The sequence below is a fragment of the Triticum urartu genome, chromosome 5A (genome assembly GCF_056163025.1).
Source record: "Triticum urartu cultivar PI428250 chromosome 5A, HENAU_Tu73, whole genome shotgun sequence".
NCBI classification, from domain to species: Eukaryota; Viridiplantae; Streptophyta; class Magnoliopsida; order Poales; family Poaceae; genus Triticum; species Triticum urartu.
Genome location: NC_141877.1, coordinates 591,957,505 through 592,027,681, shown reverse-complemented (window position 1 = coordinate 592,027,681; position 70,177 = coordinate 591,957,505). Strand labels below are relative to the sequence as shown.

At 48.9% G+C, this 70,177-nt stretch overlaps 4 protein-coding genes and 1 non-coding gene across 9 annotated transcripts; 2 read left to right on the top strand and 3 right to left on the bottom strand.

Moving 5' to 3' along the window:
- Positions 1–29,790: 29,790 nt before the first annotated feature.
- On the bottom strand, positions 29,791–31,689 carry LOC147973146 (uncharacterized). Its single transcript, XM_087521928.1, has 2 exons — positions 31,292–31,689; positions 29,791–31,225 (listed from the first exon to the last, which is right to left on the bottom strand). Exon 2 carries the CDS (start codon positions 31,221–31,223, stop codon positions 30,129–30,131), a length of 1,095 nt encoding a protein of 364 aa, XP_087378054.1. The 5' UTR covers positions 31,224–31,225; positions 31,292–31,689; the 3' UTR covers positions 29,791–30,128.
- A 2,722-nt stretch (positions 31,690–34,411) lies between these two features.
- On the top strand, positions 34,412–40,816 carry LOC125510889 (calcium-dependent protein kinase 11). Its single transcript, XM_048676177.2, has 8 exons — positions 34,412–35,384; positions 36,352–36,495; positions 36,597–36,749; positions 36,857–36,972; positions 37,053–37,220; positions 37,784–38,008; positions 38,081–38,209; positions 40,124–40,816. The coding sequence occupies exons 1-7, from the start codon at positions 34,553–34,555 to the stop codon at positions 38,201–38,203; spliced, it is 1,761 nt and encodes a 586-aa protein (XP_048532134.1). The 5' UTR covers positions 34,412–34,552; the 3' UTR covers positions 38,204–38,209; positions 40,124–40,816.
- A 297-nt stretch (positions 40,817–41,113) lies between these two features.
- On the bottom strand, positions 41,114–41,185 carry TRNAC-GCA (transfer RNA cysteine (anticodon GCA)). Its single transcript has one exon. It is a non-coding gene; the product is annotated as a tRNA-Cys (tRNA).
- An 8,338-nt stretch (positions 41,186–49,523) lies between these two features.
- Positions 49,524–54,416, bottom strand: LOC125510888 (casein kinase 1). 5 transcript variants are annotated; one of them, XM_048676176.2, is made up of 15 exons: positions 53,918–54,416; positions 53,497–53,771; positions 53,356–53,396; positions 53,128–53,197; positions 52,900–53,048; positions 52,373–52,468; positions 52,143–52,213; positions 51,551–51,612; positions 51,314–51,377; positions 51,137–51,221; positions 50,925–51,051; positions 50,732–50,808; positions 50,593–50,653; positions 50,383–50,519; positions 49,524–50,209 (listed from the first exon to the last, which is right to left on the bottom strand). In XM_048676176.2, the coding sequence occupies exons 2-15, from the start codon at positions 53,570–53,572 to the stop codon at positions 49,889–49,891; spliced, it is 1,437 nt and encodes a 478-aa protein (XP_048532133.2). In that variant the 5' UTR covers positions 53,573–53,771; positions 53,918–54,416; the 3' UTR covers positions 49,524–49,888. The 5 variants fall into 5 exon arrangements, with proteins under 5 accessions (XP_048532133.2, XP_048532128.2, XP_048532129.2 ...); XM_048676171.2 differs by having other exon boundaries at positions 50,383–50,522; positions 53,918–54,412; XM_048676172.2 differs by having other exon boundaries at positions 50,383–50,522; positions 53,922–54,412.
- A 100-nt stretch (positions 54,417–54,516) lies between these two features.
- LOC125510887 (fasciclin-like arabinogalactan protein 16) lies at positions 54,517–58,151 on the top strand. The gene is made up of 2 exons (XM_048676170.2): positions 54,517–56,124; positions 57,776–58,151. The coding sequence occupies exons 1-2, from the start codon at positions 54,756–54,758 to the stop codon at positions 57,847–57,849; spliced, it is 1,443 nt and encodes a 480-aa protein (XP_048532127.1). The 5' UTR covers positions 54,517–54,755; the 3' UTR covers positions 57,850–58,151.
- Positions 58,152–70,177: the final 12,026 nt, after the last annotated feature.

The following is a 70,177-nucleotide window of genomic DNA, read 5'->3' as shown; positions in this document are numbered from 1 at the left end:
AATTTGGATTCACCGTGGAGGAGGCAGATGCAGCAGAGGCGGGAAGCCGTGCCGAGCGAGAGGAGCGCGTCAGCGAGAAAGAACTTGCCGGGCATGGCGCCGGGTCGAGCGAGCCCGCCAAGGATACGAGCGGCTCGCTGGAGATCAACTCGTCTTCCACCTCATCTTCAGACAGCTCGCCGCAAGCAGAGCCTCCATCTCCACCAAGAAGGCGTCTCCGCAAGGCCGGGGACGTAGCGGAGCGGCAAGCGAGTCAACAGCCGCCGCGCCGCGCGACACGCTCCACCGCGGCAAGCAATGTTGCCGCGGGAGCACTTCACGCTGCGATGGTAACTGGAGCGGGGCCCTCCCAGACCATCGCTTCTGCTCCTGCCGCTTCTCACGCCGCGGCAGTAGCCGGAGCGGGGTCGTCTCAGACCACCGCCACTGTTCCGCCAAGCGGCCAAGGGAAACCTCTCCTCCACCTCCTCACGCCGGACGTGAGCCGGACTTCGACTTCTCCGCGTTCAGCTCCGACGAGGAAGAAGAAGAAGAGTAAGATTCTCTGGTTGTACTTGCAGTTCTTCAATCCTTGTTGTTTTGTCTTGTGTCTCATTTGCTTTACTCTGAACTTGTTCCTTTTCAGGACTCTGGCCCAGAGAGCAGCGAAGAGGGCCAAGGTCCCGGTGATTGTCATCGAGGACGAGCCCACCGCGACAGCAGGGGGTGCGCCCGAGACAACCTTGCCGGACCCGGCAACTTTTCTACAGAGCAGCCCCCAGCGTAAGTATATGGTTCGCTTTCCGCTGTGAGGTGCGCATGGATACTCTGTCTTTGCTGATATCTGACTGCTGGCTTGTGTAGGAGCAGAGCAGCCCCACCCGGAGCCAAGGGAGAGTCCGCCGGCAAGGGAGAATTATCCGGTAAGGGAGAGGTCTCCGACAAGGGGGAGTTCTCCGGCAAGGGACAGCACCAGCGACCCCCCGGCGGCGGAGACCACAACTGCAGAACCCGGTACAGGTAATCCTTTTGTTGCAAGACTTCCCTTGGGTTCTTCTTCTTTTGATCTTCTTGGGTTTTTGCTTGACTCTTCTCCCTTTTCCGGCTGTCAGACCCATCTGCTACGGAGCCGATGGAGACCGAGGTTGTCGCTGAAGAAGCAGCCGGTGCTGACGATCCCGCCGGCGCAGAGGCCGCCAAGGCTGCCGCCGCAGCAACTGGCGAGGGGTCTGGCGATCGTACTAACGACCCTGAGGCCGCAGGAGCGCCAGGCGCTACGTCGACCGCCGACCCGTCCGCCGCTGCCGCAGCGCCAGGCTCCGAAGAGCCCCAGCCAGGCGTCTACTTGAAGGCCGGCGATGGCATCTTCATCAACCTCCCCTGGGCGTCAAGCTCCAGGGCGCCGGTCGAGGGAGAGATCTTCGACGGGGAGGTGCTCGCCTCTGCTGGGCTGACGCTGGTTGACGCGCCGAGCAGCAGCAACGAGCCCGAGGAAGAGCGGCTGCTGCGGAAGTTGTTGTCGCTCTACCGCGCGCGGCAAGCCAAGCTGGAATCCCGCGAGGTGCTTGTCGCGAAGGCGGGAGCAGACATCGAGAAGCGCGCGGAGGAGCTCGGGGTTTCCACCAAAAAGCCCTCCGGTCCCTGGCGGAGGAGCGGGAGCAGCTCGCGGAAGCGCAGAAGGCCTTCCTCCTCGAGAAGGCTGAAGTCAGAGAGCAACAGCGGCTTGCCGCTGAGAAGCTGTCTGCGCAGGAAGGCGAGCTGGCGCAGCGGAAGGTCAACCTTGACGCCCATGAGGAGGAGCTTGCCGCGCGCGAGCGAACATTCGATGGAGCCCTCAAGCAAGCGGAGGATGCTGCCGCAGCCGCCGAAGCCGCCAAGAAGGAGCTGGAGGCGAAGGTGGCGCAGCTGGAGGCCGATCTCGCCGAGAAGGGCAAAGAGCTCAGCGCCGCCAAGGACTCCAACGCGGATCTTGAGTTGAAGCTGACTACTTTGACCAAGATGCTGGACGGCGCCAAGGAGCAGGAGGTGGCCTTGAAGGAGGATATCAAGGCCGACAAGGCGCTGCTGGAGAGTGCTGCCGCCGCCCAGAATGCCTTCAAGGAGACTATGGAGCACTGGACGGAGAGTCTTGTGAATGTTGCCGCAGACATTGACAGGGAGCTGGCGCAGCTGGGGATGGAGGACCTTGGGTATCCCTCCGATGAGAACCTCCAACCCAGCGCCAAGCTCATCTTGTTCTTCAAAGGCGTGGCGACGGCCCTCCAGCGACTCCGGGAGAGGATCCCAAGGCAGCTGTCCGACGAGTCGCGTAAGATCTGCGCGGGAGCTCTTCAAAAAGTGTTGGTGAAGGTGGCCTTCCGCAATGCGGGCCTCAACCTCACCAACGTCCTTAGGACCCTGCCGCCGGATGCTGATCTGGAGGCGCTCAAGACCCTTGTCGCACCCATTGTGGACAAGGTGAGCGGGATCAAGAGGATCGAAGGCGATCGCGTAGACTAGGCCGCCTGTTTCTTCTTTCCTTGTCGCTGTTTATCATGTTATGAAAACAATCCGTTAGAGCCGTGACAAGCTATCTTGTAATATAGCTCTATTCTGGGTAATGATTGCAATGTTATTCCCTTTACTTGATTCCTCCCTTTGTATGTTTTTTCCCTACGCTTTTAGGGAACTTGCCGGTGCAGGCACCTTAGCCGCGAGCGCTGAGTGCGGAACGTCAGCAGCCTGCTGGCGGTGCCGTTACCGACAAGAAACCTTGTCGCAACTAGTCGCAGCTCACTTAAGTTGTTGAGCGGACTCGAAACAAAGTAAGGGCACAACTAGCTACGAGTTGGTTCCTCCGCGCACAGGTTTTCCATACAAAGTGCGGTCGTTCAAGGGAGATAACTAAAAAATTTAAAAAAAAATCTGATTGCTCAAACTTTGGCAACTTAGCTTTTCTGTTGTTTGCTTCCCGGCAAGGCGAAACTTTCTTGAACGACGCCTGGTCCATACCATTATCTTCTCCTCCCCCCCCCCCCCGGCAAACTTGTGGGCGAGGGAACCTTCCTTTCCTTGAGAAAAAAAGAAAGAAGAGAAAATAAAGATATGGAGCCTTACGGCTCGTTATTGCTTACCGGGGAGTAGGTGCTGCACAAAGTGTCAGATAACACATGCAAAAAATAGAAAGCATGAAATTGACAAGATGTGCGAAGCACATGAGCTTTACTTATGCACGGGGTCTGCGCCCGGCTTTGTACAAAGGATTACATGCAGCAGCGGCAAGACTTGTACAAAAGGTGGTTGCCGGAACAGGTTCCGGCAACCGCGCCTTACGGGTAAAACTTACGAAGATGCTCAATATTCCAGGAGTTGCTCGCCGGAATGGCATCTTCGGTCTCAAGGCGGACAGCGCCAGGCCTAGTGACTCGTTTCACCCGGTAAGGGCCTTCCCACTTTGGCGTCAACTTGTTCGAATTCTTGGCGGACTGAACACGCCGAAGAACAAGGTTGCCTTCCTCGAAACTTCTGGCATTAAATTTGCGGTTATGGTAGCGGTGCAAAGCTTGCTGGTAGCGAGCAGCTCGTACAGCAGCCTGAAGACGGTCTTCCTCAAGGAGCAGCGCGTCATCTTGTCGCAGCTGCTCTTGCTCAAGCTCATCATAAGTGAACACTCGAGGTGACCCGTATACGAGTTCTGTGGGGAGAACTGCCTCTGCTCCATATACTAGAGCGAAAGGTGTCTGGCCAGTGGCTCGATTTGGCGTCGTCCTGATCGACCAAAGAGCCACCGGCAGCTCCTCGATCCAGTTTTTTCCGCACTTGTGCAGCCTGTCTAAAGTTCTGGTCTTGAGCCCTCGCAGCACTTCAGCATTTGCCCTCTCCGCTTGACCGTTGCTTCTCGGGTGAGCAACAGAAGCGAAGCAGACCTTGGCGCCAAGATCTTGGACGTACTGCATGAAGGTGCGGCTCGTGAATTGCGTACCGTTGTCGGTGATTATCCTGTTAGGGATCCCGAAGCGGCAAACAATCGACCTGAGGACTTGACTGCTGACTGTGCTGTCACCTTCCTCACTGGTTCCACTTCCGGCCACTTTGTGAACTTGTCGATTGCAACGTACAAGTTACTCAAAGCCCCCGATTGCTCGGGGAAAGGGGCCGAGGATGTCGAGCCCCCAGACCGAAAATGGCCAGGATAAAGGGATTGTCTGGAGAGCTTGAGCTGGTTGGTGTATCTGCTTGGAATGGAACTGCACGCTTCACACTTGGTTACTTGTGCAGTTGCATCCTGGAGGGCTGTCGGCCAAAAAAAAACCTTGCCGAAATGCTTTGCCGACAAGTGCTCTTGCGCCAATGTGGTGTCCACATATGCCTCCATGTATCTCTGCCAACAGCTTTTGTCCATCTTCCCGGTGAATACACTTCAATTTCACACCGTTGAGTCTTCTTCTGTACAGTGTCTTGTCGACAAACTGGTACATACTTGACTGCCGGGCTACTCTTTCCGCTTCTTCTTGCTCTTCGGGAAGTTCTCCTGTCTGAAGGAAACGGACAATCTGCTGCGCCCATGCTGGAGCTTGTGGCTCGACAACAAGGACTAAAGGCAAATCTGCTGCTGCGGGAACATCCGCTTCTACGGCAAGAACCTACGGCTCTGCCGGAGCTTGACGTTCCCCGGCAAGCTTGCCGGAGCAAAACTTGTCGGGAGCTTCTGCTTCAACGGAACAAACCCTAGGGCTTGTCGGAGCATGTTGCTCCCCAGCGCTTTTAGCGTTGATCTTGGGGACCTTCTTGGCGGTGGCTTCGGGAAGCTCTGCCGGAAAATAGTCACCAGAAATCAACTTCCTCTTCTTGCTCTGTCCAGTTGATGGTGTTACGGACGGTTGAGTCAGCTTGAGCACAAAGATCCCTGGTTCCACAGGTAACTTAAGTGCGGCGCACTTTGACAGGCCATCGGCAATGGCGTTCTGAGCTCTTGGAACATGCTCCATCTGTAGGCCGTCAAAGTGCTCTTCTAGCTTTCTCACTTCGTCAACGTAGGCTTCCATCAACGGACTCTGATAGCTCTTGTTCACTTGGCGTACGACAAGCTGTGAGTCACCCCGGACAATGAGCTTCTTGATCCCAAGGTCTGCCGCGATCCTGAGACTGGCAAGCAAGCCTTCATACTCTGCAGTATTGTTTGTTGCTTGCTCCTTGGGAAAGTGCATCTGGACTACGTACTTGAGGTGCTCTCCAGTGGGTGCGATAAGTAGCACACCAGCGCCGGCGCCTTGCAGCGAAAAGGCACCGTCAAAGTACATCAGCCACTCTTTGCTTGCTTCGTCGACGGGGATGCTCGTTTCTGGAATTTCTTCATCTGGTGTTGGCGTCCATTCTGCTATGAATTCTGCCAATGCTCTGCTTTGGATAGTTGAAGTACTTTCAAACTTGAGGCCAAAGCTTGACAGTTCCAGTGCCCACTCAACAATCCTGCCTGTCGCTTCTGGATTCTGTAGTATCCTCTTCAGCGGAAAGCGAGTGACAACTATGATCTCATGTGCTTGGAAGTAATGGCGCAGCTTTCTCGAGGCCATGAGAAGGCCGAAAAGCAATTTCTGCACGCCAGAGTACCTTGACCTAGCCCCCTACAGAAGGGAACTGACAAAGTAAACTGGGCGCTGCACCATTTTCTTCTGTATCTCCTCGCGTGTCTGCGCAGATCCATCCTTGTCGGGACCAGAGCTTGTCGGGGAAGCCCCCTGCTTGTTGCTGGATGTGCCTGCCGTGGTTGCTGGCTCGTCATCTGCCTCCCTCTCTGCTACTAACGCAGCACTAACCACTTGATTGGTTGCTGCTATATACAGCAGCAACTTCTCTTGTGGTTTAGGTGCGACAAGTATTGGAGGGGAGGACAGGTATCTCTTCAAGTCTTGCAGCGCAGCCTCCGCTTCCGGAGTCCATTTCACTGGACCTGCCTTTTTCAATAATTTGAAAAATGGCAGGGCGCGCTCAGCAGACCTAGAGATAAACCTGCTGAGAGCGGCCACGCAACCGGCAAGTCTTTGTACATCCTTGACGCGCTTTGGTGCTTCAATCTGTTCAATGGCCTTGATCTTGTCGGGATTGGCTTCAATTCCCCGCTGAGACACGAAGAACCCGAGAAGCTTGCCGGAGGGGACTCCAAACACACACTTCTCTGGGTTGAGCTTGAAGCTGATCTTGCGCAGATTTGCAAAGGTCTCGTCTAAATCTTGGATCAGAGTTGCCTTGTCCTTGCTCTTGACCATTATGTCATCCATATAGGCTTCTACATTTCTGTGTATTTGTGGCTCAAGAGCGACATGGACTACTCTTGCAAATGTTGAGCCAGCATTTTTTAAACCGAAAGGCATCCGTATGAAACAGTACGTGCCACATGGAGTAATGAATGCAGTTTTCTCCTCATCCTCTTCTGCCATGAAGATCTGATGGTATCCTGAGTATGCGTCAAGAAATGAAAGCAAGTCACATCCGGCCGTGGAGTCAACAATCTGGTCAATGCGCGGCAAAGGAAATGGGTCTTTGGGACAAGCTTTGTTAACATCGGTAAAGTCAATACAAAGTCCCCATTTCCTGTTTGCCTTGCGCACGACTACAGGATTGGCCAACCACGTAGGATGGAGCACTCCTCTGACAAGGCCTGCTGCTTCCAACTTCTTGATCTCTTCTGCGATGAATTCTTGGTGCTCCACTGCTTGCTTCCTGACCTTCTGCTTGACGGGCCGCGCATGAGGACAAACGGCAATATGGTGCTCAATCACTTTCCTGGGAACACCGGGGATGTCAGACGGTTGCCACGCAAACACGTCGACATTCGCCCGCAGGAAAGCAATGAGAGCGCTTTCCTATTTAGGGTCGAGAGTGGCACTGATGGTGAAGGTACCACCAATGCCGTCCTCCTTGGCGGACACCTTCTTGGTCTCTGGCGGAGCTGCCATTGTCTTCTTACACTTGCCTGTGGAGCTCGATGGTGCGTCCTCGACGGCAGCGCAGCACTCCGAAGAGGTGCGCTTGCCGGAGTGGGCATCAGAACTCTTGCCGGACTTGGTCTTCTTCTTCCCCCCAGGAGCTTCAACGGCAAGTGACTTGCGGTCTGTTGCGGCTGCCGCTTCCCGGTAGATCTTGTCGGCGCAGATAAGAGCATCCTTATTGTCGCCGGGGACAGAGATGACGCTTATCGGGCCTGGCATCTTCAGCATGTTGTATGCATAGTGAGAGGCTGCCATGAACTTGACAAGTGCTGGACGGCCAAGTATCCCATTGTAAGGCAATGGAATATCGGCAACGTCAAAAGTGACCCTCTCAGTCCTGAAGTTCAGCTCGCTACCAAATGTTACTGGCAACGTGACCTTCCCCTTCAGCTTGCTCCTTCTCGGGTTAATTCCTTGGAATGTGCCGGTCTCTTCAAGCTCGCTGTCAGGGATCTGGAGTTTCTGGAGTACAGTGGAGGAGATCAGGTTCAAGCCGGCCCCGCCGTCAATTAACATCTTAGTGACCTTGAGGTTGCGGATAGTTGGTGAAACCAACATCGGCAAGCACCCGACCGCAGTTGTGCGGTCATGGTGGTCCTCAATATCAAAGATGATAGGCGTGCTGGACCATTTCAGAAGCTTGCGTGACTCGACAGGTGGTTCTGCCGCATTGACTTCCCGCACCCACTGCTTGAGTTGGCGGTGCGAAGTATGCAGAGAAGCACCGCCGTCAACGCACAAGACCTCTGTGGCTTTCTGGAACTCCTGTTCGCTGGTCTCAACATCATCCATGTCTTCGTCGTCGTCGTCTTCATCCTTGTCGCGGCCGCGGGGAGGTCTGTCTCCTTGCCGCTGCTTGGCCTTGCCGCGGCGTCCTCCCCGGTCGGCGCGCTTCTTGCCAGATTCTCCAGCGCCTCCTTGGGCCCTCTCCTTGTCGCGTCGCCCGTATTCAGCCTTTTGCTGCTGGACAAGCTGCTCGACCTTCTTGCAGCTCTGGAGGTCGTGGCCCTTGGTGCGGTGGATCTTGCAGTACTGCTTGTCGGTGCCGTCCTGCTTGTCGGCGACCGCCACAGCCTGGCAGTTGGTGCATGCGGCAATCTCCTTGCCGGAGCTACCAACTTTGGCTTTCTTGGCGCCACCTTTGTTGCCGGACTGCTCAACGACTAGCACATCTTTGCCTTTCTTCTTCCTGTTCCGCCGCCAGTTTTTCTTTGCCGGGGCAGCATCCTCACTGTCAGATCCTCCTGCTCCTATATTCTCTCCGGGGAGTTTCCTCCCTTCTTCAGCACGTGCACACTTGTCGGCCAGGGCATACAGCTCACTGACGTCTCTGATCTTGCACATCGCCATCTCCTCCCGCATCCTGCGGTTACGCACATTCTGATGGAACGCGCTGATGACCGCGGCAGGGTGGACATCTGGGATGTTGTGCTGTACACGGCTGAATCTCTGAATGTACTTGCGCAGGGGCTCTCCTTCCTTCTGGGCGAGCAGATGAAGGTCACTCTCTTGGCCATGAGGTTTGTGGCCGCCTATAAAGGCGCCGACAAACTGATGGCTTAGGTCTGCCCAGGAGGATATGGAGTTGTCCGGCAAGTGCATGAGCCAGGACCTGACGTTGGGCTTGAGCACCAGCGGGAAGTAGTTGGCAAGGATCTTGTCGTCTCGCCCCCCGGCAGCATGCACCGCGATGGTGTAGATGCTGAGGAACTCCGACGGATGCGACTTGCCATCGTACTTCTCTGGTACATCTGGCTTGAAATTCTTCATGCTGGGCCACTGGACTTGCCGCAGCTCACGAGTAAACGCAGGGCAACCTACCGCATACGGTAAGTCGCCTGGTTCCCCTGGCACATGCATGTCAACAAAGGGCCCAGCGTGCTGGTCTGATTGACGTCGCGCTTCTCTTCGGTGCTCGATGCGAGTACGAGCGTCTTCTTGTTATCGTTCGTGAAGAACTTGGCGCTGATCGCGACGAGCTCGTGGATCTGATGACGCGGTGGAGTCGCTGTCGAGGTGGATCCGGTGAGTCGGCGATCTTGGCCTTCGGGGCGGAGAGTGCACAGTGGTTGCACCCCCACCGGTCTTGTCGCCACCGGCTCGTGCCTGGCTAACTTGCCGCGGCTGCGACGTGCTCGGCTGTCGCTGAGTGTCGCCGTTGGCGAAGCCGATGAGATTCTGAATGGTGGCCCTCCAGTCGTCGATCTTGTCTGCCGTCGGAGGGTAGTCCAGGAGCAGTTGAGCTCGCGCCAAAGCTTCTGCTGCAGTGGCGGGTGGTGGTGGCGAACGGTGCAAGGAGCGGGATATGCTCGGACTTCTAACTATGTTAGAAGGAGCAGTATCCCGTCCAGGCGACCGTGTCTCGCTCGCGCCAGCAGGTTGGCGTGCATGGTGGTCTTGAGCACTCCGAGATCCACCAGCTCGATCTTGGTCCAGCAAACGCATGGTACTGTGAGCACCGTGACGCTGCCGGTCCCGCGCCTCATGAGGTGGGCGCGGTGCATGTATGGACGCCGAGGTCTTGGAGTGCGCCCGGTCATTGTGGGAGCCGGCTACGCCGCCGATGGGCAGCGCAGCCTTGTCCTTGGACCTGGCAGCACCGTGAGCTCCCTCGTCGACGCCCGTTCTTCCGCCGGCATCCGCCCCATCAGCCGTTTGCTCCGGTGGTAGCGGGGCGGACGGAGCAGCCGCCTCCGAAGCCTTCTTGTTCGGCGGCATGTCGATGAAGATGATGGAGATCTAGCTCGTGTGAACGCCGGATCTGGTTCACACAACCTCGACGCCCCTACCTGGCGCGCCAAAGATGTCGGGGGACTGATCCACGAACACCTATGGGACCGGCGGGCCGAGTCCCTTTCGGTTCGGCGGGGGCGGAGGTCGTGCAAAGAGCAGATCGAGGCGAAACACACGAGCAGTTACCCATGTTCGGGCCGCACGGATGCGTAAAACCCTACTCCTGCTTTGTGGTTTGTATTGAGTTCTTGCTCGGGAGCGCGGAGTGCTACAGTACACACCAGCAGCTAACGAGACCGAGTGTCAGTGTTCTCTTTCTCCGAACCCCTCTCTACGTTGCGCATGGGCCTCCTTTTATATGCTCAAGGGGTCACCGACAGGTGGCAACGGAGACAAAGGGTAAAAATGAAAAAGGTGATGCGGTAGGTACAGCTACCTGCTATAGTGTATCATACCTAACCCTGACGGCAGGGGACAAGGGCCTTAAATGCCCGTCTGCATCGCCTAAACAGTGTAAAAGGGACCGTCAGGGACGCCACCGCTCGCCACGATGGCAATCTTGTCAGCGCCGCTTGCCACCGCTCACCGCTGGCTGCACAGCCGCCCGCCACGCACGCCTGGAAGGGTCCCAGAGCGACACGTTGGTGGATGTGCTGGAGCGCGGGCACAGAGTGGTGGCTTGCCGCGGCAAGCGCCTTGCCGCGGTCGTTGTCTTGTCGCGTCCGGGAGCTTGTCGCTCACCGGGCCTTGTCGGGACGTGTGGCGCGCCGCGGCAAGTTCCTTGAGATGCCTTGGGTGGCCTTCCCGGCAAGCTCCTCTTGCCGGGGTCTTGAGGTGCCTTGGTTGGCCTTCCCGGCAAGCTCCTCTTGCCGGGATCTTGACTTGGATACTTTGTTCTTGAATGGCTCCAAAGGAACCACGGAGGACCTTGGCGGTCACCCGGCAAGCCTTGCCGCAGGATGTTGCGACTGCCCGTGCACAAGTTCGGGATACTAGGGTACCCCTACTCTAGTACACCGACACACTCTCCAAGAAGTAACAAATGGTGTGTTGATGATGAACTCCTTGATCTTGTGCTTCAAATGATAGTCTCCCCAACACTCAACTCTCTCTCACAGGATTTGGATTTGGTGGAAAGAAGATTTGAGTGGAAAGCAACTTGGGGAAGGCTAGATATCAAGATTCATATGGTTGGAATGGAATATCTTGACCTCAACACAAGTGTAGGTGGTTCTCTCTCAGAAAATGTGTATTGGAAGTGTAGGTATGTTTTGATGGCTCTCTCCACGAATGAAGAGTGGGTGGAGGGGTATATATAGCCTCCACACAAAATTTAACCGTTACACACAATTTGCCAAACTCGGTGGGACCGAATGGTTAAACTCGGTCGGACCGATTCAGCAAACCTAGTGACCGTTAGGATTTTCGGTGGGACTGAGATGCAACTCGATAGGACCGATATGGTTAGGGTTAGGGCATAACGTAATCTCGGTGTGACCGATTACACAAACTCGGTGGGACCGATTTTGGTAATAAGCTAACCAGAGAGTTGGTCAGGTAAACTCGGTGGGACCGATTCGCTCATCTCGGTGAGACCGAAGTGTTACAAAAGGGAAATAGAGAGTTTACATTGCAATCTCGGTGGGACCGATCGCTCATCTCGGTAAGACCAAAACGTTACGAAGGGAAACAGAGAGATTACAATCCCATCTCGGTGAGACCGAGATCCCTATCGGTGAGACCGATTTGCCTAGGGTTTGTGGCAGTGGCTATGACATTTGAAACTCGGTGGCGCCGGATAGAAAGAATCGGTGGGGCTTTGGTTTAGGTCATATGTGGATGTGGGAAGGTAGTTGAGGATTTTGGAGCATATCACTAAGCATTTTGAGCAAGCAAGCCATTAAGCAACACCTCATCCCTCCTTGATAGTATTGGCTTTTCCTATAGACTCAATGTGATCTTGGATCACTAAAATATAAAATGTAGAGTCTTGAGCTTCAAGCTTGAGCCAAACTTTTTGTCCTTAGAATTTTGAGGGATCCACTTTCCTCATCCATGCCATGCCATTCATTGAGCTTTTCCTGAAATATTAATCTTGGAATAATGTTAGCTCAATGAGCTATATGTTGTTAAGAATTACCAAAACCATCCAGGGGTAGTTGCACTTTCATAGTGTGATCAAAGCATATGGTTTTATACAGACTTTCGGAGAAGCCTGTATTTATAAGAAAGTGAGTGGGAGATCTGTAGCATTTCTAATATTATATGTGGATGACATATTGTTGATTGGAAATGATATAGAATTTCTGGATAGCATAAAAGGATACTTGAATAAGTATATATTGGGCATCAAGATCTATAGAGATAGATCAAGATGCTTAATTGGACTTTCACAAAGCACATACCTTGATTAAGTTTTGAAGAAGTTCAAAATGGATCAGTCAAAGAAAGGATTCTTGCATGTGTTACAAGGTGTGAAGTTGAGTCAGACTCAATGCCCGACCATTGCAGAAGATAGAGAGAAAATGAAAGACATTCCCTATGCCTCAGCCATAGGATCTATCATGTATGCTATGCTGTGTACCAGACCTAATGTGTGCCTTCTATAAGTCTAGCATGGAGGTACCAAAGTAATCTAGGAGTGGATCACTAGACAGCGGTCAAGAACATCCTGAAGTACCCGAAATGGACTAAGGATATGTTTCTCATTTATGGAGGTGACAAAGAGCTCGTCGTAAATGGTTACGTCGATGCTAGCTTTGACACTCATCCGGATGACTCTAAGTCACAAACCGGATACGTATTTATATTGAATGGTGGAGCTGTCAGTTGGTGCAGTTCCAAGCAAAGCGTCGTGGTGGGATCTACGTGTGAAGCGGAGTACATACCTCCTTCGGAAGCAGCGAATGAAGGAGTTCGTATCCGATCTAGGTGTAATACCTAGTGCATCGGGTCCAATGAAAATCTTTTGTGACAATACTGGAGCAATTGCCTTGGCGAAGGAATCCAGATTTCACAAAAGAACCAAATACATCAAGAGACGCTTCAACTCCATCTATGATCAAGTCAAGGAGGGAGACATAAAGATTTGCAAAATACATACGGATCTGAATGTGGCAGACCCGTTGACTAAGCCTCTTCCACAAGCAAAACATGATCAGCACCAAGACCCCATGGGTGTTAGAATCATTTCAATGTAATCTAGATTATTGACTCTAGTGCAAGTGGGAGACTGAAGGAAATATGCCCTAGAGGCAATAATAAAGTTGTTATTTATATTTCCTTATATCATGATAATTGTTTATTATTCATGCTAGAATTGTATTAACCAGAAACTTGATACGTGTGAGGATACATAGACAAAAACAGTGTCCCTAGTAAGCCTCTACTAGACTAGATCATTGATTAAAGATAGTTAAGTTTCCTAGCCATAGACATGTGTTGTCATTTGATGAATGGGATCACATCATTAGGAGAATGATGTGATGGACAAGACCCATCTGTTAGCTTAGCATGATGATCGTTAAGTTTTATTGCTATTGCTTTCTTCATGTCAAATACATATTCCTTCGACTATAAGATTATGCAACTCCCGGATACCGGAGGAATACCTTGTGTGCTACCAAATGTCACAACATAACTGGGTGATTATAAAGATGCTCTACAGGTATCTCTGAAGGTGTTTGTTGGGTTGGCATAGATCGAGATTAGGATTTGTCACTCCGAGTATCGGAGAGGTATCTCTGGGCCCTCTTGGTAATGCACATCATGATAAGCCTTGCAAGCAATGTGACTAATGAGTTAGTTGCGGGATCATGCATTACGGAACGAGTAAAGAGACTTGCCGGTAATGAGATTGAACTAGGTATGAAGATACCGATGGTCGAATCTCGGGCAAGTAACATACCGATGACTATACCTGGCCATACCTCGGGCCGGGCCGGGCTTCGGGTCGGGCCTAGCCAAGCCCGAAGCAAAAAACCAGGCCCGAGCCCGGCCCGGTCCGGTCATCGGGCCTGTTTTCTGGGCCCGAGCCCGGCCCGAACACGTAAAAGCCCGTCGGGCTTCGGGCCGTCCCGGCCCATCCTTCAGGAAAACGTGAAAACGATGGGCCCGGCCCGGGAGCGGCGTCGGGCCGGGCCGGGTCGGGCTTTTTCGGGCCGGGTCGGGCCAGGCCGTTCGGGCCAGGCTGCCCATGGCCAAGACTACCGATGACAAAGGGAATAACGTATGTTGTCATTACGGTATGACCGATAAAGATCTTCGTAGAATATGTGGGAACCAATATGAGCATCCAGGTTCCGCTGTTGGTTATTGACCGGAGAGGTGTCCCGGTCATGTCTACATAGTTCTCGAACCCATAGGGTCTGCACGCTTAACGTTCGATGACGATTTTGTATTATATGAGTTATGTGATTTGGTGACCGAATGTTGTTCGGAGTCCTGGATGAGATCACAGACATGACGAGGAGTCTCTAAATGGTCGAGAGGTAAAGATTCATATATAGGACGATAGTATTCGGACACCGAAAGTGTTCCGGGGGTACCGGGTACGTATCGGGTCACCGGAAGGGGTTCCAGGCAACCCCCGGCAAACTATATGGGCCTAATGGGCCAAGAGAGGGACCAGCCCCTAAGGGGCTTGTGCGCCCCCTATAGGTCGAAATAGGAGGAATAGGAAAGCAGGGAAGGGAGAAGGAAAGGGGAGGATTCAGCCTCCCCCTTTCCTTCCCCTCCCCCCTCCCTTCCCTTTCCCCTCCGATGGATATGGAAGGGGGGAGGCCGACTTGGAGGAGGCGCCCAAGTAGGATCCCTCCTACTTGGGGCACCCCTTGCTGCTCCCCTCCCTCTACCACCTATATATATGTGGGGGGCACCGCTAGAACACACAACATTGATTCCTAGCCGTGTACGGCGCCCCCCTCCATAGTTTACGCCTCCGGTCATATTGTCGTAGTGCTTAGGCAAAGCCCTGCGCGGATCACTTCACCATCACCGTCACCACGCCGTCGTGCTGACGAAACTGTCCCTCGACACTTTGTTGGTTCAAGAGTTCAAGGGACTTCATCGAGCTAAACGTGTGTAGAACTCGGAGGTGCCGTACGTTCGGTGCTTGATTAGTCAGAACGAGAAGAAGTTCGAGTACATCAACCGCGTTGTCAAATGCTTACGCTTTCGGTCTACGAGGGTATCTGGAGACACTCTCCCCCTCTCATTGCTATGCATCTCCTAGATAGATCTGCGTGAGCGTAGGAATTTTTTGAAATTGCATGCTACATTTCCCAACACCTTGACCTGTCCGGAGCTTGTTTTACTTGGCCTGGTTTTCGATCGCACACAACATGCAGGTGACCATTGTGACAGCCCCAACCCAAAATCCTAGATTATTTTGCTATCTATGTAATATATATTTGGATGAATAATTTATGTATTTTAATTGCCTTTTCTTTTCATCATGCCATTAAATTTTACACACCAAATTAGAACCTATGGTCATTTTCAAAAAATCTTTTGAACCTTCTTTCTATTTTATTTAAATGCCTCCCCAACTCTTTCCAAAACTTCTCCAAATATCCTATTCGATTTATACCCAAGGCTTGGCCTCCAAGCTTTGCCACAAATTCTGTTTGCATTTATCCAAGATCCACCAAAAATTTCATGATTTTTGGGCCCTTCTAAAACCTAGTCCCAGTTCAAGCCCATTTTAATTAAATTTTATTGACTTTGAATTTGAACTTTCAATCATGCCCACTGATACGTCTCCGTCGTATCTACTTTTCCAAACACTTTGCCCTTGTTTTGGACTCTAACTTGTATGATTTGAATGGAACTAACCCGGACTGACGTTGTTTTCAGCAGAATTACCATGGTGTTGTTTTATGTGCAGAAAACAAATATTCTCGGAATGACCTGAAACTCCACGGAACATCTTAGAAAAAACAATAAAAAATCCTCACCAAAGATGAAGACCAGGGGGCCCACACCCTTCTCACAAGGGTGGGGGGCGCCCCCCCCTAGGGTGCTCCCCCCAACCTCGTGGGCCCCCTAGAAACCCTCCGACGCCAACTCCAACTCTATATATTTGCTTTCGGAGAGAAAAAAATCAGAGAGAAGAAATCATCGCATTTTACGATACGGGGCCGCCGCCAAGCCCTAAAACCTCTCGGGAGGGCTGATCTGGAGTCCGTTCGGGGCTCCGGAGAGGGGGATTCGTCGCCGTCGTCATCATCAACCATCCTCCATCACCAATTTCATGATGCTCACCGCCGTGCGTGAGTAATTGCATCGTAGGCTTGCTGGACGGTGATGGGTTGGATGAGATTTATCATGTAATCGAGTTAGTTTTGTTAGGGTTTGATCCCTAGTATCCATTATGTTCTGAGATTAATGTTGCTATGACTTTGCTATGCTTAATGCTTGTCACTAGGGCCCGAGTGCCATGATTTCAGATCTGAACCTATTATGTTTTCATGAATATATGTGAGTTCTTGATCCTATATTGCAAGTCTATAGTCACCTACTATGTGTTATGATCCGGCAACCCCGAAGTGACAATAGTCGGGACCACTCCCGGTGATGACCATAGTTTGAGGAGTTCATGTATTCACTGTGTGCTAATGCTTTGTTCTAGTTCTCTATTAAAAGGAGGCATTAATATCCCTTAGTTTCCAATAGGACCCTGCTGCCACGGGAGGGTAGGACAAAAGATGTCATAAAAGTTCTTTTCCATAAGCACGTATGACTATATATGGAATACATGCCTACATTACATTGACGAATTGGAGCTAGTTCTGTGTCACCCTATGTTATGACCGTTACATGATGAACCGCATCCGGCATAATTATCCATCACTGATCCGGTGCCTACGAGTTTTCCATATATTGGTTCTCGCTTATTTACTTTCCCGCTGCTACTGTTACAATCACTACAAAATACCAAAAACATTACTTTTGCTGTCTTTACTTTTGTTGCCGCTACCACCACTATCATATTACTTTGCTACTAAACACTTTGCTGCAGATACTAAGTTTCCAGGTGTGGTTGAATTGACAACTCAGCTGCTAATACTTGAGAATATTCTTTGGCTCCCCTTGTGTCGAATCAATAAATTTGGGTTGAATACTCTACCCTCGAAAGCTGTTGCGATCCCCTATACTTGTGGGTTATCAAGACTAATTTCTGGCGCCGTTGCCGGGGAGCATAGCTCTATTCTTTGAGTCACTTGGGATTTATATCTGCTGGACACTATGAAGAATTTGAGAGATCCAAAAACCAAGATCTATCCCTCAACTACGAGGGGAGGTAAGGAACTGCCATCTAGCTCTGCACTTGATTCACCTTCTGTTATGAGTAAGTTTGCGACACCTACACCTGCTTCTGCTATTCGTTCTGATATGTCGCATGTTATTGATGATGCCACTTCTGCTATGCATGATACTTATGATGAAACTGCTTCTATGCCTAATACTACTGTGCCCCTTGGTGAATTTCTTGATGAACAAATTGCTGTTGGGGAACGTAGTAATTTCAAAAAAATTCCTACGCACATGCAAGATCATGGTGATGCATAGCAACGAGAGGGGAGAGTGTTGTCTATGTACCCTTGTAGACCGAAGCGGAAGCGTTGACGCAACGTAGAGGAAGTAGTCGTACGTCTTCCCGGTCCAACCGATCCAAGCACCGTTACTCCGGCACCTCCGAGTTCTTGGCACACGTTCAGCTCGATGACGCTCCCCGGGCTCTGATCCAGCAAAGCTTCGGGGAGGAGTTCCATCAGCACGACGGCGTGGTGACGATCTTGATGTTCAACTGTCGCAGGGCTTCGCCTAAGCACCGCTACAATATGACCGAGGTGTAATATCGTGGAGGGGGGCACCGCACACGGCTAAGGAATGATCATGAAGATCAACTTGTGTGTCCTAGGGTGCCCCCCTGCCCTCGTATATAAAGGAGCAAGGGGGGAGGCCGGCCGGCCCTATGGGGCGCGCCAAAGGGAGGGGGGAGTCCTCCTCCTAGTGGGAGTAGGACTCCCCTTTCCTAGTCCAACTAGGAAGAAAGAGGGGGAAGGAAAGAGAGGGAGAGGGAGAGGGAAAGAGGGGCCGCGCCCCCCTCCCTAGTCCAATTCGGACTCCCCATGGGGGGGCGCGCCACCTCCTGGGCTGCTGCCCTCTCTCTCCCCTCAGGCCCACTAAGGCCCAATATTTCCCCGGGGGGTTCCGGTGACCCCTCCAGCACTCCGGTTTTCTTCGAAATCACCCGAAACACTTCCGGTGTCCGAATATAGTCGTCCAATATATCGATCTTTATGTATCGACCATTTTGAGACTCCTCGTCATGTCCGTGATCACATCCGGGACTCCGAACAACCTTCGGTACATCAAAATACATAAACTCATAATGAAACTGTCATCGTAACGTTAAGCGTGCGGACCCTACGGTTCGAGAACAATGTAGACATGACCGAGACACGTCTCTGGTCAATAAGCAATAGCGGAACCTGGATGCTCATATTGGTTCCTACATATTCTACGAAGATCTTTATCGTTCAGACCGCATAACAACATACGTTGTTCCCTTTGTCATCGGTATGTTACTTGCCCGAGATTCGATCGTCGGTATCTCAATACCTAGTTCAATCTCGTCACCGGCAAGTCTCTTTACTCGTTCCATAATACATCATCTCACAACTAACTCATTAGTTGCAATGCTTGCAAGGCTTATGTGATGTGCATTACCGAGAGGGCCCAGAGATACCTCTCCGACAATCGGAGTGACAAATCCTAATCTCGAAATACGCCAACCCAACATGTACCTTTGGATACACCTATAGAGCACCTTCTATAATCACCCGGTTACGTTGTGACGTTTGGTAGCACACAAAGTGTTCCTCCGGCAAACGGGAGTTGCATAATCTCATAGTCATAGGAACATGTATAAGTCATGAAGAAAGCAATAGCAACATACTAAACGATCGGGTGCTAAGCTAATGGAATGGGTCATGTCAATCAGATCATTCAACTAATGATGTGATCCTGTTAATCAAATAACAACTCTTTGTTCATGGTTAGGAAACATAACCATCTTTGATTAACGAGCTAGTCAAGTAGAGGCATGCTAGTGACACTCTGTTTGTCTATGTATTCACACATGTATTATGTTTCCGGTTAATACAATTCTAGCATGAATAATAAACATTTATCATGATATAAGGAAATAAATAATAACTTTATCATTGCCTCTAGGGCATATTTCCTTCAATTGCTAGGGCTAGAGAAAAAGAAATTATTGAATCTGAATACGATGATGATAGTGATGATGAAAATATGCCTATTATTCCTGAGGGTTATCTTTTTGATATGGAATCTTCTGCCGCTATTTTAGCTTGTCGAGATAGATATGAGCTTAAGAGGTTATTAATTAAATGTAACAAATCACTTAGAGATAAAATGAAACCCGACCCTGCTTTTGCTACTTCACCTATTTGTGTCCCTGATAAGGAGTATGAATTCTCTGTTGATCCTGATATAATTACTTTGGTTGAATCTGATCCATTTTATGGCTATGAATCTGAAACTGTTGTGGCACATCTTACTAAGTTAAATGATATAACTGCCCTGTTCACTAATGATGAGAGATTGCGTTACTTTTATATACTGAAAATATTTCCGTTCTCATTAAAGGGTGATGCTAAGATATGGTTTAATTCTCTTGATCCTGGTTGTGTGTGTAGTCCCCAGGATATGATTTATTATTTCTTTGCTAAATATTTCCCTGCTCATAAGAAACAAGCTGCTTTGAGGGAAATATATAACTTTGTGCAAATTAAAGAAGAGAGTCTCCCACAAGCTTGGGGGAGGCTTCTCAAGTTACTTAATGCTTTGCCTGATCATCCTTTTAAGAAACCAGAAATACTTGATATCTTTTATAATGGACTAACCGATGCTTCCAGAGATTACCTGGATAGTTGTGCTGGTTCTCTTTTCAGGGAAAGAACATCGGATGAAGCTGAAATTCTATTGAATAATATGTTGACAAATGAAAATAATTGGGCACCTACTGAGCCAGCTCCTGAGCCATCTCCTGCTCCAATTACTGAGTCTATTCCTAAACCAACTCCGAAGAAGAGAGGTGTTTTATTTCTCAGTCCCGAACATATGCAAGAGGCAAATAAATCTATGAAAGAAAAAGGTATTAAAGCTGAAGACGTTAAGAATTTACCTCCTATTGAAGAAATACATGGTCTTAATTCATCGCCTATTGAAGAAACATATGATCTTTATTCTTTATTTACTGAAGAACCTCCTGATCCCGATATACCGACACAGGTAGTAAAGGTAAATTCTCTCTATAGATATGATAAAGCTGAAGTCCCTCCTACTAAAATTGCTAGTCAGTGCTTGGATGAGTTTGATAACTTTATGTTTAAGCAAGACGACTTCAATGCTTATTTTGGTAGACAATTAAAAGAAAATCCTTATATGATTAGACGCTTGGATGATTATATGGCTAAAGGTGAACTTAAAATTGTTAGCAAACATGCTTCTATGGTTACCACTCAAGTAGAACAAGTACTTAAGGCTCAAAAATAAATGCTTGATGAAATGAATAGTAAGAAAAATGATTATGCTGTTAGAGTGGCTACTAGAACTGGTAGAATGACTCAGGAACCTTTGTATCCTGAAGGCCACCCTAAGAGAATCGAGCAAGATTCTCAAAGAAATAATATTGATGTTCCTAGTTCTTCTAAAAAGAAGAAGAAGAAAAATGATAGAACTGTGCAAACTTCTAGTGAACCTATTGCTGAACCACCTGATAATCCAAATGATATATCTATGTCTGATGCTGAAACACAATCTGGTAATGAACATGAACCTAGTAAAAATATTAATGATGATGCTCAACCTAGGAATGACAATGATGTAGAAATTGAACCTGCTGTTGATCTTGATAACCCACAATCAAAGAATCAACGTTATGATAAAAGAGACTTTGTTGCTAGGAAACATGGTAAACAAAGGGAACCTTGGGTTCAGAAACCCATGCCTTTTCCTCCGAAACCATCCAAGAAAAAGGATGATGAGGATTTTGAGTGCTTTGCTGAAATGATTAGGCCTATCTTTTTGCGTATGAGATTAACTGATGTGCTCAAAACAAATCATTATGCTAAATATATGAAGGATATCATTACTAATAAAAGAAAGATACCGGAAGCTAAAATTTCCACCATGCTTGCTAATTATACTTTTAAGGGTGGAATACCAAAGAAACTTGGAGACCCCGGAGTACCTACTATACCTTGCTCCATTAAAAGAAATTATATTAAAACTGCTTTATGTGATCTTGGAGCCGGTGTTAGTGTTATGCCTCTCTCTTTATATCGTAGACTTGACTTGAATAAGTTGACACCTACTAAAATATCTTTGCAAATGGCTGATAAATCAACTGCTATACCTGTCGGTATTTGTGAGTATGTGCCTGTTATGGTTGCAAACATTACTATTTTAACGGACTTTGTTATACTTGATATTCCCGAGGATGATAGTATGTCTATTATTCTTGTAAGACCTTTTCTTAATACTGCAAGGGCTGTTATTGATTGCAAAAAAGGCAATGTCACTTTTCATGTTAATGGTAATGAGCATACGGTACACTTTTCGAGGAAACAACCTCAAGTTCATAGTATCAACTCTATTGGAAAAATTCCATCGATTATATTTGGAGGTTTTGAATTTCCTCTTCCTACTGTCAAAAGGAAATATGATATTCTTATTATCGGGGATGTGCATATCCCCGTAGAGGTAACTTAGTGTTATTCAAAATTTCTCCGGTTTCATGATTATCAGAACGAGTTTGTTAACAAGACTTGATCAACCTTGTTAGTGGATTCTTTTTGATGAGCATGAGATGGATGAAACTAGAAGCACAAACTTCTGTACCCTCTCTATACTTTCTGTTATTTATATTAAATAAAGTAAAAATAGTATTTTCTGTCTATTTGCTGACTTATCTGTGCAATATAAAAATATCCCGAAAATAAAAGTCCTCAGAATGCCATGCCAATTTAATATGATTTTTTCGGGAATATTTGAGGATTTACTATGCACAAATTACCGCGGGAGGAGCTGCCACCTGGCCACGAGGGTGGTGGGACCCCCCTCCCTATAAGGCGCGCCCCCCTGCCTCGTGGGCCCACGGTGGCCCTCCTCCACTTATCCCAGCACCCATCTTCTTCCTCTATCCCACACAAACCCGAAAAACCAACTCAAGCACGAGTTCCAGCCACTTTTGCCGTGATTTTCGATCTCCTTGCTCAAAGCACCTCTCGCAAAACTACTTGGGGAGATTGTTCCTTGGTATGTGACTCCTCCATTGGTCCAATTAGTTTTTGTTCTAGTGCTTTATTCTTTGCAAATTTGTGCTGCATAGGTGACCATGTTCTTGAGCTTGCATGTCAAATTTATATGGTTCCAAGTAGTTCTAATGCTTGATTTAGGCTCTAGGCACTTGTAGGAGTAGTTGCTATCAGTTTTATTGAGTTTGGTTTATTTTTATTTTGAAGTTACTAAAAATTTCAGAATTTTTCAGAATATAATGAGGAGATTTTTGAGGGGCTCATCGAGCCAAAGCTCAAAGGAGAAGGCACCGAAGCCTAAGTATAATTTGCCGCGCACCGCGGAGATTCGGGCGTGTGAATGGCCTTCTGAAGATTTCTTGAGAGCAGCCGGTATATATGAAGATTTTCATGAATTGGCACACAATGTAGGCCTCACCGCTTTCCTCCACGACCAATGCGATCAGTATCTCTTACTCACAAATACCTTTGTGCAAAACTTTCATTTTCATTCTAGGAACTCACCACCTACGGTGGAGTTTCATTTATATGATGAGCATAAGGAGATGTCACTTTATGATTTCTGTCGGATTTGTTTAGTCCCTTTTGAGGGCAAGACAGAAGAACCACATCATGATGACGTGGCTGGGTTTATTGATAATATCACTTTAGGAGAAACCAGGAAGGTTTCCGATGCACGAATCACTAGCATACATTTTCCTGTTTTGTGTTACTTTGCATTATTTGCTAGTCGTTGTTTAATTGGACGCGGAAATTTTGGAAACCTTAGTATCCCTGATTTAATTATTCTGCTCCAAGGTTTATACAGTGATAACACTTTTAGTTTGGGCGGTATTATTGCTAGACGGTTAAATATGAACCATACTAAGGGCCCCATCTTTGGAGGCATCTATGCCACACGCCTAGCCGCATATTTTAACATACCTATTAGGCATGCTGAGAAGGAAGAAAAGGTGTTGCCCCATGTTTATCTAGATCATAAAAGTATGGTGGCACATGATTTTATTGTTAAAAATAGGGCAGGGGAGCTTAAATATCAATTGTTCTTTAATCAACATCATCCTAAGACTATTTCCTTGCCTGCTCCTTCTTTATTTGATTTGACTGCAGGCACGTACCTTGTTCCGTTGACGGCTATTCACGCCTACCGGAACCCTGCACCAGTCGAGGAGCCAGAACAGGAACCACAAGATGAGCCTCCACGATAATCTGTTTATTCTTTAGATCTAGAGATGACGGTCAGCCAGTAGCAGTCAGAGTCTTCTTCCTTGTCGCAGTACGACCCCAACAACTATTATTATGGATATCCGCTAGGCCAGCCGTGGCCATAGACCAACTTAGGCCAAAAGCCTAAGCTTGGGGGATTACGTATTTCTCACCGACATTACATTTATGTTCACACACACTCATTGCTAGATGTCGATGCTCATACTTTTTCACTGTAATATCCATGCTAGTTTATTTTCTTTTTCCTGTTTTCTTCTTGTGTGTTTGTTAAACCTTAAGAAAAACCAAAAAAAATTAGTAGTAGTTTATTTTTCTGCTGTAGTAGTAATAATTAAAAAGAAAACCCAAAAATATTTCCCGTTCTTCTTTTGCTTGTTGGGAGCTTTCCCGTGTAAATAGTTTTATTTCTTTTCTTTTTTTTGGGGGTCAGTAGGAGAAGACAATAATTAAATTGTTGAAGTAGCTCTTATATGCATTATTGTTGAATTAACCAAGAGCCCATATTGCCTTGTCTTCTCCTGTTTATTGAATGCTCGCAGATTCCAACTTAGTTCAATGCACGTGCACTCTTATTATTATTCACACCGTTCGGTCGTGCAAGTGAAAGGCAATTATGATGATATATGATGGACTGAGTGAGATGAGAAAAGCTGGTATGAACTCGACCTCTTTTGTTTTTGTAAATATGATGAGCCCGTCGTTCTTGATTCAGCTTATTATGAATAAACATGTTTTCAATGACAATTAGAGATCATAGTTGCTTGTGCCATGCTTGATTAGCTATGAGTTATAATGATTTACCTTGTATGCCAACATGCTATTGAGATGATTATGATGTGGTATGATGGGGTGGTATCCTCTGTTGAATGATTTAAGTGACTTGACTTGGCACATGTTCACGCATGTAGTTGAAACAAATCAACATAGCCTTCACGATATTTATGTTCATGGTGGATTATATCCTACTCATGCTTGCATCCAATGTTTATTAATTTTAATGCATGTACATGGCTGTTGTCGCTCTCTAGTTGGTCGCTTCCCAGTATTTTGCTAGCCTTCACCTGTACTAAGCGGGAATACTGCTTGTGCATCCAATCCCTTAAACCCCAAAGTTATTCCAGATGAGTCCATCATACCATCCTATATGCGGTATCTACCTGCCGTTCCAAGTAAATTTGTATGTGCCAAACTCTAAACCTTAAAATAAACATTCTATTTTGTATGCTCGAATAGCTCATGTATCAACCAAGGCTGTCCTTATCTTCCGTGTTAGGCGGGTTATTCTCAAGAGGAGTGGACTCCGCTCCTCACTCACGAGAAAATGGCTGGTCACCGGGATGCCCAATCCCATGCTTTATGCAAACTAAATCAAAATTAATTGCAAACAAAACTCCCCCTGGGACCTGATGTATGTTGGAGGCATTCGTTGTTTCGAGCAAGCCATGGATTGATGTTTGTTGGTGGAGGGGGAGTATAAACTTTACCATTCTATTTGGGAACCGCCTATAATGTGTTTAGCATGGAAGATATCGCCATCTCTTAGTTATTGCGTTGACAATGAAAGTATACCGCTCAAAATACAATTTACCTCTATTGCAAAACCGAGCTCTGGCACCTCTACAAATCCCTGCTTCCCTCTGCGAAAGGCTTATCCATTTACTTTTATGTTGAGTCATCACCCTCTTATTAAAAAGCACTAGCTGGAGAGCGCAGCCGTCATTTGCATTCATCACTGTTAATTTATATTGGGTATGACTATGATTGGATCTCTTTTACCATGAATTACAATCTCTAGTCAGTTCTTGATCTTTAAAGGTGCTCTGCATTTATGTTTTGCGGTCTCAGAAAGGGCTAGCGAGATACCATCTTGTTATATCATATTATGATTGTTTTGAGAAAGTGTTGTCATCCGAGATTTATTATTATGACTTGCCAGTTGGTTATGCTATTGATATGAGTAATTGTGAGACCTGAGAATTATTGCAAATGTGGTTAGTTATGATCTATGCTGAAAACTTGAATGCTGGCTTGACATAGTTACAACAACAAGAGCAAACAGAGTTTGTAAAAGTTTTTCTTTCTTTCAGTTTGTCAACTGAATTGCTTAAGGACAAGCAAGGGTTTAAGCTTGGGGGAGTTGATACGTCTCCGTCGTATCTACTTTTCCAAACACTTTTGCCCTTGTTTTGGACTCTAACTTGTATGATTTGAATGGAACTAACCCGGACTGACGTTGTTTTCAGCAGAATTACCATGGTGTTGTTTTATGTGCAGAAAACAAATATTCTCGGAATGACCTGAAACTCCACGGAACATCTTAGAAAAACAATAAAAAATCCTTGCCAAAGATGAAGACCAGGGGGCCCACACCCTTCTCACGAGGGTGGGGGGCGCCCCCCCCCTAGGGCGCGCCCCTACCTCGTGGGCCCCCTGGAAACCCTCCGACGCCAACTCCAACTCTATATATTTGCTTTCGGAGAGAAAAAATCAAAGAGAAGAAATCATCACGTTTTACGATACGGAGCCGCCGCCAAGCCCTAAAACCTCTCGGGAGAGCTGATCTAGAGTCCGTTCGGGCTCCGGAGAGGGGGATTCGTCGCCGTTGTCATCATCAACCATCCTCCATCACCAATTTCATGATGCTCACCGCCGTGTGTGAGTAATTGCATCGTAGGCTTGCTGGACGGTGATGGGTTGGATGAGATTTATCATGTAATCGAGTTGGTTTTGTTAGGGTTTGATCCCTAGTATCCATTATGTTCTGAGATTGATGTTGTTATGACTTTGCTATGCTTAATGCTTGTCACTAGGGCCCGAGTGCCATGATTTCAGATCTGAACCTATTATGTTTTCATGAATATATGTGAGTTCTTGATCCTATCTTGCAAGTCTATAGTCACCTACTATGTGTTATGATCCGGCAACCCCGAAGTGACAATAATCGGGACCACTCCCGGTGATGACCATAGTTCGAGCAGTTCATGTATTCACTATGTGCTAATGCTTTGTTCCGGTTCTCTATTAAAAGGAGGCCTTAATATTCCTTAGTTTCCAATAGGACCCTGCTGCCATGGGAGGGTAGGACAAAAGATGTCATACAAGTTCTTTTCCATAAGCACGTATGACTATATACGGAATACATGCCTACATTACATTGACGAATTGGAGCTAGTTCTGTGTCACCCTATGTTATGACTGTTACATGATTAACCGCATCCGGCATAATTATCCATCACTGATCCGGTGCCTACGAGTTTTCCATATATTGGTTCTCGCTTATTTACTTTCCCGCTGCTACTGTTAAAATCACTATAAAATACCAAAAACATTACTTTTGTTGTCTTTACTTTTGTTGCCGCTACCACCACTATCATATTACTTTGCTACTAAACACTTTCCTGCAGATACTAAGTTTCCAGGTGTGGTTGAATTGACAACTCAGCTGCTAATACTTGAGAATATTCTTTGGCTCCCCTTGTGTCGAATCAATAAATTTGGGTTGAATACTCTACCCTCGAAAGTTGTTGCAATCCCCTATACTTGTGGGTTATCACCCACTCCTATTTTTCCTGGATCAAGCATTTGTCTTGGAGTACAAGAAAATATGCCACTTCCAAAAATTTACCAATCCTACCCCCTCCATTTTCCTTTCACATCCCTGTTTAAAACAAAAGGAGAAAGATGATCACCTAACCAGTGTGGCCCACCCGCCCCTTTTCACTCTACCCGGCATTCACCCAACTTTACCCCTGCGGACCCACTTGTCTTGCACTGACGGAGCCCAACCCATTTCCCACCGAGCTGGTATTTGTCTTCTTCACCAGTAAAAAGGCAGCGAGGAGGGGACCGAGTGCCCCAACACGGCCGTGCGCACGCCTCCCGCACCTGGCCTCCTCCATAAAGCCGCCCTACTGTCGTGGCGACCCTATCCTCCCACCTCTCATTTCCCCTCTCGCAAGGAAAGTTTCACCTCAAGTCAACCCTCCATGCAAGAGATCAATGAGATCCCAAGTGGTGGCCAGAGCACCACCACTCGCCGACGCGTCTGTCGTCTTCCCCAGCGCTGAAGAGCATGTATAGGAGCATCTTCGCGTCGACTACGTCCTCTACGCCAACCTAATCTACTGAAGAGTGACTACGGGCTTTGCACGCGTCCACCTTTGTCGTGGCTTGATGCACAAGACCAGGGAGCTTAGGATGCCCCCCTAGTTTGGCTCACCAAGGGGCAAAGATATGAATGAATTCCAGCTAAGTGACATGATGCTTTTACCTAGGTTCGGGCCGTTGCGAAGCGTAAAACCCTACGTCCTGCTTGGTTGTCTTGATAGAGATGATGAGTAAAGGTTACAGGGCGTGATTTCCATTGTTGGGGATTGCCAGGGGGAGGAAATGCACTACCGTATGTGGGTGTTCTTCCTACTCTAGGGCCTCCTTTTATAGTAGTAAGGGGTTGCCACAATATCTATAATCAGTAGAAGTAAGTAATTGGTTGCATGGTAGAACTTCCATTGCAAGAAGTGACGGGACGTGGCGACGACGGTGCGTAGCTGGGAGCAAACACACGTTCCATCAAATGCCTTTGTTGACTTTGGGGCGTGCCACTGTTGCACGGGGTGGCAAGTGGCACGCATGCGAGAGAAAGCATGTAGGGCGCCAGTAGGAAGGCTACTTGGCCTCCAAGGAAGGTCGTGCATGCATGCCAGTTGAATCCTCACTGTAGTTGGAGGTCGCAGGCCTAGACTATCGCAGCCTCTGAGCAGTCCCATCATCACGCCTTCAAGTGACTAATCGTTGGCGGGGCTTAGGGAACATGTTAGGAGGCCGCCAGTGAGGCGAACATTCCCGGGAGGAAAACCGTGCCCGTGAAGATCTTGGCCTTGGCACTGCTGGTGATGATAGATTCCTCTCTCCAACGCGATAGTCTTGCCAATGAGTCTTCATAAAGATCTGCATCTTGTGGGTTCATGCTGACAAAGATCTGCATGCCACCCCAGGAAGGGCATGATCTTGAGCACACATGCTAGATGCCTATGCTTTGCCCGTTGACGGGGCTGTCGTGACCCACGTGAGATGGATTTGTGGGGCCCTGGTCTCCACATGGTCGACGGTAGCCCCTGGGCCTAGGGCCGGCGCGTGACCATTTTGTTGCCGGGGCTAGGGCCACTGCGTGTGGGTGAGCCGACACGTTGCAATCGAATCCTTGCATCGCCCGAGTCTGGTTGAGGGGAAACAGTCAATTCGGTCGTTCCTAGCAGGCCTGGCTAGGGACTACTTTAAGGTGTGTGTGTGCGCGCGTGCGTGCGTGCGTGTGTGCGTGTGTGTGTGATGCAGGCCAAACAATGAATTCACGCAACAAAATAGGTCATCTTTGCACCGCGCAAGCCTGATTAGGTTGTAATGTAGGCAATCAAAGATGCCCTATATGAAGCCCTTTGCTTTCATTTGTCGAGCAAACACACATAACTGGTGAGGCCAACGACTAAAGGGGCCGACCCGTTTAGTGTCGCAAAAATTCTGGTTTTAGGAACTCTCCAGAAGATTTATGACTAGTTCAGTTCTGGTCTTCTTCTTTTTCTTGTTCTTGTCGTTTCTTTTACTGATTTTTTAGTTCATTTTAATTTTAATTTCATTTATTTTTTAAATATCCTATTTTTATGAAAATGTTTGGAATTTGTAAAAAAATTGGATTTCAAAAAAATGTTTACATTTAAAAAAATTCTACGGAATTTTAAGAAAAATGCTCTTGTTTTCACAACCATTTCACCAATTCAAAAATTATTCATGTTTATGTTGTTCAGAATTTCAAAAAAAAATCTTGCTTTCAAAATTTGTTCAGAAAATAAAAAATTGTGTCCATTATCAAAATTTGTTCAGCAATTTTCAGAAAATGTTCATGTTTTTAAAATTTTTGGAATTTCAAAAACAAATCGCAGTCTCAAAAACATTCATACTTTCAAAAAAATGTTCAGAAAGTTCAAAACTTGTTCGTTTTTCAAAGATGTTCAAAATAAAAATAAAAAACCGGTTGCTACAGTGTCCTGTTTGCTACAGCGGGGCCGCTACAACGAATCGGTTTGCTCCAGTGTACCATGCGCTACAGGCATAGTAAATGAGTCGACCCATTCATGCCTCGTTGTGCTTCGGGGTCTCTATTGGATGCGGAGAGCGTCGCATGGGACTTCTCGTTGGCTACTGCATGTGTGGTTGCGTGCTACCGTGCGCCTACAGGCAGTAAAGGAATATTACGATGCTTGAATGTAGATTCAACGGCTAAAAAAATTGTCAACTTTCACACAGTTTTCGGCAACTTCAATTGCATTGCATGGCTCCATTCAAATAAGGCTATAATGAGAAGCTGGTGCTAGGATATTGATGTTCTAGCAACTAGCATGACTACAAAATCAGAGAGTTTTATATACCGTAAGCTATGCTAAGAAGGAAGTCTTATGCACAACAACACGGTCGTAAATGTTGTTTCCAGTTTCACCATAGACAAATGTTGCTCTGTTTAGTTCATAAAAAATGGATGACCTGTCTTTGAAAAGTATCCATGATGTAATGTTGCTCACACATATAGTACATGGGATCAAATAATAAAATGGGAAGGGTCTCATCCAACCTTTTCTCAATCAAGTTTTGTCCCTTTCCATTAAAATAAACAAGGAAAAACATCTCACGGATAGAAAATAAAAGACTAGCTTGATGCACTGATAGTAAACTTGCTACTCATACTCGGACTTGAGTACTAGTTGCGCAATAAAAAACTGCAAGTACCGGCCAAAATGCTTGCAACTAACACATTATATGCCGATCTCGGGCAACAGAGGGAATATCATAAGTGCTTAGGCATGCATTGAGGTGCATATAATTACCAGCTGGCAGCAGTGGGGAAGGCAGTATATGGGTACACAATCTCCATGTCCTTAACGACCTCATGCACCTTCTTGAACTCCATGGTTTTAGGACATAGAATGAATATACCGACCATGGTCCACAAAAATAGCGCGTCTCCCTCCTCGGTGCTTCCGATGATCTTCACCCGCGGCATCACCAGGAAGCTAGAGTCTACCTTAGGTAATGTGACCTTTGACAAGCATGCAATGGCCTCCCCCAGATCAACCGAGGTGCGTAGTACCCAACCACTGTAGGCTCCCCGAGCCCACATACGCAATGTGAGGTCCTCCACGGAGGCAAGGCCGAGTCGTCCACCACCATCAACCTTCATTAGACGGGCATTTCCTCCATTCGGCCGCTCGAACACAGTGAGAGTGCTCTTGTCCATGTTGTAGGCCAACACATGGTAGTCATTGAGAGGTTGGTACATAGTGTTAAAGATGATGACACATGGCTCCACACGGATGTCACACAACAACGGGAGATCCACCGGTGTGGGCGGCAGGCTCCACTGGCCAGTAAGTGAGGAGTAGACGCCGGCATGAACACGACCCTGAGAATCATTGTGGACAAGGGCCACACGAAATGGACTTGTGGGTTGTTGGCAGCAAACTTCGTGGCCATCGTTGTCATCAACCACACAGAGCAACGCAGCATTGCTATTCTTCTCGGTGTACTCCTCCCAGCGACTAGATTCGGCATTGATTAGGCGGTAGTGGCCAGTCATTGGGTGCCACACGAGGAACCAACGGCCGTTACGGAGGAGGACACGGCCGTGACGGCAATCCATAAACGTCCATGAGTAATTGCCATCATTAGGAAAACGAAAGGATAAGCTAGTGGTGTCGTTGATCTGTACGAACGGGCGGGGAAGTGTATTGGAGTTGTGGAAGAAGCCCATGACCACTGGTACAACATGGCGTGCATGGCACCGGTGGAGGAAACCAGGAGCATACACTATGCGGCGCCATGCTTTGCAAACGACGGAGGCGTGGGCGATTGTCTGCGGACTTGGCGGGATGTGCTCCAGGATCCCAGGGTGCAATTCATACGGTATGGTGGGGACCATAACTGCAAAATTATTGGATTAGCTTTGAGATTTAGATCTACAATGCATTGTAAGTAGCCAAAATTTACCTTTTAACTTCTAGTCGATTTTGCTAGTGCATGGAGATCCCACCTTCTTTTCTTCTTCGTCAACCAAATGAGTCAACTCGCTAGCGCCATCACTAAGAGGATGTGCCAAAGGTGTTACCTCCAACAAGAGAGAGACCGCCGACGAAGTGATTTTACGGCGGCGACAAATTCCCCTTGATGAAAAATTACGCGCCTCCTCATCCCCTCCTCCCGCTATTATCTTTTTGTGGGATGTGCCCTAGACATCACCACTCATTGTCTGGAGGCGACATCGACGACCACCGTGAAAGTGGATGAAGAGTGTCAACACATAGACCACTTGGAAGAGGGAGATGGGCAGCAAAAAAGATAGATGAGGGTGGATGGAGAGAACGATGTGAGGAATGCGGCGGCGGCGAGATTGGGGAGGGGGGGGGATGGTTTAGGGTTAGGTTCAAGTGGTATATTTATTGGCTCCCTGAGCGGATTGTGATGGTTGGATGTGGATCCAATGGCTACAAAATTTGTGTGTGCGTTCACACAATATTTTAGGCAACTTTTTCTTTTGGAAGGTACCATTGAGGCAGACTGTGCCAAAAAACATGTGCTAAACACTGGGCCGGTCCTGAGATTTTAGGGGCTAGGAGGAAACTAAAACTCAAGGCCCATAATATAAAAATCACAATAATATTCAATATAGATATTTTCTATCCACTTTGATATTGGAGATGCAAGTTTGGGGAATTAACCATCTAAATTCCTTCAAGATAATGCTTTTGCAGCACCATTACAGAACTAAAAAAAATTGATCATTTGAGTTAAGCAAATAAGTTCACAAATAATTTGATGCAGCTTAGGGAGTAGACATCGTCTCATAATCAAGGAATGCAACTATGTACAGTATTCGTCTTCCTTCAGATTCGGTAGGTTTTGTACCACCCACCACATTTTCTTCATTTACTAATTTTTTTTAGTTTTTGATTGACAAAGTGTACATTCTAGTATAACTCAGAATCAAACATGTGCTCCGACCTACTTTGCGCTACTAACATCTCCTACACTACATAACTGCCGTGCCTTATGTAAATATATCCTATCGACAAGGGTACACACTTTGACTTGCCACTAGAGTCAACGATGCCGACAAATAACAATTCATAATCGAACAATAAGGTCGGGGCTCCTAATTTTGCAACGCTAAGTGAAAATCCTGCCAATTTTTATTAGTCGAGAGGAAGGAAGGGTACTAATCTCAAAATCCATGCAACCCCAGAAGATTCGATAAAAAAAGAGTGAAGCGATCCTTACCATAGCCTGGCGATGAGTCTACATGCATGCTCTTTCTCCATCGCCGCCGCCGCCGGCATCAGCAGCGATGATCTTGGCGTGGATAAAAGTTTGGCGTGGAATTGGGTGTCGACGACGAAGAAAATGAGACGCGTGCATCGTGCGCTACTAGTACTCCCTTCATTCGAAATTAATTGTCTCGGATATGAATGTATTTAAAACTAAAATACATCTACATATATCAATTTCTGCGACAAGTAATTCGAACGGAGGAAGTATTTGCCAACGACGGTCATGCCGCTCGTGCACTGTGCCAAGCCCAACATCTTGGCGTGTTCTTTTAGTTTTGGCATGGTTGCTGTTTGCCACTGTGATCCCGAGGCAAAAAGTGATGGTGACTTTAGCTCCGGCGAATCCTATCGAAGCTCTCTGCTTCGATTTGTCGAGCAAACACACACACCAAGAGGCTAGTGACTAACTGGGCCGGCCTGTTTAGCACAAATCTTGGTGTTAGAAACTTTCTAGAAGGTTTCTCACCGGTTCACGTCTTATTTTTTCTTGTTGTTTCTTTTAGCATTTATTCTTTTTGTTTTCCATTTTATTTTTAAAAATGATTGCTTTCGAAAAAATGATCGATTTTTTAGAAAATTTAAGAATGACTATTTCTCAAAATTTGTGTCGAATCTTAAAAAATCTCAATTTCAAAACTTGTCCAGAAATTTTAAAGAATGGGTTTTAGAAAAATGTCCGCATTTACAAAAAATGTTATTCTCTTCATAATTTATTAAAATTTTCTAAAAATGTACCCATTTTTAAAATTTGTTTGGATTTTTTTAATGTTCTTGTTTTTAAAAATGGTTGGATTTTAAAAAAAAACATAGTCTCAAATAATGTTCCATATTTCAAAAAATGACCGCAATCCCAAACAATGTTCGTAAATTTCAAAATTTGTTCGCTTTTCAAAATGTTCAAAATAAGAAGTGACTAAAAACAGGTTGCTATAGTAACCCAAGGCTACCGTGTCTGGTTCGCTACATCGGGGCGCTAAAATGAACTGGATAGCTACGGACCTACAGTAGGAGTCGCTAGAACGGATCGGCCTGCTATAGTGTACCATGCGCTAGAGGTGCAGTAAATGGGTTGGTCCAATCGTGACTTGCCGTGGATGGAGGTCCCTATTGGACGCTGAGTGCGTCACATAGGACCTCTCGTTAGCTACTTCGTGTGTGGGCTGCCTGCTGACTGAAACATAATGTTAGCCTACCTTTTCCATCCCTGATGAGCCATTGGCCCATGGACTACCTGTGAACCCTGGGTGGGGCATGTGGTTTTAGAAGCTTGGGATGGCCGCCACCTCGCGCCCTCCCCATGGGCCAGTTCTAATTCTAAACATTCACTACGCTTTCAGCGGCCTAGAAAACATAACTACTACTTTCTCTGTCCCATAATATAAAGATGTTTTTTAGATTAATGTAGTGTCAAAAAAGCTCCTGGTCCGGAGTCGGAGATGAGGAGAAAACCACCAGGTCCGGCGTTGGAACTGACACGAGGCAAGGCGTGAAGATGTACAAGGACGGAGAGGCGGCGAGTTTCAACAAAGATACCTTGCAAAAGTTAGTTTAGGGTCCGTTTATATATACAGGTTTATTTATTTAGTAAAGCAAAACCGATAATTTAGGCGTTGGGAAGGAAATAGGCTTGGATCCGCATCCCGCCCGTGCCCGTCCGTCCAAAGCTCCCGCCACCCTCCCTTGCCCACTGACAACCAGTCCTACAGGGCAGCAACCGGCCAGGCCCACACGGCAGTCGCACAGATCTGCCCCGCTGGCCCACCACATTTGGTTCTCGCTCCGTCCGTCATTTCCCTCCCCTTCTCTCTCTCCGTGCCTCTCCGATCCAAGCGAGCAACCGCCCGCGCCCTCGCGGCCCCTCCACCGCTCGTCTCCAATGCCACCGTCGCCGCCGCCGCGGCCGTCCCCGTAGGGTCTCCCGCCGATGGGGAACAGCTGCGTCGGCGCCGGCCCCAACGGCGCCGGCCGCAGCGGCTTCCTCGCCTCCGTCGCCATATGGCGCGCGAAGCCCGCCGAGCCGGCGCCGGCCCCCGACACCTCCCCGGCGTCCACCTCCGAGCAGAAGGCGCCCGAGCCCGTCACCATCCCGCCCGACGAGCACTCCTCCTCGCACGGCGGCGTGCGCTCCTCCGACCCGCCGCCCCCCAAGCGCGCCGAGACGCAGCGGCAGATGTCGATGGCCCCCACGGCGAAGAAGCCCGTGCCCAAGGTCAAGCGCGTCCAGAGCGCCGGCCTCCAGGCCGACTCCGTCCTCAAGCGCGACGTCAACACCGCCAAACTCAAGGACCTCTACACCATCGGCAAGAAGCTGGGGCAGGGCCAGTTCGGCACCACCTACCTCTGCGTCGAGAAGGCCACGGGGAAGGAGTACGCCTGCAAGTCCATCGCCAAGCGGAAGCTGCTCACCGATGAGGACGTCGAGGACGTGCGCCGCGAGATCCAGATCATGCACCACCTGGCCGGCCACAGCAGCGTCGTCTCCATCGTCGGCGCCTACGAGGACGCCGTCGCCGTGCAGCTTGTCATGGAGCTCTGCGCCGGCGGCGAGCTGTTCGACAGAATCATCCAGAGGGGGCACTACTCCGAGAAGGCCGCGGCGCAGCTCACCAGGGTGATCGTCGGCGTCATCGAGGCGTGCCACTCGCTCGGCGTCATGCACAGGGATCTCAAGCCCGAGAATTTCTTGTTCATCAATAATCAGGAGGACTCGCCGCTCAAGGCCATTGATTTCGGGCTCTCCATCTTCTTCACACCAGGTATATATGGCCGCCTTTATAATGCAAAAAATGTATTGCTGTGTATTTCTTCGTGATATGTAAGTATGTTTTAATGGTGCAATTCCCTGACCTAGTCGAATTTACAATTGATTAGCGAAATGGGGATTGTTTATTGTTTACGCGAAAATTGCCATCTGCAAGCATCGGCGCTGTATTGTAACGGAAAGGTAAATTGGATCAAATGCTTGGCCACTTGTTGTGCACGGGCTGTAATTTAGAGGTTGCTTTGGCCATGTTGCTTTGGTGTCTTTTAGAGGTTGGGAGTAATCAGGATGTAATGATCCATTACGTTATTCTGCCGGTTCCTTTAAAAAATTGACGCTTGTAACCATATTTTTATGAGTAGAATATAGTCAGTGTTCATGCCATTTATCTAAAATACTGACTCCAAAATCCAAATTCATCGGCTCTGCCACGATGCAAGTCCCTTGCTGGGTTTTCACTGCACAACTGCCATTGGACAAACTGACAGATTCACATTGGAGATTTTGGTAGTACAGTCCAATTCTATAGCATATCTTTATTTTTTTTACTACGTACTAAACATTTCACTAAACTTAAAGCATATTGAAGTGCCTGATAATAACTGTAGACCATTTTTTTAGATAATGGAAGGTTGCTCCTTTGGCCTCTTTGGCCCACCGGGTGCACATAAGACAACTTGATTAGTGAATAGGATGAAAAACAATTTCATTGCCAGTTTCCTTCTGAGGCGTGAAGTAGCAAGTTAAGTAGATTTTCACCTGTAGATCCTTACCACTTTCCTTAGAGACAGGGCTACTAGATATGAAAAATGCGGTAGCTGTTATCTGTGTTCTGTTCCTGAATTACTAGCTACAGAGAACGAACCATATCGATGTGCGATGATGCTCTTACACTCTCTACCAAATTATTTCCAAACGCTATTTTATTTTTGTTCTGACGCATAATGTAATTCATTGTGCAGGTCAGATGTTTACAGATGTAGTTGGAAGTCCATACTATGTTGCACCTGAGGTTCTTCTAAAGAACTATGGGCGTGAAGTTGACGTCTGGAGTGCTGGTGTAATAATCTATATCTTGTTGAGTGGGGTTCCTCCATTCTGGGACGGTGAGGTTATGTGTAACTGTTTTAGTAAAATGCCGCATTACGATTTTGCGTAATGTATGCAAGCTGCATCTGACTGATTTTGCTTGTGGTTTTTCGAGCAGAAAGTGAACAAGGGATATTTGAACAAGTTTTGAAAGGTGAGCTGGACTTTACAACTGATCCCTGGCCTAGTATCTCAGAGAGTGCGAAGGATTTGGTCAGGAAAATGCTTAATCGTGATCCAAAGAAGAGATTGACTGCCCACGAAGCGCTATGTGAGTAGTACTATGGTAGTGCAGCTACAAGTATAAGTCGGCACATAATGAATAAGTACTCGCCGCTACTTTATATAAATGTCCTCTAATCACCCGTCTTGTGCTAGGTCACCCTTGGGTTTGTGTTGATGGAGTTGCTCCTGATAAACCTCTTGATTCTGCTGTCCTAAGTCGGTTAAAACAATTTTCTGCAATGAATAAACTAAAGAAAATGGCCCTTAGGGTGAGTATTGGTACTAAATTTGTAATTGGTGTTATACAATCTGTATTCATGTTGATGTTCTATTTTACATACAATTGTAGGTTATTGCCGAGAGTTTGTCTGAAGAAGAGATTGCAGGATTGAAAGAAATGTTTAAAATGCTAGACAGTGATAACAGCGGTCATATCACATTGGATGAGCTAAAAACTGGCTTGCGGCGAGTTGGTGCCACTCTGATGGACTCAGAAATTGATGCTTTAATGGAAGCAGTAAGTATTTTAAGATGATCTCTGTACATCTGTTCCTCAACTACACAGAAATTATTGACCACTGTTCAAAAAAGTTGTTCCTCACCTGGACAATCTCCTTACTCTTCAATTGAGGTTAAATAAATTTCTACCATTTTCATATGTTGAAAATAAATAAATAAAATTGTGAGTAATGCCTACATACCCCCCTTTAATTTTTTGTGGTGGAGATAGGAACTTTTTGGAGTTTGGGCAAGCACCACTTGGCCAAGAATCCTGTGCTTCAATCCTACTCAGTAGGCAGTGGCTACTCCGGGTGATGCCCACGCTGCCCAAATGCCATCTTGATCTCACTTGAAAAATATATTTTTTGTTAAACCTGCTTCATTTGGAACCGTCTGTCAGCTTAAGAGTATCATTTTGCGTAGGCAGAAAACAACTGTTGTTAGGAGGCTTACTGTATTTTCAGATACGCAATAGTTGCGGAAGTTTATCAAGTAGTTACGGTTACTCTTATGATGATACTGTTTTCGTTTTTGACTCTGCTCCAAATGAAATACAAGCTCATTTCATGAAAATGTCAGGCCGATATAGATAATAGTGGTACCATTGATTATGGGGAGTTCATTGCTGCAACTATGCATATGAACAAAGTTGAGAAGGAGGATAAGCTCTTTGCAGCCTTCCAATACTTTGATAAAGATGGCAGTGGTTACATTACTCAAGATGAGCTCCAAAAGGCATGCGAGGAGTTTGGTATTGGAGACACCCGTATTGAAGATATTATCGGAGATGTCGATAAGGACAATGTAAGTAGATTCATTGTTCAGGTTTTAAATTGCCAACAACAGTTTTGTCTCATTGTCCACCACCTTTTGCAGGATGGAAAGATCGACTACAATGAGTTTGTCGAAATGATGCAGAAAGGAAATAATCCACTGGGTAGAAAAGGACAGCAAAGCAATGTGAACTTTGGTCTTGGAGATGCACTGAAGCTTCGGTAAACTAAGGTAACATATGGGTGTCTTCCCTACTGATTGATAATATTAGATATTCTTCCCAAGTCAAAATCGTATGATTTTCATTTGCCTTACCAGAGTTAGATGAGTTGTTTCAGTCTATGATCAGTTATCTGTATGATAGGATACAATCATATGACTGATAGCATAACACTCATCCAGTTATTTGGATTATATTGATGTATCATGCATCGACACTAGTACAGTTCAAATACAAACCATGGGAAGACAAAATTGCCAGTGAACTAATTGCGATGATTGTGGTACTAGACTATTTGTGTGGTGAATGTTATGCAGATCCTCCATAAGAATATGTGTTAAAATAAGCAATTCCAACTGTAGTAGCCCAAAGCCCAAAACTCTGAAGTCCATTCTGAATCCTGAACTATTGAGCTTGGTCCGGCTTGAACCCTAAACTATGAAACCATCTCTATTATATCCTGAACTTTCTAAAACCATTTAAAACCTAGATGGTTTTGAAAAGTGGTTTTGTATTTCAGCCTTTAAGAAAACGTGAAAAAAATCATGGGTGTAGGGAATGCTATTATTTATGTCTTGTTGGTTGATGATCATTTTCCTTTCTTATATTAAGCTTCTGCGCAACAGATAATTGTTTTAATATTTTTATAGAACCTCGGAATATGAAACCACCGTCGAAACACTAACATGGCTATTTAGGATAGTTTCACATTTTCTAAGTTTGGGAAATGTAAAAAGATTGTCTTTTGTACAAGTTGGGAACCTGCAAAAGTTTATTAAAAAAGTATGACAATGTGTCTTTTGTACAAAAAAAGAAGACAAGACGAATATATCTATCTTTGCTATTTTTGCACATGACACAAATAGGCACATTTTTTTTGTGAATTTCAGATTATAAACTACTAGCATTCTCTACGTCTGTTAAAAAATACATTTTTTAGAACACCTAAATACAAAACCAAGCTACGGCTGAACTTGAACAATTCTAGAAAATTTACACTTTAATAAGGATGGTTTAATTCAGGGTTCAAACTGGACTTGACACCATAGTTCAGGGTTTAAAGTGGACTTCTTTCTACACATTTGAGAAATAAGACGAGTAAAAAAGTTTTTGGACTTCTGAAAGAAAAGGGCACACATTCAGTCCATGTCCACATTCAGATAGGTTATTAATGCCTTCAAGCCATCATTACATGAAGCAACAGGCTGCAACTTCCACTATGTGGTAAAGTTACGAGCAATTCATTTCACAGGTGTTGAAGTCTACAATCATACAAAGCCACCAGATTTTTACTGGCATACATATTCGTAATGATAAATAAATTAAGGTTCATTCTTCCGTTAAACAAAGAAGAAGATTAACTCCTTGAGGAGTATGTATCCGAGAAAGCAGAGCAATAAATAAGTGGCGAGGAGTAAACTATTTTGACATAAAAAAGGTATTCCCTCCAATCCATATTAGTTGTCACTCAAGCGGACGTATCTAGCATACATCTTTGTAAAGTGTTAATATGGATCGGAGGGAGTACAGAAAATCATGATAAGCTTGGTGTCCTTGATAAGCTGGTTTGGTTTTCTTAATAAATGTGCATTTTATGTGATTTCTTCGTACTAAGTGAAATAAAGTTGCATTAATCAGAACTGTTGTTTCTGTTCAAGTAAAATGAGATTCAAGCAACCCCGCCAAAAGAAAAAAGATATTCAAGTACAACCAAAACAAATACTTGCTAAACTAAAAAAGTTTCTGAATTCTTGTCCTAGTTGGGTACTGGCTTACAGCATTTTCAGGTCGTAGATATAAGTTCCTCATACGCACAGATACCTTCAGACTTCAGTTGGTAAAATGGAGGTGGAAAAGGCTGTGTAACACTGTAACCCAGCAGCTCTGCAGATGTGCTCACTGTTTTTGTTCTGATTTCTCTACAGGTGTAGTTAACCAAATGCCATTCAGCGACCCACAAAAGATAACCCAGCAGCAGAGTAGCTCCCACAGCTTGTCGCACGCAGGCAGGTATTCAGATATCAAGATTTCATGGCACCTCGGTCCGAGTTTTGGTGGGTCGGGTCTATGAACTCTTAAGGCTGAAGTGAAACCAATTTCGGCGGGAGTACCAAAAGCCTCTCACAAGAGCTGACATTAGGGTGTTCCCAACATGACATCGTATGATATGATTCTCTTAATTAATTTACATCAACAAGAGCATCGGCCGGTAAGAAATGCTCGGCGAAACCGCCATGTACACGTGTTGTAAGTAAAGCATGAGAGTTGAGTAGGAGAGGTGTCCTTTTCTTCTTCTTCTTCAGTTTTTCCCCTCGTTTCTGAAACCAGCGGCAGGGAGACCCTAAGCTATGGGAGAAAGTGGAACCAAACTCCAGCTGCTACCTTTGATTCTCTTCATCTGTATTATTGGATAGCGGTTTAGTATGCCTTGGCTTTTTGTGAGGTTAGGTTGTTGTCTGTGTGCGCGTGTGTGTACTGTAGGCAAAAAAGAAATGTCTGACCAATGAAAACCGATTCTCCTGCTATTATTGTCCGTTTTTCGGCGTTGTAAGAACAGTGGTGGCACGGACTAATTAAAGCCTGATGATGACGATGATGAAGAAGATTTGCATCCTGTGAGCTTGTGACCTATTGGTCTGTCAATTGCTCTGCCTGAGTATCTTTTTCGCCAACCATCCTTAGTCGCTGTCGCTGCCGGCCAGGCTTCATGTTACTTGATTCTCTTGTGAAGGTGTCGTTTTAGCTGATGTAGGAAATGGTAGAGCAATGGGCAATGGTATATGCCGTATTGCAGTCCAAGACTGCCAAGGTCCAAAACTGCGGTGGGCGACGCTGGTGATCTGCACGCACAGTTTTGGTTGTGGTTAAGAGCACTGGGAGCAAAAAAAAGGACAAAAATAAAAATAAGCACAGGAAGGGCCCAACCGGGTTCGAACCGGTGACCTATTGATCTGCAGTCAATTGCTCTACCACTGAGCTATGGACCCTTTGATGCTACTAACCATGAAAGAGTATATATCTTGACACGTTAACTCGTAAAAATTGTACTTACAAAAAGTTCACTTAGTTTCAAAGAGACCACGAGGTACTTCGCCATGGTAGCACGGCGACAAGTTAATTATGATTGTGAAAAGAACATTTGGACGATCTGTATTATAATCAAACATACTTCAAAGATAAACACAATTCAAAACACATCCCAAGAAAAAAGTTTGAAGCCAATGGTGACCACTTTCTCTTGCTCTCTGCGCCAATATTTGCACTGGAACTTGTCTTTTTCGTCGTACCTCTGAATCAAATTTCGATTTGGAAATTTATGGCACCATTGATAAAACTTGTGACAATTCTGAGCGTAATGGTAATTAAACATACATTGATAAAACCTGTGACAATTCACAGGAGCTCTCACTAGAAAACTTTTGCTTCTAGACCCCGATGAAAGTCCAAATTGGCAACAGTTAGAGGATCGGTTGAAGAGTCCCTTAGCGTGAAACCCTAATCACCATAGACGATCCAACAACAAGAGCAAGTAGGCACCCCAGATTTCGTTGTCACCGCGATTCCCTCACCTTCGCCGGCTGCTCTTGCAGTGGCGAGAGGGAGGGGAAACCTGGGGCCTTTTCTTCACATGCATTAAGTACTCTAGACTAGATGTCTTAGTTTGGTCTTTGGATGTACATGGCTTCGGCTTCGACAGTGTCGATGGTGGTGGTGAATAAGTTTCCTCCAGATCTCTCATAGAACTGATGACTTTATTGACTATCGTTGTTGGGTCTGGGAGCCAGTGTCAAGTGTTCTTGGGTCCTTCATTTCTGTGCAGGCACTTCATGCGTCCTCGTGTTCGTGTCGAGGTAATGGTTTTCTTCTTCCTGCTCTTTGCAGCGTTGATGGTGCGTGCAACCAACATCATGGACGGCGGAAGGCCATCCCTTGCCATGGGGGTGATGTCCCCCTCACTCGTTTTTTTTGTGGCAACGACGAGATGATGGTCTCCTTTTCTTGCCCTTGGGGTGTCTCCCTGACGCAACAGGCCGTTCTTTGGTGGTTTGTGGTCCCTCTCCGCCACAGCGACGTTCTCTTTATCGTCATTGCAAAGCTGGCAAAAAAATGTTTGGGACATGGTTCGGCTCCAAGATTTCTGACCTACAAGGATTCTATGGTAATGGCTTCTTCTCCGGGGTGTTGGTACAACTGAATCTTAGCACGACGACTTCCCTCGCAAGATACAATGTCAGCCGGCTCCTACGATGGAGCGGCAACAGCGACGCACCTTCAACTTGTTCTAAAGATTGAGTTTGTTTGGCTCAATGAGAACCATGTTGTAATTTCCTTGTTTTGGGGATATCTTGTATTGTTGAACGCTTCTAATACAATTCCATTGCCTTATTCACACACAAAAAATAGAGGATTAGTGGATGGAAACGTTTCTTTCATCCTATTGTTGGCTTTAAATAGATTAATTTGTAGATTTATACTTGTATGCAAGTGTATCGGCTTTATCTCCATGAGATCTTTTTTTGGCACAAAGATCAATGGGATATTGTTGCACAAATTGCTAAAGAAGCATTGTTTAGAACATGGTTGGCAGGTTGGGGATACCAGCCTTTGATTATTGCATCTACGTGAGGGAGAGCACCCACTAGGGGTAGATGTAGTACATGTCACGTGTCATACATTGCCAATTGATTAGGACACCTCCCCTGTTAGATAACCCTTTGTGCATTTTTCCTTTAATAATGGCTAAAGTATCTTATTATTTAGTAGTACTTATTTAAAGGCGAGATGTATTTCTTAAACCAAAATGTCACTACAATGACCATGTTTCTCCACACCTTGGAACAACACATCACCCTCTACTTGTACAAAACTTAGCAAGTCTGGCATTCTTTTGTTCGTAGGATAGGAATATAGTAGGAATAGAAAAATCATAGGAAATAAGATGGCATGTATCTCAATTCATATGGGGAAAGAAATGTCACTTGATTCATAGGATAGAAACTTTTTCACTGGGTCTAGGCTAATATTTTTATTCCATTGAAATGTGAACGGTTTTTTTTCTTGAACACGGTACAGTCGCAAAATGCCCACATACACTCACTCATATGAATGTGTGCGCGCACACACCCACCCTACCCTTATGAGAATCTCACCCGACATCGCATCTTAAGATTGACGAAGTCACTGCAGCTGTCTCGTAGTCGATGGGAACGTCTCCTCCGACTGAACGAACATCGTCGGCAAACCTGGAACAAGTCCAGGAAAATATGAGCACTAGTGCCAATTTCAGAACTTGAACCCTGGTGGGTTGGTTCCACCACAGATAACCTAACAATCTGAGCTACATCAATTCGTATGAATGATTGGTTCCTATCCTACATAAGAAGAGGAAGCCATTCCTACAAACGAAAGAGTTTCAGAGGGTTTTTTCGTACGAAATTCATATCCTTTAGAATTAATATAAATTCCTTTAAACCAAAGGAGGTCTTTATGTGTAAAAATAATTATGTTTGAGATTACAAGATATATCTTGTTGTTATGAGTAGTGTTGGGTTGTCACAAGATCTCTGGGAATTTCGACAATGGGTTCACTCGCGGGAGTGGACACCATGGTGTTTTTATGTGGGGTACATAAGAGCACAGTTGAAAGATTGGTCATCAGGATGCTGAGCTACATGCCTAGGTTGAAAATCAACGATCTAGTCTTTGTTGGTCGAACCTGCCAACAATACACTCCCATCGTTATCTCATTAAAGGTGTTATCTTAGTCTCGTTCCATATAGGCATAGAGCCATTTAAGGTTGCATTGGATTGCTAGTTTCAAAAGGTTTATCGCTCTACTTCCACATTAAAAGTGCAATAATAGTCCCTTCCATTGTTTAGGAGGGTGAGGGCAAAAGAGTTGGGGTGGGGTGGGGGGTCAGGTCTGTGGCAATGGTGGTCTCACCATTTGAGTTGACTAGGGCATCTCAAAAGGCATTTTTTGGGTGAGCAGTTCCATAGTTGTCCATATCCTGGAGTCATGAATCCTTTCATAAAATTTCATTCTTTGCAACATCTTTTGAGGCCCATAAATCATGGTAATGATCCAAAAATGAAACATCATGGTGCCATGTAGCATGGCATGAACATTTCAAATGCAAAACCAGAGATACAAGCATAATTCTTGAAGCTATGACACCAAATGATCTATGGATTTGGCATTCCTATTTTGGGTTGCCGGGATCTCACAGTAACCTCATTGTGTTGCAAATATCTCACTTGTTTCCAAGGCTAGCAAAAGGGGAAGCACCACAAGTGGATTTTGGGGTCAATGGTAAGGTACGACATGAGTTATTATCTCGCCGATGTCATATATCCTTCGTGTTCTACATTTGTGAAGACGATATCAAACCCTCAAGGAAACATGAAATTTTGGTAGCTATCAAGAAGTATGTAGAAAGGATGTCGAGTGAGCATTCAGAGTGTTGCAAGTTTGATTTGCTATTGTCCATGGCCCGACAAGATTCTGGTGTTAGAAAATTTTATGGCCCATTATGATATCGTGTGTGATCATGCACAATATAATCATAGAAGATGAGCGTGGTTATCCAGATGACTTACCGTATGAGAATGGGGGAAAGAAAATTTACATAGCTCTTGTGAACCCTTTTTTACGGGAGCTGTTGTGAACTCTATCAGGAATGAACAACCCCTCTAGAGGTTCCTTCAAGTGCATCGATAGTCTGGAGACCGTGCAGGGCATGAACAACTTCATGATGACCTTATTGAGCACTTGTGGAAGCTGCATGGGCATTGAACTTCTCCATGTTTACTTTGAATGCATTTCAACCATTTTATGTGTAATTTTTATTCAAATTCAAATTTTGTAAGTTAAGGATTTGAAATTGTGATGAATATGTGTGTTTGAGACAGAAATGTTTGAGTTATTTTGATGGTCAAATAGTTTTGTCTATGTATGTATGCACCAGCGAAGAGAGAAACACACAAAAAATAGATTATATGAGGAGGTTTATAGGGAAATTGCTAAAGCCACACACCTTTGAAAACCCAAGGGATTTGCACCATAATCGTAAAAATCTGATGAAAGTTCATGGCTGGCGGATGCTACTCTGCCGCCACAACATACAAGATGCAATTTGCGGAATTGATCAAATCCGAGATGCCTACTATGGTTTTGAAGATATGGGCACCTCCGAAGGTCAAGTTCTTCTCCTGGCTAGTACTCCAAGATAGAATCTGGATGGCGGCCAGGTTGATTCGTAGAGGTTGGCCAAACTCCAGTCCTTGCCAGCTTTGCGAGTGCCAAGCAAAAACAGCAGCCCACCTTATGTTCTAGTGTCGATGTACTATTCGGGTCTGGAACTTGATTTATGACTGGATTGGATGGCAGTCCAAGACACCCTCTTGGAGTGACCTGCACACAATTAAGCAATAGTGGAACTCGAGCGAAGGGCAACCAGGATACAACAAAAAGGCAATCAACTCTATACAAATGCTCATCTGTTGGGAGATATGGAATGAAAGGAATGCTTGGGTCTTCCGCAACAAGGCCTCCATGCCCACTCAGGTGGCGGCAACAATCATGGATGAGGCAAAGACTTGGCTAGTTGCTGAGGCTTGACTTTTGGGTAACATTTTACCGGAAAAGTGATCCCTTCTAGTCGGGTCTGCGTGGCCTTGTTCTCCCCCTTCGTATTTAATGACATGAGGCAAAGCTTTTGCCTCTGTTTAACTAAAAACCATTTAAAAACCCAATAAGTTTATCAACAGAGCCTCTAAACGTACTTATAGAGATGCTTTTTTTTCGAACCGGGCTACACCCTTTTTCATTGCAAATGAACGAAAATACAATAGTTCCAGAGACATCAGGAGGGGGGAAAGAGGGGAGCGAGTCCGGACACTGCAGAAAACCCACCACACTCGCCCGCCAACGAAACGAGTGCCGCGGAGCGAAAACCTGGTAGCACCAAATCACAGTTCAGGCTAAAATACAGCCTATTACACAAAAGTCCAGCCAGGCGAAGAGAGAGACCACTCTCCAGGCCAACTACACGGAGACCAAAACAATCAGCCATCCAGGGAGCTTCCACCAAAGAAAGGGCAGCGATCTGCTACTGTCTATTCGCTCTCGATAGGGATGCGGGAGATGCTCTAAAGAGGATCAACAGATGTGAGAAGGAGAGAAACCCATTGGATTGATAGAAATATATCACGCACGTTCCGAAACAGTAATGATTTTCTCATCAATCACCGTGATTTGGCGAACATCACAGATATATCGACCGATTCTCCTCGCACGATGTCCCACCAGCAGCCCACGCACGCCGTAAACCAAGCAAGAATGCCGTGTGTCCATGTGCACGCGCAGGCGATGCCCAGCTCAGCCCAACCAACAAACCCCACGCACACGTGCGTGCGCTCGGCTGCCCGAGCATGAAAAGGAAATGTGTATAAAGAAAAGAACACGAAAAAGAAATTTGATCAGAGAATGAGAGGCCCCGTACTTAATTGGTCAAGCCCGTCCCCGTCTCGACCGACGGAAGCCAGGCGTAGACGTGCGACCCGAATCCACCGACACCGACCGACGCCTCCGTCCGACTCTCCACCCGCCCGCGACACCGTACCGAACGCATGCCCAGGGGCCGTAACAAATCAACGCGGCAGCGCATCCGCTCGGCTGTAACAGACGAACGACCCGGCGCCTGCCATCCATCCGTCCGTCGCCGTGCCGTGCCCGCGCCGGATCGCCGGTCAGCCAGTAACAAATTCCGGCTGGCTGGTACCCACCGGCTTCCTTTTCCTCGTCTTTCTTCCCTCGCCTTGCGTAGTGTAGGTGGCACACTGCCACAGGACTTGGCTTCAGATCGGAGGGGACGTGTATACATACATTTCGTCAGAGCATGTATGTTTGTACGTACTATAATTGCACGTTGATCACACGATTCAAAGACCCGAATGGAGCACCACGATGCTTACTTATGTTCCTACGCGAGGAGAGACGGGAAGAAATGAAGTGAGTTGCGTGAAACTCTTACGTCTCAGACGTGTCTATAGAATCATACTAGGGGCCCCATCAACATAACTAACAAGTACCCGGCCAAAAGACAACACAAGAGCACATCATCAAACTCAAACAGTAGGGGGGAAGAAAAGACACGTACTGGTCGAAACCGGAGCCGGGGAAGGAACATGGCTGGCGGGCAAGCCTCTGCTTGCGTGGAGAGCAACCCACGTCAAGCAAAAGACGCCGACGCCGACGCGTCGGTCAGGCCAAGCAACAAACCATCCAAAAAGCCTTTCAAAAAAAAAAACTATCCAAAAAGAGAAAAGACTACAGAAGACTATCGAAAAATGGGACGTCTCACTTTACTACCCGTCCGTCCCTTCTTTACGAGGACGACCCAATAGCAGCGAAACAACCAAGAGGAAGGAAGCCACGCCAAAGCCACGACCCGGTAACTAATCGCCCGACGTGACACCTCCTTTGGACACGGCTAAGCAACGTTTTTGCTTCATTCACACCTGAATTAGGGGCTCTTTTTCGCGCTTGTGTGGAAGCTAGCGGCTAGGGATTAAGATGGTGGCCGTACGGGTGTCCGTCCGGCTTAATTCGTGGCCTAGTATTTCTTTTTCTGGGTGCGGATTGATTACCTGTTCGTGGTTGCGGCGTCAGCGAACTGGCCGGAGCACGGCTCGGCGACGGTGACCACCCAACCAACTGTCATCACATCGTCACCGGTGCCAGTATGTAGTATGACACTACCAATACACAGCGAGATTTGTTTATTTTTCCCGGTACGGCCGATCAAGCGGCATTTTCTCACACGAACTGCGTCAAGATGCCAATAAGATATGGTTGGATTTACAAAAGCAATAAGAATTGACACAGGAGTAGACCGCTTGCCACTAGCCATTCCCCTCCCCCCTATGCATTAACTCTGACCTAGCTGTCTTCGCCATGAGCTAGCCAAGCCATTTGACTGCTCCTGATTAACCTAATCAACCCCCTTGCACACCTGACACCAGAAGCAAAACAATTGGGAACAATTCGATCCGCGCAACGCAACGATCCCCACACATTCATTGCCCCGACCCTCGTTGACCCGCCGCAACTTGCAAAGCACGAGGTGCAATGCGTGTTCCGGGAGCAGTTAGCGAGTGCTCCTGCTACTAAGTGACACGATGTATATGTGCTTAAGAACAGTGACAGGGAAGGAAGGAAGGAAGGAAGGAAGGGAGGAAGGCACATGGCGCCTCTTGTCTGACTTGAGCAAAAAGATGCCCCAGGTCCAGCTTGATCGAACCTGGGCATTAGGTGGGTCGTTTAATTATGATGATGATGGATCCGGTTCTGGTGGTGGCACCTACCGGATGCAATATTGGCACGCACTTGACCACCTCATTACTATACTTCCTTTCGGCAATAACCTGGAGTACTATCCCCGCAAAAAAAAAACAAAACCTGGAGTACTACCACCAGTTCTGATCTGGTTCAGATTGCCACCTCCCTACCATTTAACCAGCTTTAACCTCCCTTCCATTCAACTTGAAACTAAAACATTGAGTGTCCTCTAAAACTTACGAGTATCAAATTTAGCTAGAATTTACCAAAATATATGTGGATTATGCTTGATTTACTAGTTATCTTTTTTATATATAAGGCGTTTGAATTTTTTTCCCTTTCTGACTGCGCAAGCATCTATTTTAGACTCAATTGCTTATTTATATAACAATCTAATGTAGGAAAATAGCCATGGAACTAAGTGGCATGAATTGGTCAAAAATACAACAAAATAGGCAAAACCTGGTTGTTATCATAATCCACCGTAATGCCAAGCACAACCTTGGTTTCACTGCGCCATAAAATCGGAAAACGTTCCAGTTTATCAATTCTCAACCAGTGAACAGTTTGGTGAAAATTTAATATTTTTTGCCATATGGTTTGAGAGGTCCAGTCTGACTTTGGGTTTTAAATTCAAACTGCACAGAAAAAATGATTGTTTTCCAGTAAGCCATAAATAATCCAGTGACCAATCCAGTAAAATTTCAGCTGAAACAGATCAAAACCGGTTAATTCAGAAGATGAGTTGTATTTTAACCAGTTTTTATTTTTAAACTTTGGGTGCTAATTGAACAAAATCAGAGTCTGGGTTTGTAAGGTAAACCTAGGACAAGTTCATGGAGTAAAGTAGACATCTCTTCGCTTGGGTTTGTAAGCTTGAAAAACTCTTGAATGTGATAGTATTGCAAAACGACTATATATTGTAGGAACAATATGAGAAAATGTCTCAGTCATGCACAAATGAGTGGAACAACTAAAATTTGAGAGAACACCAAGATTTTTATGAAACTATGATCATAGAAGATCAATATATATATATATAAATTTGGCAGCCTCTTCTTCCCTATGATTCAAAATCCTATACTGGAAGAAGAGGGGTACACATCAAGCCGAATTTGCCGTTGAAAAGAATTACATACTTCTAGCCCATGATCTTATATGACAAACATCTCATTTGGAGTTTGAAGAAAGAACATGCATGCATGGCAACCAGGACACCACTCTTTCCTGGCCATTCTGCTTAACCATTCGTCGTCAAGTCATTGTTCATGTCTGCTGAACTCTTGTGAGTGCACAGATCGACGGGTGTTAAATCCTTGGCAATTGTCATCGCCTCCAGGGTCGTCGATCACTTCCTTCTGTCAGCGCTGATCGACAGGCGCTCGAAGCTCCGGAATGCCGAGTGGCTGTCCCGTCGGCTTGATCTCCCTGGTGCGTTCCGGGCGACGGGTATGGGTGAAGACGAGCCGTTCTCCGCACCGCTGCCTCCGGATTGGTGGAGCCTTTGAACGGTCGACGACGACGGGCGGCTGCTGCTGCCGCCACTTCCCGAGAACAACCGACCGGTGCAGTCCCCTGAAGAGGTTGGCCGGCTGGATTGCGTGCCAGCCATCTTCGATGAGCTCCCAGTCCGGGACAAGATGTGTGTTTTCTCCGTATCAGCAGCAAGCTACCGCATATAGGGTAAAGTAAGCTATTACTTGCTTACAAAATCCACCAGATCTCAAGCAGAAATGTAGTAGTTGCTTTTGCCTCCTTTCCGTCGTTTTTTGGTGCTAAGCGAAGAGCTTTGACACTTGGTTATGAGTAATTAAAAATTCAAAATGGAGTGCAAATACTTACAGCTTCTCTAGATGAACTGAATGAATCAGCAGTGCTTTTGTGCCTCGAATGGTCTCCGTGTCCGTGGCGACCAGAGCTCGAGTTTCTTCTGGCAAATGCCTCCACAGCACCGGTGAATCTATCCCGGATCTCTTGTCCTACTGGCAGAATATACATGAATTAATCTGGGTATTGATCTCAGTGTTTCATACGATAAACAACAAGGCAAACCTGAAGGTCTTTCTGTTCTCTCAACAGATGGCCCAACTCCAGCCAATCTTCCACTCGGTTGCTGGATATGGACAAGATAAATAGTTCAACAAGAATGTAAAGAAAATAATACCAATCGATAAGGTAAGATAATACATACTCGAACAAGCTTGTTACTGGAACTCATATGAGGATACTTGAGTGCGGTCCAGTCAAATACATAATCAAATTGATATCCTACAAAGGTAGCCCATAATTAGACCACTTTTCTCAACATCAGCTTATAGAAAGTTTCCAGTGGATAAATTAATGGACAAGTGTAGAAATAACCTCCAAAGAAGAAAAATGTATACCTTCACGAACAAATACATCCCGGAATAGTTTCTTCAAGTAAGAGTAATCTGGTCTGTCTTCGAATCTCAGGGAACGGCAATAGTGGAAATATGAGATGAACTCCGATGGATAAGATTTGCACAGAACCTGGACAAATTTATATTTAAGGGAATGAATACATCTAGGCGTTACCGTAACAGAATGACAAACTTCATGATCGCAACATCAGTACCTCTGCCGGGGTAAGCATTTTCTTTTCACTAATTCTATCATACTTTTGTTTCTTAGTGCCAGCTTTAAGACCCTGCCATGGGAGACTAAGAATAACACCAAAGCATGCCAAGTCAGTGCTCACATTATTGAACAGACCATAGGCAAGATAACAAAGTACTAAATCACCAGTTCTAACCTTCCTCTCAAAAAATACAGTAGAAGATAACCAACAGACTCTAGATCATCTCTCCTGCTTTGTTCTGCAAGAAACAAGCACATGCATATGTATTTTATTGTTTTATTTTAAAATATCTATACCACATAGCTACTAATACACCATATGATATTCATTTTATAGCTAAATAATCCAGTGCCTTGATTCCAGGATAATTTGGGAAAAGATAGCAAGGTTTGATTTGCTTATTGTGCTCACCTATTCCAAGATGAGTATTCACACTAGCATAGCGTGCTGTTCCTGTCAGATTTTTATTCTCCCTGTACAGACAAAAAATAACTATAAATATATAAGAAGTACAGTTTGAATACATTAGCACAAAGAGGCATACAACTAGAGAACACATTCAAGTTTGAGCCTAACATATACACTGTCCAAGAAAAGGCATTGCAATATTTGGATGTAATGTAGCACTAGACACATTTGATAGACTAATATTTAGAGGCTAAATTAATCATATTCATGTCTTTTATATTTGAATAATAATAAATTAAGAAGCATAGACTCATGATCCTATATATACCATAATATAATATAATATAATCAATTGTGTCTAGGAAAATGACAGACCCTCTGTAGATATGTTACAATGGTATACCACTAGGAAGTATCACATAAAAAATATATGCCAATATGCTAGTACATAAAAGAAAAACATGGGGAAATTTTCCAATATATTCTGGGGACATATTTGAAATTTACCATCAGAAATACTTGAGATAAAAAAACCTATATCAAATCAAACTTCCAAATTTATCTCAAGAAAGAAACTTCATAAATGAGTACTCACCTGTAGGGGATGTGTTTATGAGTCTGGAGGTCCTTGTATTTCTTAGCAAGCCCATAGTCAATTATATAGACCTACAGATTTAAAAACATATGTTTTGATGTGTTGTTGATTTATGAATAAAGAAACTGGGTAGTTGTTAAAGTTTACAATATAAATGAACTCGCTACTCCTATTAAATTTAATTTATTTGTAAAACAAGTCAAGCAAGAACCTTTTTTGACAATGCTAACCTGATTCGCTTTCCGGCCTAAGCCCATAAGGAAGTTGTCTGGCTTGATGTCACGGTGAAGAAATCCTTTGGAATGCATGTATTCCACCCGTGTTATCTAAAAAATATATCATCAAAGATAATCCGAACTGAAGTATAAGACCTCATGCAAAGATCAAGCACAATTCAAATAATCTCAACTAAGTACCAACACTTATTTTCTCAATGAAATCTAAACTGAAATAAGTGCCCTAGTGATGTAAATCGGTTGATGCATAGCCTCATAGTAGTTGGGTTGAGACCCAGTAAAAGTTAGTCTCTGGTGGAGTTTGTGGATTTCACATGTCCACTACCCAAATTCATGAATTTATGGTTTAACAATTTGGATTTTTCTTCACCAAGTAAGATAACCATTTTTTTTCCAAATCCTTACAGAACTTTGATAAACCAGATTATAGAAAGATGACTGTGATCAGACTCAATCATATGCATTTGTTTCATAACTTCATGGATCAGCACCGGGTAACGGATGTAGAGGAACAAACTTACTAGTTGATCAGCAAGCATAAGGGTTGTTTTCATAGTAAATTTCCTGTTGCAGGAGTTAAATAAGTCCTCCAGGCTTGGGCCAAGAAGATCAATCACCATAACATTGTACTCTCCCTCGACACCATACCACTTCAGATGTGGGATACCGCCTATAATGAAAAAAAGAAGAAGCAAAGGAGTAAATTAAACATGATTGGTAAATGAAACATATGGATACAACCCACTTACTTCCACCCTGCATCAGCATGTAAACTTTGGATTCATAGTGCAGTTGTGGATGCTTCGACTTCACGGGTTCCTGATACAAATCAGATTGAGGGAAACGTGAGACTTTGAGCCGAGCATTTTAACCATCGAAGGTGGGATAAGTGTCGAAGTGCAAAAGCCGCTGATATATGTGCATTACAAATTATAGATCCTCCAAATGAAATTACAAGAAAGTTTATTAGCACTTACCAACTTTATACCCACTTCCTCTCCATTCTGTATATTAATACCTGAATCAAGAAAAGGCGCATAGAAAACATAAACATTGATATTTGCAGGTTAACTAACGCAATGACAACCATTTTGCACGTAAGCTAATATGAAACATACCAAGGTATAGCTCCCCAAACGAGCCACTGCCAATCTTCCTCCCGAGCTTAAACTTGCTCGCAATAATATGCTCCATGACCGCGGCCGCAGGAAAAAGCACCAAATCAAAGGGAAAATGCTCCTCTTCTTCAGATACAACCACCACACTGAACTATTGTTGTTATCAAATCAGCGCCTACTGCCTCAATCAATTCCTCCCCAAAGAATCAGCATTCCATCCCCTCCGCCACAGACAGCCACCCAGCATGATCAAACAGTAACGCCGAAACCCCTCCCTGAAATCCGCAGAAACCACAGAATCAGAGGCCCGCCGCGCCCCTAAAACATCAGCGCCATTGCTAAGGCCGAGCGTCCACAATGCATTATTACGAGGAAGGAAAGAAAGGAGCATCGGAGCAGAACAAGAAGGTGGAGGAAGGACCTACGGTACCCTCGACGACGGATCTTCAGGACCGGGGAGACTCCCACGCGGGACGGCGGCGCCCCAGCGACCCCGGCCGCGGAACCACCACCCCTGCGCCGCCCCAGCCGAATCGCATCGATGCGGATGGCCGGAGGTTGTTTTTTTTTTCTCTCTCTTGCGGAGGATGGGGGCAGCTAGCGGGTGGCTGGAGTTTTTTTCACGTCTAGGTCCCCGGGAATAGAAGCCCGGTCGCTGGGCTCGCCTGCGTGGCCGCGGGAGGCGGAAAGGAGGGGGCGAGCCGTGAGCGGAGGCGCGGGAAAGGCGGCAGACCTCACGTCGGGGCCCAAAAAGTTGCGTACGTCGCCGCCGCTTGGCATGGCACGGATCGCTTACGACGACGTGCCAACCGAACCGAACCTTGGGTTGTGTGCGGTGCGGTGCGGCCAGGCAACAGCGCACACCGACTGACCGACCGACACTTGCTCGGGCCGGGCCCGCCGGCCAGCCTGTGCCCGCCCACCAACTACGCCGCGTCTTCCTCCTCCTCCTCCTCTCTCTCTCTCTTCGGTTATAAGCAAGCTCACTCTCTCTTTCGCTGTCTGGCCGGCCGTCTCTCGCTCTCTCTCCTTCTCTCTCTCTAGACACTAAACAAAAAAGGGGGAAGAAAAGCTCACACCACCCAACACCATATAGTTACTCCCCTCTCCCCCCCTCCCCAGGAGCTTGCTAGCTGGAATAGCAGCAACATCAGCTCGCCACCACCGCAAATCCACCGCCGCCGACGCATCCCCGTCCTCCGCCGCCGACGCAGCAGCAGCAGCAGATAGAGCAGCTAGAGCAGAGGAGGCGCTCCGCCATGGGTGCGCCGGCGTACGGCGCCGTGCTCCTCTTCGCCCTCGCGCTGGCCGCGGGCGCCGCCGCCGCTGAGACGGCGCGGCCGGAGGAACCCACATTGCCCGCCGCTGCTGGCGGTGGTGGCGACGGGGTGGTGGTGGCGGCCGCGGCGGTCGTCAACGGGTCCGGGGCGGGGGTGAACTCCAACTCGGTGCTGGTGGCGCTGCTGGACTCGCACTACACGGAGCTGGCGGAGCTGGTGGAGAAGGCGCTGCTGCTGCAGACGCTGGAGGACGCCGTGGGCCGCCACAACGTCACCATCTTCGCGCCCCGCAACGAGGCGCTGGAGCGGGACCTCGACCCGGAGTTCAAGCGCTTCCTGCTCGAGCCCCGCAACCTCAAGTCGCTCCAGACGCTGCTCCTCTTCCACGTCCTCCCGGCGCGCCACCCGGCGGGCTCCTGGCCCGCGGCCTCCCACCCCACGCTCTCCGGCGAGGACGTCGAGCTCGCCGCCGGCGCCAACGGATCCATGCGCGTCGCCCACGCCGCCGTCACCCGCCCCGACGCCGTGCTCAGGCCCGACGGCGTCATCCACGGCATCGAGCGCCTCCTCGTCCCCCGCTCCGTGCAGGAGGACTTCAACCGCCGCCGCAGCCTCGCCGCGATCTCGGCCGTGCTCCCCACCGGCGCGCCCGAGGTAGACCCCAGGACGCACCGCCTCAAGAAGCCCGCGCCGCCGGTCCTCCCCGGCGCGCCCCCCGTGCTCCCCGTGTGGGACGCCATGGCCCCCGGCCCCTCCATCGCCCCCGCGCCCGCGCCCGGCCCGGGCAACGGGAAGCACCACTTCGACGGCCACAGCCAGGTCAAGGACTTCATCCAGACCCTGGTCCTCTACGGCGGGTACAACGAGCTGGCCGACATCCTCGTCAACCTCACCTCGCTGGCCACCGAGATGGGCCGGCTGGTGTCGGAGGGGTACGTGCTGACCGTGCTGGCGCCCAACGACGAGGCCATGGCGCGGCTGACCACGGACCAGCTGAGCGAGCCCGGGTCGCCGGAGAACATCCTGTACTACCACATGATCCCGGAGTACCAGACGGAGGAGAGCATGTACAACGCCGTCCGCCGGTTCGGCAAGGTGCGGTACGACACGCTGCGGCTGCCGCACAAGGTGGTGGCGCGGGAGGCGGACGGCTCCGTCAAGTTCGGGCAGGGCGAGGGCTCCGCCTACCTCTTCGACCCGGACATCTACACCGACGGCAGGATCTCGGTGCAGGGCATCGACGCCGTGCTGCTGCCGGAGGACGACAAGAAGCCGGCCACGCCGGTGTCCGCCCCGGACAGGAAGGCGCCCGCCGTCACCGGCTCCAGGAAGAGCAAGCTCCGGCGAGGTCAGTACCCCCAGATCTGAACCCCACTCCCCCCATTATTAAATTAGCATCATAACTAGCCTGCTTGGTACTGTACCGCCACATCATTGCCACCGAAAATTTACAGTCCACAACCTAGATTCTAGCGGTCAGTAGTAGATGAACCTGCCCCCATTGATTAACCTCAATGCTGGTTGCGCCGTTGACGGCGAGAATATTGCCGGTGAGGGTACCGGTGAGTGCGGCGCGGGTTAATCTATCGATTGGTTGGTGGTGAGCAATTAGGGTTCCGTCCTGCCGTCCTCTGCTCATGGCCCTGTCGGTGCCCTGCCCTGCCCATCATCATGTGCCATGTCATGTACCGCCCAAAACTGCAGAGGATTTCCCTTGGAGTTTTATATGCAGCAACAGATTAAATACTCCGGCGATTTTTATCACACTTGTGATGGCCAATTGGCCAGCCCATTGGAATTTTCATTGAGAAATCCATTGGCATCAACTCTGGAAACTTGGAGGGTAGTATTAGAAACCATTGGGGTAGAATAACTGAGCTGAACCTCACCACGCCTGTGGTGTGGTGTGTTGGTGGGTCACTGTCTTGTTCACCGTCTCCTGATTGATGCTGTTACTAGCTCTGCAAGCAAGCTCAGCTCAGATCTCTGGCCTGTGTCTTCTTCACGCCCTGAGCATGAGCAACAATTCATAGCTTTCCCAAAAGCAGCAGACCAAAGCCTGATGCTCAAGCCTTGGCCACTCACATCCTTGCTGTCTTAGCACAAGTTTGGTGTAATGGTAGGCCCAAATGGTCATGGAATGAGTGACCTGCAAGGGCCGAACCCGTGCGCCTTTCTGAGATTATTGACGCATGATTAAAATCCTGTACATGGAACCAATAATTTTAAGCGTGTATGTTAGGGAATAGGGATCAAAACTTAGCATAAATAATTCTTGTGTGGCATTGCTGCGAAGACCCTTAGGTACCAATGAAATGATTTGGGCCATTATTTGTAGACCCAGCCTCGGTTCATGTACATCATGCGTATTGCCTACAAATAGCATCCATTGTGAAATCAGATGACCGACTGTTTTGGACCTTTGGACACATTGGCTTGGACAAAACTTGGTGTGGAGTTTTAGTCCCACGATGATGAGTTATGGTTAAGTGAGCAAGAATATGCCATTCCTTGTGCCCACTCCTTTTCATAGACGGCCATGCTTCTTGATTTAGAAGATATCATGCACACCTCCCAATAACCTGTGAATCACGACCTCCTGTGATTTTCCCGCGATTTCGACATGAGAGGCCATTTCACCTTGCACACAAAATTATTCCTCCTCTTTCTTTCTAGTGCTAGGCTTTGAAGCTAGGTTACCTGCAGCCGTTGCCATGTCCCTAGCATAGACAAGATGTCAAAATATGCAAGTTCCTTTCGCGTGAAAATTGCATAGGCTGGCATCCGATGCTGATTTGATAGCGCGTCTGTTATATATATAAAAATAAACATAATCACTTTTGCGAATTGGCGTAATCAGACATCGATTCCCCAACTCCCGTACCCGTGCCACCGTCGGTGCAGCAGCACTGCTGTCGCTACGTGTGAACCACTCATTCCATGCTGTTAGCTCAGCAATCATATTATGCTTAACTCGTTCCAATTAAAAAACGGTGCAGGCAAGTTGTTGGAGGCAACGTGCAGAATGGCTGGCGTCTTCGGTCAGCGATCGCGATTAGCGAGCTGCCAGTAGAAGGAGAAGGATGGAAGGATTCGGAAGATTGATCTCATGATTGGTTGACACCGAAACACGGCCCGGAACGAGGTGACGGCGGGGCTCTGGCACCTGCTTTGTTTGGAGCCAGCCGTCCACGATATTGTTTGCTGTTCTTTTTTTTGTTTATTACTATTATACTACTATGGAATAATTGGTGGGGAATGTAAAACCGGTGGTTGTTGGTGTGCCCAAGGAAGAAGAAAAAAGAATTGTTTATACTCGAAGGCTATGATCTTCTGTGTGTGTATAGGAACGTTTTTGTTTTGTTTTGTTGGTCATTCTTTGCGTCTGTTTGTTTCATTTTGTCTAACGGGGTTCTGGGGTGAAGAAGATATCGTTTGGATGGGTTAAAAGTTAAAAGTGTTGTAGGGAAAAAGGGTTTTGGTACAACTATACATATACATGCATAGCTTGATGATTCATGTTCTTCTCAAGATCCTGGTACATTCTTCCTTTGTGCTTATGATAATAAAATATAAGGTTGCGAACTGTGATTTGTCTCTTCCGTCCCGTCTTTCTCCTGGTGCGCACCATGTGCTTGCGTTGTTCATGTAGGAAGACAGCTGTGCGAATCAACCCACACAACAACGGACAAAAGGCAGGTGTATATGTGGAGTAAAAAACTATAGCTACTTGCTCCAACTAAGAGCATCCACAGTGTTTAGAGGCAAGTTTGCCTCTAAACCAAGCTGGGACCCGCTGAACTGCCTCTAAGCTTAGATGAATGCTTCGCAGTGTACTGTCTCTACTATAATTTTTAAGCTAGACCCAGAGCTGAATAAAACACAGTGTTTTTATAGCAACCAGCCCATCTATTCCTATGACTGGCAAGTACGTAGTAGGGACACCTGAATGTGTTTTTCAGCCCAAAGTGTTGGAGAGGGACGCTAAGATTAGATGCATCTCTTAAGGATTTTTGCTTAGAGACTGAGGTGCGCAGTGTATAGAGGCAGCCTCTATAGGCTTAGAGGCAAGTATAGAGGCGACAAATGCTCACAGTGTGGATGCCCTAAGGGCAACTCTAAACCGATCTCCTAAAAATGGAGGAGTAAAATGGCGGAGTAAACCTTAGTGGAGTAAATTTACTCCACTAAGTGTGGGCCGTTTCTAACTGATCCCCTAAACTTAGTGGAGTAATCTTTTTTCCCATTTTCATCACATATTCAGCCACCGAAACACATTTCTTTGCTTTTTTATTTCATTCAACGATGTTGGAGTACATAATTCACTAATTCTTCGCCACGAGATCAAGGCCAAGGAAAACAAGAACCATAATTAGACATTTGAGAAGATATCCAATTTCCCTGACTGCTCCCATTAGTTGGATTAATATCTTTTTTATGTCTTCATTGTTGATCTGTGGATTCTTGAGCTTCAACACTTCTTTCTTCTTCGACTATAAAGTAGACGTTGCTTCTTTAGTAATCTCATCACTAATCTCCTCTCTGGTCTCATCTTCAGCCTTAATTCTAGCAACGAGTGCACGAACATCTATCAATTTTCGTGCTATCAATAGATCGATGTATTCTTCTTCTCAATACCAAAATTTGCATCCATCCTACACACATAGATGAGCAAACAAGCACATCGATGAGTGTCGGAGTAAATGACCACGGGTAGCCTAGCCGGCTCCCCCTGGCCCTTCTGAAAAAATTACGAGCCGATCCGGCCCTCAAGAATCCAAGACGTGGGCCCGCCTTTCCCTTGCCGGCTGTCTCCCAGGCCGACTATCGGAAGGCGGCCCGGCTTTAGCCCTCATGAAGAAAGCCGCGGGAGGGCCGACTCCAAGAAGCCGGCCGCAAGAAGCCGACTCCCACAAAGCGGTCAAGATCGTACCCTCGAAGTCTGCATCCACATAACGACGATGTGACGGGGCGTGGCTACAGTAAAGCCTGCCACCCCCGAATCCCGGAGCACGCCTGGCACAGTGCGCCGTACGGGGTGGCCATGACCCGTCCGGCGCGACACTGTTGCCATGTTGACCCTGATGCCACCCACGACGGGCTGTCAGCGCGGCCCACGGGCGATGGGCCCCTTCAGGCAGAGAGACACCCGAAGGCGGTCAGGCCTCCCCCAGTCGGCCCAAGACGGGGCCGGCTCCCCACAGCCGACTTGCTTCCTCCCTCGAAGGAGATGCCCCATCAAGGGGACAAGACGAGGCGTGGCTACAGCGATCGCCCGCCGGGCGGCGGCACTGTAGCCACGCTTACCTCGGTGAAGCCCTCGTCACCAGGTTTGAAGCAACAGTGACCAGCCACCGACAAGGCCCTTGACAGTGGGGCCTGCCTGTCGACCAAGGAACCGGCAGCCGGCGGGACCCACTAGCCGGCGGGCCCCAGCAGCCGGCGCAGAAGCCGGCGAGTGTAGACACAGACGGCTAGGGCCCACGCCCAGCCGGATTACCATTGTACCCCGGGGGTGGGCCTATATAAACCCCCCGGGGCACCCATGCAAAGGGTGGATCTGAGCTAATTTTAGACACCACATAGAGAGGAGAGGAGAGCTAGCCGTGCCCTTCTTGTTCTCGCCAAACAGCTCGAGGAGCATCTTGTAGCCACTCGTTGATCTAGTGATCATGCGGAGACCCCGCAGAGCAGCAGTAGGGGTGTTATCTCCTCGGAGAGCCCTGAAGCTGGGTAAGATTCGCCGGCGTGCATGTCTTCGCCTCATCCCGCTTCCAGGCACCGACGACGTCTTACTGGCTCCCACAATGATAAGCCACCCGTTAGCATATGTCGCACCTACCACCCGACATTTGGCGCCCACCGTGGGGCCAGGTGCACCGTCGTCCGGAGACCTGTTCTGGACGGGAACCCTCTTCCTCCCCAGCGAGCGTAGCCAGCCCGGCACGCCCGATGGCGCTTGCCACGACGCGCTGCAAGGCGTCGCCAACGTCTGCGCAGCGAGCGGCCTCGCCGATCTCCTTGACGAGACCCTCATCTCCGACGAGCCCGCCTCCGACGCGGGCACCGACCGCCTCGTCAACCTCCTCGGCCAGCTCCACGTCTCCGGCGAGCCTGCTGTGGACTTGGAGTCTGTTGGCTCCACCGATCCGATGCCTGTCGACTCCGACACGGCCTCGCTCGACGCTTTCCCCACCGACGTCGCGATCTACAACGACCCTCTTCCCCGGGCCGATGGCTGCGACGGCGCCACCACCAAGGTGATGGTCATCGGCCACGGCGGCGCTTCTGGCGAGAACGCCCTCGAAGCCCCGCATGCAGCGGTCCACGACTTGTCCATCCCCCTCCCGGCCGATGCCGACGCCGAAGCACTGGAGGCTCCGCCTCGCCCTCCTCGCGGAGGGGCGGAAGTTGGCTTCCATGAGACGCCTCACCGAGGCCCACCAGCGCGAAGCCGACCGCGCCGCCTTTGGCACGCCGCCCCCAGGTGGGCCAAGCCGAGCCGGCGTTGTCAGACAGCGCGGCGCTGCCCTCGCCGACACGCTAGGAGTCGACCGCCCAGTCTACGCCACTCCACTCGAGAACCTGTGCGCCGCCCAGGCGGCCGTAGACGAGCTAGATGGACTGGGGGCCGAAGAACTCCCCCACATGACCAGACGCATCCACCAACTAATCGATGCAGCCGCACGGCGGCACGAAGCCGACGCCCGAGCGGAAAGCCCTCCCCCGCGCCGAGAGCACGGCGCGACGTCCCGGACGCCGACTGCGGGTAAAACCCATGCGCGACACGAGAAGGAGCCGGCCGCCAGCCGAAGCCGAACCCGGACCTCCATCGAGCGAGACGCAGAAGGCCGTCCCCGGGCCGTGGAGTGGCGGGGCGACCCGCCTCCGCCTCCGCCTCGCGGGGAGAGATATCCCACCCCACCGCCTGTCGCGCATCCGACTCTCAGCGGCCGACTAGGTCACCGCGAAGGAGTCGGCGAGAACGACGCCCGCCATCGGATCGACCGCCTAGCGCGATCCCTGGCGCTAGAAGAAGAAGATGATGTCGGCCCGCCTTGCTTCGGCCCCCGCATCCGCGACGAGCCTTTCCCCAAAGGGTTCTCACTCCCAAGAGACATGCCCAAGTACAACGGCTCCGTGAAGTCGGAAGATTGGTTGATCGACTACTCCACAGCGGTTCGCATAGCAAACGGCAACAGGCGCGTTGCCGTGAAGTACGTGCCCCTCATGCTGCAAGGCACGACGCGGACCTGGCTCAATAGCCTCAGGCCGTACAGCATCAACAGCTGGCTAGACTTCACAGAAGCCTTCGTCCGCAACTTCACCAGCACCTACAAGCGGGCTCCCAAGCCCAGACAGCTCTCCTTGTGCGTACAAGGCCCCGCCGAATCCACCCGCGACTACCTCACGCGTTGGGCCGAGCTCCGCAACTCTTGCGAAGGGGTGCACGAGGTGCAAGCCATAGACTACTTCACTGCCGGGTGCCGAGAAGGCACCCTCCTCAAGCACAAGCTCCTCTGCGACGAGCCGACTATCCTCGACGAGCTTCTGGTCATAGAGGACAAGTACGCCACCGCCGACTCCTCAATGAAGACCGAACTTCGGGTAGACGCGTCCGGGAAGGTACTCAACCCGGCGCCCAAGACGCCGGTTGGGGACTCCGGCCGACGCCCGTACCAGAACGACCACAAGCGCAAGGGCCCCGCGCCGCTCTCCACCAGTCGGCAGGTGGCCACAGTCGAAGACGAGTGGCCCGAAGGGCGGCCCGCACCCAAGAAGCAGAAGGGCGGCAGGACGGCTTGGCAGCTGGCCTTCTCCTACGAGCAAACTCTCGACGCCCCGTGCAAGTTCCACAGCGGCACGAAGCCGTCCAACCACACATCCCGGAAGTGCCACTGGCTGACCCGAATCTCCAAAGGCGAAGGGCTCGCGCCGCCTCCGCCTGCTGGTCCGCCGCCTCCGGCTCCGCAGCTGCCGACCGCTCGGCCAGCAGTCGGAGCTGTGCACGATGAGTTCCCCGACGAGCATGCCGCCTATGTCGTCTTTACAAGCCAGCCCGAAGGCCGGCGTAGCAGACACCGAGAGCACCAGGAAGTCAACGTGGTCGCTACCAACCCCGCCGAGCACATGCACTGGTCAGAAAGCCTATCAGCTGGAGCCGGGCCGACCACCCAGAGGTGATGCCATCTCTCGGCTCTTATGCGTTGGTTTTGGATGCCACCCTTGCAACGGACAGATGCGCCGCCCGTTTCTCCCGCGGGCTGGTAGGCGGCGGGAGCAGCATCGACATCCTGTACCGTGACACCCTAGAGAAGCTGAACGTCAATACGAAGCAACTCATGCCTACTCGGACTGTGTTCCATGGCATTGTACCTGGCCTGTCCTGCGCCCCCATTGGCAAGATCAAGATTGATGTTCTCTTCGGGGACAAGGATCATTTCCGTCGAGAAGCGATCTGGTTTGAAGTGGTGGACCTGGAGAGCCCCTACCATGCATTGCTTGGCCGTCCTGCCTTGGCCAGGTTCATGGCTGTTCCCCACTATGCTTACCTCAAGATGAAGATGCCGAGCGCCAAGGGCATCATCACCATAGCCGGCGATTACAAGAAATCTTCCGAGTGCGCTGCAGCCAGCAGCCGGCTGGCCGAGTCCCTTGTGATTGTCGAAGAAAAGAAGATGTTGGACCGAGTCATGGCCATGGCCGGCAAACACCCGGCCCTGCCCCCCTATCCCAAGGAGTGTGATGCCCAAGGATCTTTCCAGCCGGCCAAGGAGACGAAGAAGATACCTCTTGACCCCGAGCACCCAGAAAGGTTTGCCGCCATCGGGGCAAACCTAAACAGCAAATAGGAAGGCGAGCTCGCCGACTTCCTCCGTGAGAATCGGGATATCTTTGCATGGACCCCTAAGGACATGCCGGGTGTTCCGAAGGAATTCGCCGAGCACAAGCTACACGTCCGAGAAGGTGCAAAACCAGTCAAACAACCCCTCCGCCGACTGTCGGAGGAGAAAAGAAGGATTGTGGGAGAGGAGATAGCCCGGCTTCTGGCAGCCGACTTCATTATGGAGGTTTTCTTTCCAGAGTGGCTCGCCAACCCGGTCCTCGTGCTAAAGAAGAACAACAAGTGGCGCATGTGCATAGACTACACGAGCCTCAACAAGGCCTGCCCCAAAGATCCCTTTGCCCTGCCAAGGATTGATCAAGTGATAGACTCCATGGCCGGATGCGAGCTGTTGAGTTTCTTGGATGCTTACTCAGGATACCACCAAATAAAGCTAGATCCGGCTGACCGCCTGAAGACCGCCTTCATCACGCCATTCGGAGCTTTCTGCTACCTGACTATGACATTCGGCTTAAGAAATGTCGGTGCCACTTTTCAGCGTTGCATGCAGAAGTGCCTCCTCAAGCAGCTCGGCAGAAATGCCCACGTCTACGTAGACGACATTGTGGTGAAGACGGAGAAGCGCGACACCTTGCTGGAGGACCTCAAGGAAACATTTGAGAACCTGTGCCGGTTCCAGATCAAGCTCAACCCCGAGAATGCGCGTTCGGAGTGCCAGCCGGCCAGCTCCTAGGCTTCCTGGTCTCCGAACGCGGCATCGAATGCAACCCAGTAAAGATTAAGGCCATTGAGAGAATGGCGATTCCCACCAAACTTCGAGACGTCCAGAAGTTCGCCGGGTGCTTGGCCTCCCTGAACCGCTTCATCAGCCGGCTCGGAGAGAAAGCCCTCCCCCTCCTCATGAAGAAGACCACTCACTTCGAGTGGAACGACCAAGCCGACCAAGCTTTTCACGAGCTGAAGAAGATGCTGGCCACGCCGCCTGTCCTGGCGGCGCCGACTGAGAAAGAGCCCATGCTCCTCTACATTGCTGCAACCAGCTGGGTGGTCAGCACCGTCATCGTAGTCCAGCGCCCAGAAGAGGGCCGAGCCCAGCCGGTCCAGAGGCCGGTGTACTATTTGAGCGAGGTGCTGTCTACCTCGAAGCAGAACTACCCGCACTACCAGAAGATGTGCTATGGCGTGTACTTCGCCGCCAAGAAGCTGAAGCCCTACTTCCAAGAGCACCCCATCACGGTCGTATGCACCTCCCCGCTTGCCGAGATCATAGGCAGCCGGGATGCATCCGGCCGGGTGGCGAAATGGGCCATCGAGCTGCCCCCCTACACGATCTTCTACTAGCCTCGCACTGCCATCAAGTCCCAAGCATTGGCCGACTTCCTCGTCGACTGGGCCGAGACCCAGTACCTACCGCCAGCTCCCGACTCCACTCATTGGCGCATGCACTTCGATGGGTCCAAGATGCGCACCGGCTTGGGAGCCGGCGTCATCCTCACCTCTCCCAAAGGCGACAAGCTCAGATACATGCTGCAAATTCACTTTGCCGCCTCCAACAACGTGGCCGAGTACGAGGCGCTCATACACGGGCTCCGGCTTGCCAAAGAGCTCGGCATACGCCGGATCCTATGTTACGGCGACTCGGACTTGGTAGTCCAGCAATCATCCGGTGAATGGGACGCCAAGGACGCAAATATGGCAAGCTACCGCTTCCTCGTTCAGCAGATCAGCGGGTACTTTCAAGGATGCGAGTTCCTCCACGTACCGCGAGCCGACAATGAGCCAGCTGATACCCTGGCTCGAATAGGCTCCACTCGGCAGGCAATACCAACCGGTGTCTCTCTGCAATGCCTCCTCAAGCCGTCTATCAAGCCGTCTCCAGAGTCCGATTCCATCTTCGTGCCGCCTGACCCCGACACGGCCAGGTCCGGCTCGAAGAACCAAGCAGGTGACCCGGGGACTTCGATAGTCGGCCCGGGGACGTCAGTAGGCGGCTCGGGGATTTCCGTAGTTACGCCCGACCCGGGGACTGCCACACCCGGCTCGGGGACTGCGGTAGTCGGCCCGGGGACTGCACCAACACAACAGGCGGTGGCTGACTCCAGCATTTCACCACCCAGCCCGCCCGCCCTGGTCGCAGTAGCCGTGTTGGCAATAGAAGAAGTCGCAGCTCCATCATGGGCTCAGTCCATCCTCAACTTCCTAATAAACCAAGATCTGCCGGCTGACGAAACAGAGGCAAGACAAATCCAACGCCGAGCCGGAGCATACACAATCGTCAACAGAGAGCTCGTCAGGCGCAGTGTCACTAGAGTCTTCCAGCGATGCGTCGAGCAAGAGAAGGGCATTGCAATCCTCAGAGACATCCACCAAGGAGAATGCGGCCACCATGCGGCCTCAAGATCACTCGTCGCCAAAGCTTTCCGCCATGGGTTCTTTTGGCCGACTGCTTTGGATGACGCCAAGGAGTTAGTTAAACATTGCAAAGGGTGCCAAGTCTTCAGCTCCAAGCAACACATGCCGGCTTCGGCACTCAAGACCATTCTCCTCACTTGGCCCTTCGCCGTTTGGGGACTGGACATGGTGGGCCCATTCAAGACGGCGCGCGGCGGCATGACACATCTACTTGTCGCCGTGGACAAATTCACCAAATGGATTGAGGAAAAGCCAATCAAGAAGCTGAATGGGCCGACTGCCGTGACATTCATCGCAGATATAACAACTCGCTATGGCGTGCCACACAGCATCATCACCGACAACGGCACGAATTTCGCCAAGGGAGCATTGGCACGTTTCTGCGCGACGCAGGGCATCCGGTTGGACTTAGCGTCCGTTGCCCACCCGTAGTCAAACGGCCAAGTCGAGCGAGCCAACGACCTCATCCTTTCCGGCATCAAGCCCCGACTGGTCGTACCACTGGAACGTTCGGCCGGCTGTTGGCTCGATGAGCTGCCGGCCGTCCTCTGGAGTCTGCGCACTACCCCAAATAAGTCAACCAGCTTCACTCCTTTCTTCCTCGTGTATGGTGCCGAGGCGGTCATCCCAACTGACATCGAGTTCGACTCGCCTCGGGTAACCATGTACACAGAGGCGGAGGCCAAGGAAGCACAAGAAGACAGCGTCGACCTGCTGGAAGAAGGCCAGCTGTTAGCCCTCAGCCGGTCCACCATCTACCAGCAGGGCTTGCGCCGCTACCACAGCCGGAAGGTCAGACCAAGATCTTTCCAAGAAGGCGACCTCGTGCTCCGGCTGATCCAGCGAACAGCCGGCCAGCACAAGCTCTCGGCCCCTTGGGAAGGCCCCTTTGTCATCAGCAGAGCGCTGGGAAATGACTCCTACTACCTGATCGACGCACAGAAGCCGAAGGCACGAAAGAGAGACGACTCCGGCAAAGAGTCGGAACGACCATGGAACGCCAACCTCCTCCGAAGATTTTACAGTTGAAATGCAGTATGTATCACGCTAACTTTTGTACTAAGTACGAGACAATAGGCCCCCCGAGGAGAGCTCGGGGACTGCCATCTTTTATCTATAAATGAAGAATATCATGCTTATGATCATGTCATTACATTCACTTTTTTCGTCCGGCACCGGGTTCGACTAGTCGGCCCGGGGACTGGCCGCCTTGAGTTATATTAGAAGTCCTACCCGCGATCAGACAAGTAGTGTGCCGGCACCCAAGCCTTCTCTTGCCAAAAGTCGCAGTTCGAAGAACCGGCTGTCCGGCTGGCAAGAGTTAAAGGCAGGAAAGGACGCCCACATGAAAAATGGCTAGGGACTAACGGACTAATATAACAAAAGCTGGTTTTTCTCCCACCACCGACCGACTACCAGCGTAGCCAGCCGGCCGGCTTCCATTCACCTCGCTCCAATCTAAGAAAGCTCGATTACTTGCCTTCCCCCCCCCCAAAATATAGCCGAGTTCTTCCCTAGCCACAGGCTGCAGAGCAGCTACCGGTTGGGAAGGCAGCAGCCAGGGGAAGGCGGCAAAGGAAACAGCCTAAAGATAAAAAGCATACGGGAATGGAAGCCAAACACACACACATGATCATATTTACACAAAAGGCCTTCGAAAGGCCAGCATTCAACATAGTTTGAATACACCCCCAGTGGGTGGAACTGCGCAAATTTAATAAAAATTGTTCAGAGAGTAACAAGCAGGAAAAGCAAGGACGGCAGATTAAGCCAAGGGAGCGACTGGCGAGTCGGGCAGGTCGGTAGAGACGGCAGTGCTGGCTGGAGGAGTGGCCGGCTGGCGAACCTCGGCATGATCACCACCTCCCGCAGAGGGCGCGCTAGCACGCGCCTCGTTGCTGGAGGCACGGTCAGGCTGGGGCTGGCTGGCCGCTTCACCGGCCGGCTCGACGTCTTCGCCTTCCTCTCCTTCGTCGTCTTCACCTTCATCGCTGGAAGCGATCTCCTCCGTCGAGTCCTCACCCGCTGCCGGGTCCAGCCCGAACCATTCCTCCGGCTAGGCAGCGCCGTCGTCATTTATCTCAGGAGCAAAGACGCTGATGTCAGTGCACTCGGCGATCGTCGAGGCACACTGAGCGATAGCCGGCCGCACCTCCTCCATCTTCTCGTCGGCCTCCAGCCGCCAGGTGCGCAGCTGGTCCAGATTCAGCCCGGGATACCAGGCTCGGACGAACTCTAGCGCCCGCCCAGCTCCAAGCCGGGCCGCCGATGCCTTCCGGGCCTCGAAGCGGCCAACCGCAACCTCCGGTCGATGCCTTCCAGGTGCGGGGAATCGCTTCGCCTGGCCAGAGGGCGGCCAACACCTGCGCCCCGGCGCGCTGGAGGCGGCGGAGCATGCGGTGAGCCGGCTGCAGCCGGGCTTGGACCGCCAAGAGTTGCTCCTCAAGCGTCCGGCTCGCGTCCGGCGCGATTTCAGCCCCCGCCTACCGGCGCGCCTCGCGGTGGGCCTCAATGGTCTGGGTGGCAAAGACGGAGTAGCCGGGGAAGTAGTCTGCACAAAGAACAAAAAGCAGCACAAGTCAGAACACAAATCAGGGGGCAAGGGGCAAGCAAGGAGTGAGGAAGGCGGCTTACCATCGATCAGATCCTCAACCCGACTGAAGCCCTCGCTCAGTGCTTGTTTTGCCTCAGCCCAGCCCGCCGCTTCGGTCTCGAACTCAGCTTTGAGGGCGTCCTTGCTGTCCCGCGCCTTCTTCAGGGCCGCCTTGTGGCTCTCCTCCTGGTCGGCCAACTTCTTGGCCAGGTAGTCACGCTCCAGGACCAAGGCGTTGTACTCGGCTTCCTTGGCGCGAAGGGCGGCCTGGGCCCCGCTGAGCTGCCCCCTCAAGTCGGCATTGGCTCCTGCAAGCATGAAGACAAAGGAAAAATCAATAAGGAAGAAGTCGTCAGGAAAGATCCGACCCGACTGCTCAGCAGTCGGCCCGAATCTCGGGGACTACACCCAGTGGGTGCGCTGATGCGCCCCCACAGGAGATGAACGAGACAAAGCACGCACTCCGGCTGTTGATCAGGTCCTCGGTTTTCTGGCCCAGCTCCTGAGCCTGGGAGTTGAAGGCAGCAGCGCGGAGGTTATGGTATTCCTGGAAGATAATACAAGATGCAAGAATAAGATAGCTGTCAGGACCTAGTAAGCTCCAAGCCGCCTGCTCAGCAGCCGACTCGGAACTCGGGGACTACACCCAGTGGGTGCGCTGACGCGCCCCCACGGAAGAAATCAAAAAAGCAAAACAACCAAGGCCAGAAGGCTCACCCGGATGACGGCCCGCGTCATGAGGAACTCTTGGGTATATCGCTGCAGCGAAGCGGCCTGGGCTTGAAGCCGGTTCCGGACCTCCTGGGCCACCGTGTTCAGCTTGGCCGTCCCCCCGCTGGGCGTCCACTCGGACGTGCTGGCGCTGGCCGCCTCCAGGGCCTCCGCCGTCTGGCTGGCGCCCGCAGCTCGGTGCGGCTCCGGCGCGGAGGTAGCTCCCTCTGCGCACCGGCGAAATGCCGGCTGCACCTCGAGGCCGGCCCCTGCCTCCGGCTCGCCCCCGGCCGGCTGCTCTGGCGCCGCGACTGGTTGGCCGCTTTGGCCCGCTCCAGTCGGCGCCATCTGCGGCGCCTCCTCCACGAAGACCACGTGGTCCTCCCTCCTCTCCATCACCGGCGGGTCTTGGTCGACCTCCTCCGACGGGGGCACGGGGATGTCGGGGGCCACGGCGCGGAGGGGAACGACGAGCTGCGGAGGCTGGTTGTGCGAGGCCTCTGCCTCCGTCTCCGCGACTGCCGCCTCTGCCCGGGCCTTGGCCGCCGCGTTGGCCTGCTCCTTCGCCGCCTGGGCGGTCCTTTGCTCCGCCACCTCCCGCTCCTCCCGCGCCTCCCGTGCGTTCCGCTCCGTGGCCTCCATGAGGTCGGCGCGGGGATCCACGCGGCGGGAGCCTGAGGACCCTCCAGTCGGCCCGACTACGGAGCCGCCAGGACCTCGCTCAAGGGAAAGCGGTGCCCTGCCCGGCGAGCAAAGAAAGGTTTAGAAGAGCCTCAATCGAAGAGGACAAAAAAATACAAGACGTTTGACGACTTACGCCGAGATCGCCTGCGGCTGTCT

Coding starts and splice junctions, on each gene's coding strand:
- LOC125510887 (XM_048676170.2), top strand. CDS start 54,756: ATGGGTGCGCCGGCGTACGGCGCCGTGCTCCTCTTCGCCCTCGCGCTG. Junction 56,125..57,775: donor GAAGAGCAAGCTCCGGCGAG/GTCAGTACCCCC, acceptor AAAACGGTGCAG/GCAAGTTGTTGGAGGCAACG.
- LOC125510889 (XM_048676177.2), top strand. CDS start 34,553: ATGGGGAACAGCTGCGTCGGCGCCGGCCCCAACGGCGCCGGCCGCAGC. Junction 35,385..36,351: donor CTCCATCTTCTTCACACCAG/GTATATATGGCC, acceptor TTCATTGTGCAG/GTCAGATGTTTACAGATGTA. Junction 37,221..37,783: donor TTGATGCTTTAATGGAAGCA/GTAAGTATTTTA, acceptor TGAAAATGTCAG/GCCGATATAGATAATAGTGG.
- LOC147973146 (XM_087521928.1), bottom strand. CDS start 31,223: ATGGTCCCCACCATACCGTATGAATTGCACCCTGGGATCCTGGAGCAC.
- LOC125510888 (XM_048676171.2), bottom strand. CDS start 53,572: ATGGAGCATATTATTGCGAGCAAGTTTAAGCTCGGGAGGAAGATTGGC. Junction 52,214..52,372: donor TAGGCCGGAAAGCGAATCAG/GTTAGCATTGTC, acceptor TTAAATCTGTAG/GTCTATATAATTGACTATGG. Junction 50,809..50,924: donor GGATGTATTTGTTCGTGAAG/GTATACATTTTT, acceptor CTACCTTTGTAG/GATATCAATTTGATTATGTA.